Raw genomic sequence first — 72,089 nt, 5'->3', positions numbered from 1 at the left:
TGTTTGTGTTGATGGTCACGCTTGATTTGAAGAGTGAGTCGAGATAAAGATTCCATGAAGGTCCAAATCCTATCAATAGCAACAAGCTCCTGTACACACTAGGAAACACAAACAATACCTCCAAGAGGCACATCAGTGGGAAAAGAGAACTTTGTTAATCACTCAACTCTAAAACAGAAACACTCCCATCGTACTAATCTTACCTACCCTCCATCACTCAAGTGATGAGGATCAAAGGTGTTTTATGGCATAGGTTTCTGTTTCACTGTACCAGATGTGACATGTGTAGGTCTGAGTCAATGTTTTGACTTTAATGTGCATACTCGTTTGCTAATTGCTCTTGCTCTTTTTTTTTTTTTTTTTTGAGTATAAAGCTTTATATGTACATTCCCTAAGATTGGAGATTAAGAGGTCAGGGAAAAAGGTTGAGAGGGAAACAAATGAATGATGACTGTCAGCAAACACTCCCCCCTTCCTTGGGTAGATCATACCGTTTGAAATGAGCTTGTCACCCTTTGAAACCAATTGTTCCAGTTGGTAATAGGTGAGGATTTTTTCCAGTAGTTTTCTATTACCCTAGGTGCCTTGTCAAGTTGCAACGGTGGTAAGGTACTCTCCCAGGATGGAACTTGAAGTGGTTCATCAGGTGATTCTTGAACACTGGGAGGTGTGGATTCTTTTGTAGCTTCATGGAGGTCCACTACTATAGATGGAGACTGTGTAGAAGCTTTTACCTCTATGGATGTATTACATGAGGAGCTAAAAGCTTCATGGGACTCCCCCCTTCCTGAGCTAGGTGGAACAAATCGTTCTTTCTTTGGTACCCAAACTAGCTCGGGACTAGGTGTGTAGCATTCTGTGAATTTTTTCTTTTCACAATTTTCAATTTGTTTTGGAGCCACAGGATTGGGTTTACATGGGTCAGGTGATAGGTAAGAGCACAATCTACGTTTTGGCACCCAGATTTGATCATTTCCTTGATAGTAGCCTTGGGCTTCCAATAGTCGTTTAGGGATCCATCGCAACATTTTCTTACTTTTCTTGGAGCGAGTGGTACGTTTCTTACAAGGCTTCTGCTTTTTAGCACTAGTTATGATCACTAAAGAAGCTTTAGGGACCCACTTGTATGTTTTCTTCGTTACCTTAGGATGAGTCTTGTCGGAAGCGATATGCATTGCTTGTAGCATATTTAAGGGTATAGGCATTTCATCCCCCTCAGGTGTTACCCAGGTCGTCCCCCTATTTCCCCAAGTGTCTATGGTTGATGCTAGGTGGACCCAGTCTACATTGTCTGATTCCGTCATCCCAGGTAGGATATCCATATAAGGAGAATCTTTGCCAATGTCTGTATCCTTCTTACAAGTGTAACAATATTGTAGTGGGGCCGAGTGAACTGTGGTGTCAGAGCGATGATCAATAATGGTTTTACTCCCTAAGGGGTGTACCTTACCAGTCACCAAATCCACTCTAAGGACAGAGTCTTGGAATTGCAAATAGACATGATTTTTAGACCAATCGTGAACCATTTGTGCTTCCCTCATGAATGGTCGTCCTAAAATCATTTCATATGACATAAGGTGTTTAGAGAAATCCATTACAATGAACGTATGTCGTACCTTGTGTCCTAGAACTTTGATCTTAAGATCCTTGAGCATCCCCATAGGTTTGGCTATGGTACCGTTTGCCATCTTTACCACAATGTTAGTAACACTGAGGCGGGGTTTTCCCATGGATTCCCAACAATCTTTTGTAACGATGCTAACTCCCGCACCACCATCAAGAATTCCCTTTATAGTTAATCCCTTGGTAGTGATGGGTAGGGTTGCATTAGACTCGTCGCCTTCAAAATACTGCCCTAATTCGTTAATGGGTACCTCGATCACAGACTCGTGTCCATCTAAGTCAAGTGATTGCACATGATTTTCCTCATCAATCATAATCGAGTCAGGCCTATTTGGTTGCGCAAACTGCGGTAATCCCGTTCGTAGCTCTCCGTTAAGGAATGCTCGAAGTGCAAGGAATAACTCAGGATCTCCATACAGCTTTGCTATGATCGTGGTTCGGACCTCAGAAGACATGAAGTCCACTAGTTTGGCAACATTCATTGGTGTTTTGCAGGGTGTAGGTCCTTGACTAGGAACTGGTGAGGATGGAATCTCATATTCCTCAATGGGATCAGGTATTCCTTCGTTAAACATCCTTTCCAACAAGAAGGGTGTATGCTCACTTTCTGATGTCCCGTCCTCACTCCCTTCTTGGATGATACTAGATATGGCTAACGGTCTATGGTTCATGTGGGGTGGATGAACTTGCGTGGGAAACACTGTGTCATGAATTTTGACCTGCATGGGTTCTGGTTCTAGTTTCCTTTGAGTCTCCTCCACTAAACCTCTTAGATGTTTCACCTGCTCAATCTCATCTACTGGGTTTGGGTACGTCCCAATCTTCTTTTTACGATTTTTCCCTTTTTGCCCCTGCGATTTATCTTGGGGGTCGTGGATTGGATTTGGAAACACTTGTGGTGTTTTCAGAGGCTCTTTATGGTTTTCTCTCATTCGGTTTTCATTTGGTTCCATGTTACGGTTTTCTTTGTCGGTCTTTCCCTTTGTGGTATTGGTTCTAGTCTCCATCGTCTCGACTGAATCTGAATCATCCTCGAGGTCATTCATATACACGGGGTCATCTCCTGTTCCTATGTTTGTTTTGGAACTTGGCTTTGAATTTTCCGTATTCTGCGACTTCTTCCTTCGTGTCTTCTTTTTCTTTGCTTGGATAACTGACGCGGTATCTCTCTCTTCGAGGATATGTCTTGGCCCTTGAAGCATGGACCGTGTAATCGCATAAGCGGGTGCGACGGGTGGTATTGGCGATGTCACACTAGCAATTTCGACCAAATTCAGGGGTGTGATTTTAGGCGCATTTGGGTTATAGGGGCATTGGGCAATCAAGTGATCTATGCCACAACGATTACATGTGAGTATTGGCATTGCAGACGTGCTCCCTTGATTCACTTGCATCTGTGCAGCATTCTTTTGCAGCCTAATAGGGCACTCCGCTACTCGATGTGGTCCACCACACTCGTAGCATTGAAGAGGTGGCCTCCTAGCCTGGGTGTTGATATTTTGACCTCTGGATGCGAGAGCAGCAGCTTGATAAACCGGCTTGACTTGTCCCCAACAATCTTCCATGTAGTATATAGGACATTCTTCCAATGTATCAAGTCCGTAGGCAATACTAGTGTCTATTTCCTCCTCACAACCATCTGCATAAGCGTTTGATGGCTCGCAACCCACTTGGTTCATAGGGGCGACTCTTGGATGCGGGGACTGCGGTCCTAGCACAGGAGGTGGTAACGGTGTAGCTTGTACAACATTTTGAGATCTAGGGACCATGTGTTGCGGTAGTTGCTCAACAGGTGGAGTAGGCATCAATACAGGAGCTCGAGGCGCATCCATCCAGGCTACAGGTGGTCTATTTGCCATCATACGTTTGATCATTAAACAATCCTTAGCTTGGTGACCATACCTACCACATGCGTTGCAAGTTCCATTAAATTTTACTCTAAACGTAGGGCACTCACTAGTGCTATGTGGACCTAAGCAAATGGAACACCATTGTTGCTCCCTTCTTGGATACATGTGACTATTTTGAGGGGGTCGATTATCCTTAAGAGACTCTTGTATTGCCTTGGTGAGGTCTGTCAAGAATGTCTCAAATACCTTTGGCTCATTGGCAATGGGCTTTGCAGTCATGGGTTCATACTCAATGGCTTGTGAGCTAGTGGATCTCGTGTCAGTAGACACCCTCATGCCTGCTATCATCAAGTTGTCCTCTAGTTGGATTGCATTGGCAGTGACATCTTCCCAGGTTGTGATACCTCTAATCACTAGTCCATTATAGATTCCTCCATTCCTCAACCCTCGAATGAATCGATCAAGCAGTTGGTTATTGTTGAAGCGCTCATTTACAGGGCAGCGAGAGTTTAAGTGCTTTAGACGACTAATGAAGTCCCTTACTGACTCTCCTTCCTTACGTTCGGCCTTCTGTAGCTGAGATGCTACACCCCAAAGCACACCTTCTCGTATGTACTCCTTTAGAAACAACCTTCGAAGGGTAGGGTAGATTGTTTTCTCGTCCACCCTTAGGGTCCTATACCAATCTCCAGCCTTCCCACTTAATGTCAAGCTTAAGGCATTGCACTTATGTAGTTCGTTGCGTTCCCCTAAGGAATCACATACTTGTTCAAACACTTCAATGTGTTTCCTAGCATCTTCGTCCCCATTGAATTTTTGCGTGAGTTTGGCAATTTGTACTGCCTTACTTCTAGGCTCTCTATCAGATGCATGACGCATATTTTCCGCGATAGATCGACCTATGGTTTGAGCAAACGCTGCCAAGTCACCTATGTGAGGAGGCAGGGCCGGTGGAGGTACTCTTGGAATCATATGTGGGAGAGGAACGGGTACCGGTCTTGGCATATGTGTGGATGATGCAGGATATGGAACATAACCGGGCATAGGTCCACTCGGATAAGAGCTAGGGAGCGGCACTCGAGGAGCATAAGCAAGTGGTACAATTGGAGGTGTGGGGGCCATGTGTGCATAAGGGGCTAGAGGCACATATGGTCGAGGCCCCATATTAGGTACTACGACACTAGGTAGTGGCACTGCGCTAACCGTAGATGTCATCGGTACATTCTCTGTCAGGCTTATCCCTGGAGTGAGCACTGTGTTTTCCTTGATAGAGGGTTGAGCCAAGTTAGGGAAGCTAAAGTTTTCGCTCGGAGGCTCAGATTGCATAGAGACCCCAGGTGAAATGACGTAAGATGGGTCCATGGGGCTCATTAGAGGAGTCTCCATTTGTGATAGAGTAGGCTATTGAGCCTTGCTCGTATCCAAAAATCTCATGGGGCCAGTTGAGAGTATATTTACCCCTCGGTTTTGCCTTTCTGATTGAATAATGCCATGGATAACATTACAGATCATTTTCTCTTGATCTTCGATGCTCGTGGCACTAGAGGTGGATTGTACAATCTCTATCCATCCTACATGGTAGGCGTGGCCAGAGTGTAGATCCGTCAACACCTCAGTGTGGAGGTCGTATGTCCAATGATCATTAATGAACAATCCTTCTAGAGTCGACGTGTTAACGGTTTCTTGTGAGGTAGAAGCAATGTTGCTCCCCGTGGTTTTACTTGTCACCAACGGTACTCTAGAGGGAACTTCTGAAGGAGGCAGCTCAACAGGGCCTTCTTGGTAAGAAGTTGGCAGGATATCCACATGGACACTCTTTGGGGGTGTGGGGTCCACGTGCGATGTGAAAGGAGATTCCACTTCCCCACCCCCTTCGTGTGCTTCATTTGCATCAGGTTCCGAGCGAGTAGCTCTACCTAATGTTTCCATGAAACGGCTAAACATACTAGTACTAGGCTGTGGAGCTTCGGGAGGTGCATGGCCTTCTCTCTCAGTGTTTTGGGTAGGGTATGCTTCCATGATTTCTGAGTCGAAGGAGGAGTCACTAGCGGCTATTTTAGGGTCTTGGGTGGTGCTACCTTGTGTCCCCGCTGAGGGTCTAGAGCTTATCGTGGATGGGTAATGGGTGTCCGTATGAACAGAGGCACTCTCAATATGCTCGTGTTCTAGCACCCGCCCAGAGCGTAAGTGCATGTGCTTTTGATACCCTAAGGTGTCAAAAAGCTGTTCTAGGAGGCCTTGTGACTAGTTTTTAGCGTGTTTTTTGTTTGTTTTTTTGCTAGATTTTTTAGGGCGTGTCATGTAATGGGCCGTGTGATGGCTCGAAACGATCGTATCGGTCAGAGGGTCGTGCCGTGCTTTACAGCCCTCCGTTTGGTCACTCTATGCCCTCGGAATCCCTAAAACTGTCAATTTCCAGTAGGGAACTAGGCCCAAACTAGAAAGTCTAAGGGTGCAAGTGGGAAGAGAAAGGAGGAGAGTGGAGGACTTGTCCCACATGCTCTCATTCTCTCTTGAGGGAGTAGGGTATATATATAAGAGTGAGTTTAGTATATATCATAAGACTGAGGACTGAGGCTTGGGCTTGGGCTTGGGCTTGGGCTTGGGCTTGGGCAGAAATTGCGGAAATTGAAAAAACGCAGACAATTACAGAAATTGAAACTTGACAGCAATTGCAGAAAACGCAAAAAACAGAATCCTTCCACACACTCCTTCCCTGCCTTTCCTATGATAGAAATTGCACCACAAGGAAGCGTAAAGTGCTAACCGAGCTTAGTGTAGGGCATATCCCCGGCAACGGCGCCAAAAATGTGCGCTCCTTGCCGCACTGTCGAAGCAAGGGACTTGCCAATACACCGTGTGCGAGCCACAAACGGCTCCAAGCACACAACAAGCCTAAACTAGCAAGCTCAAGAAAACAAAGGGTGTGTCACTCACCGCTCTACGCTCGCCTTCGTGGTGGATTCCTCGCCGCGATGAAGAAGAAGCTGCAGTCGTGCCGCGCTCAACCGCTTCGCCGCCGTCGTGCCTTCGTAATGCTCGATCGCACACACACTCTCCCTCTCTCTCTCTCTCACACACACACACACAAGGAGGTGAAGAAGAAGAAGATGGAGGTGGAGCAAGAGCACTCTTCAATTGCACAAATGAGAGAATGAGTAAAAATTAGGTTTAGTTGGCTTTTATAGGAGCTCACCCCATTCACACTTGGGCGCCCATGCTTAACCAACTAATCCCTTGAATGTCCAAGTTAAAGTGCGCCTCTCATCGGCGATCACTCTACCTTTCCCTATTGGTCCGACAAGCCCGGTACCTGACTCTACCAAATACATAATACGCGTCCATCGTAGGTGATGGGTGTCCGTGTGCCGTGAGGGTTAACACCATGGCCACGGCCACGTGGTAGGTTGTGAGAACATCCTCTCTAACGGCCTCTAAAGTCCACCCAGAAACCACTTAAAAAACTTTAAAAAACTTTTTTTTCCCCTCACTTCCATTGCTTGCCATTTGCTGCTCAGTGGCCCAATTGTCGAGCCGCAAAAACCCTTGTTTCCAACTACATTCTGTGCAAGCACCACCACATTTTAACCTTGTTGAGCCTGTCAATCGAGACGACAAAAACTAAGGAAATCTTCTAGCACTTCATCACCACGACTGCACCCAACTTCAAGCTTTAAAATCTTATTGATTTGAACTTTGCTTGACATGCCGCCAACTCCTTCTGACTCTTCATGATATACACTACCCTCAAGAACTCTAGTGGGCCCAGGAAAGTGATAGATGGCATGACAGTCAATGCTATCAATTTGGCCCATATTTGGCCCTTTGCAAATCTTTTATTGTCCATATCTTGCCCATTCAGACTTTGATTTTGATAATCTGGGAAGACACGCATGCTCCATAACTTGAGCACTATTCTCCCATCTAATCACACTAGCTTCAGGCATCGGTTCCAGCTTTCCTTGTCCCTTAGGGTTCTACAAACCAAACCAACTTGAATTGTCCTATCTTTCACCCCATAGCTCCGTTTGAGGAGCCGTCTAGATCTACTTCTAAAGCACTTCAAACCCCAAATTTCAAAGTGTAACCCCAAGACTTTGGACACCTAGACATACCATCACAATTGGACCACTTTTGAGCCCTTCTTGGTCTTAAAAACCACTTAAGCATCATATGCTCTGGCCTTTGTCTGTCCAGGGCCTTCACACTTGCCATGCACCTGTGCACGTCATCAACACTACATTGTACCACTCCTAGCCTTGAACAACTTTGTATGCACCAATGTGATGTACTACGGTGCCTTGCCTCACCACTTGGAGGTGCCTACCTACTTTGCTTTCCAGTTTTGGGTAAAGTTTGTCTGCGGGCTCTCCATGGACTACTTTGACAGACATCGAGGAGGGGGTTACGGTTTTGGTAGGCTAGGCGAGTAGCATAGGATCTTGGGGATGACCGCCTTCACAGGCCGTCCGACATTGGGTAGAGTTGATGGTTCCTTGAAGCTTAGTCGAGGGGCTCAAAACACAGCTTAGACGGGAGCTTTGTTTCGTGGGAGACACACTCAGCAACCTTGTCAAGCGGTTTACACAGCCAGGGCCTTCTGAGGTACATTTAATAATATTTACTCACAAATATTTAGTTGGTAGAGCAATGAATAATGAATTTTTTTAATTTACTTTTCTAGGCGTCGTTATGTACTACACCACTTGCTAGCCCTTACAGATAGGACCGTACCATACTTGCTACTTTTTCCATGTATACATAACCTTCCCACAGTTTGCTTTGTTTATTTATGAACGCTATTCATTATGCTTATCATTGTTGAATTTTTGGTTTTTTGCAATCATGCCTCTATCTCTACACCACCGGTGGAGCCACCTCCATCTACATAGTTAGTGCCCACTACTACTAGCACAGCTTCACAGGTACATTCACTCACCTATGGTTTTAATAATTTCAAGCTACTTTTATGATAAAGTTAATTCTCTAATTTTGTGTTGTTGTGTTTGATGTAGGCTAAACCCTCTTTGAAGCTCCACAGACATGTAGAGGATCTCACGTGAGAGTAGACCACAGTGCAGCAGAGGGTTGGAGAGCTGGAGTAGGAACATAGAGACACCATAGGGGTCTTGGGGGTTCTACCATTGAGGGGCGTATTTATTACTTCCAAGAAGAGCATTTCACACATCAACACGCTTACCTTAGCCGCTCCCCCAGCACACTGAGAGTTCAGCCCTCAATAGACTCTACCCATACATGCCTAATGTGGGTTTGGGCAAGCGAGATATTTTTATGGACATACGGGCCACCATGAGATACCATGAGGAGTGATGCATTTGTTGAGCAATTTTTTTGACAACATATGCTTCTATACTTTGAGCAATGGCCACCACTTCCACCTCTACTACCTCATCCAGAGCATGTGCATGCATTCAAATTGTTGGATGTGCCATCAATAGATCTTGGTCACCCTTTACCACACTTGGGGCATCAATGAACCTTTTTCATCACAAGGGAAGACAATAGACCTTGTCACTTGCCACCGACTTGGTTCGAGTGACGAGGCATACAAACAGGCAGTCGTTGAAATGCTACCAGAGGATGGGGTACTAGAGGAGGAGGCACTACAGATGGGAGAGTGAGTGGGTGCAGTGGGGCCAAGGAATGCAGAGGTAAAGGAAATGAGGCAAGATCACTTTCAATAATGTAACATTCTCATTGTTGTGGTGCTAGAGGAAAAGGTAGCAGAGGAGGAGGCACTACAGATGGGAGAGTCAGTGGGTGCATTGGGGCCAAGGAATAGAGAGGCAAAGGAGGTGAGACAAGAGAACTTTCAATAGTGGGACATTCTCATAGAGTAGTCTAGAGAGAGCACTCAGGAGGCCACCTGGTGTCAGGGATTTAGGGGTTCAAAAGGAGAGCCAGGTCAGTACCTGGCTGCTAGCTGTGGGAGAAGAGAGAAAGAAAAGATGCACCACAACGCACAATTTTCAAGTAACCTCTTTGAAATTGGAACAAAGTGCCAAAATAAATGAATTTTATAATGCCAAAAAAATCCGACGTGCAATTTCTAAGGAGGTGCCATTAACAACACCGTTAACTTAATCCATTTCAAATTAAGGAGTTTAAACTGCTTTTACAAAAGCTAGGGCCAAAAAAATTTAGCCTCTATTCATTTCGAGTATCCGTTAATGGTCGGCGTTGATGAATGTCAATTTGTGTACGCTTACCAAGAAGAAGAAAAGCAACAACAGTGAAGTTTCCCCTATGCTTATCAAAACCCTTGGTTGGCCCTCCTGATCTCCTTGATTATGTCACGGTTCCTTTGTTGCTTCAAGGGAGAGCTTCGAGTCCAAACTTGGTCGAGAGAGCGATCGATAGCCTAAATCTTGTTGGCTTTAAAGACTCCGTTGTGAGAGAGAGATCGAGATCAATAGACCCTGTTTCTTCCCTCCTCCCTTGCTTCAGGCTCTTCTCTTGTTTGCTTGTGCCTACCCTCTATAAGGGAGAGAGAGACAAAGATAGAGAGCTTCGAGCCTTTGTCAAGAGATCCAGAGAGCCTGAGAGAGAGCTCAGACCTTCTCCTCTTTTGTTCATGCAATAACAACCCCCTCTTTTCCTCTCCTGCTTATTTTATTCCTTCAAAACTCTCCCCCCCTTTCTCTTCTATTTTAAGGCTTCAAAAATATCCCTTCTATTGCTTGTCACGATGGCGTAACCAACCGCTTGATGACATGGCAAGGTCACGAGGAGGTGCACAAAATTAATTGCTTCTGATTCCAAACAAGGTCACCATGCCGAGCTACTCAATTCCCGCTTCAGGCCGGCGCTCTCGTCAGAGCATCCCACAGCTGGGTGCAAGCTCTTCTCTCCCTTTCCTGCGCCCTTTCCCACTGCTTGTCCCCATGCCTTGTTCCCTTTTTCACACCCAATAAGTCCTTTTTTATTGTGTGAGCCCCCATTAGGCCTTAAGCCCTTAGTCCTTTGGGCAGCCATTGACCCTAAAGGCACCACATTTGACATGTGTATTGGCCAAGGCATTGCCCATCACGGCATTCGAATTTCAGTAGCCCTTGATGACACTATCATCATGAATTTTGATGCCATTTCAGTGTCGTGGATATTTCCACAGGCCATCAAGATGCAAGTGTAGGTGATTACTTTTGATGAAAGGCCTTCCCCTCATATTCTATAAAAGCATCTCAAGGCTTCTATGTTGTCGCTATGATGAAAGCACCGCAAGAGATGACATTCTTTCTGAAGTGAATTTTGTTCGGCATATATATCAATTAAGGCATTGCTAGGCATATCTCGCTATCAGCAGTCTCCAAATAAACAATATTCTTGTCAGGCACAACATATCAACCAAAACATTGCCTATCACAACACATTTGGCATTCATATTGGCTAAAGTAGTGCCAAGCATGGCATTCCCCTTTTAGCTAAAATCTTATCAAACACTTACTGCTCTACAAACTACATGATATTCCAGAATGTGGTTGAAGCCCATAACTCCCAGTTGGCACACTCACTCAAACGACCAAACTGGTACAAAACCGACCCCCGATGAAACTTAAAGTGTTAATATCTCGGCAACTAGAGCTTCGATTGACAATCTAAAAAGAACAACATGCTCTACAAAGTGGGAACTTTGGTCCCATGCATTCACTTCTTTTGATCCCACAACTGCAGTTGCCCAATTCGGTACAGATCTGCAATCAATCCCAACTTTAAACTAGCATAACTTTTTCATTGTAGCTCCAATAGACAAGCCATAAAGACAAGCCCGTAGAGGACCTTGAGCACTACAATTGTAATCCATAGAATCCTATTGTTTGTGGCTTAAGATATACCCACTTTTAGCATCAAAAACATAGGTTTTGGCCTTTTAAAGCCGCATCTGGCATACATAAAGCTTAAAACTATCTTGTTATCAAGCCATGATCACTGATCAATAATCAAGTAGATTACGATCAAGAACAATGTGATCCTTCTAATATTTTTCCCATCATGGAAGAGGAGTTGCACAACATTCACCCACTTTGAACCTGCACAACCTCTGGTATGTGCCAACCGGTCTTTACTTAATCAGCATTATCAAAAGCATCAGTAGACACATCATCCGGTGCATACATATCTATTTCTTTTCGAGGTTGATCTAAACTAAGATCTTCAAGAGCAATCTCACCTTCTCGCTTCTTGACCAACTTAACCCTTTTTCCTGTAATAGGCACCTTGAGCATAGTGCCATCAAGCTCACATAACTTATATGTCGCATTATCATAAGCATGAATCACCACATATGGTCCAAACCATCATAAGCATGAAGCACCACATATGGTTCAAACCTTTTTAACCATGTTCCACATAGCAGTATATTGGTTCTCCACGCTACTGTCATAAACAAGTACCGAGTCACCATCTTTGATAGCATGAGGTCGCAGTCTATGCTTTCCATCAAATGCTTCTTTATTCTTTAACCTTGTCTCTTGAGCTTCATTTTAGCCTGCTCGATATCTTCTTGACGCCTCTCAAGTTGGCGATTACGCAAAGCAAGCAAGTCTTTTGTAGTCATACCTTCTTCTCATGGCATTATAGTCCAAGATATAAGTTCTTCCTCCATAGACATAATGAGTTTTTTCCCATGAATCAACTCGAATGGCATAAAACCTGTAACAGAATTGTGTGTAGTATGATCAGCCCATAAAGAAAATGGTAAGAGCTTAGACCAATCACCAATATGCCCTTGACATAACTTTGCAAAATCTTTAACAATAGGCAGATGCCCTTTTTCACTTTTCACATTCCCACTTGGATTGTATTCTATAGTGAGAGCTAGTTTAACACCCAATCGAGAAAAGAAATCATGAGCTTCATATGCATCTAGCTCCCCTCTGTCAGCAGCAGTGATTTTACCAACACATCCATACCTGGAAATCACATCTTCAAGCAAGAACTTGCATAATGAAATGGTAGCTTTGGTACGCAAAGCTTTGCCTTCAACCTGGTTAGTAAAATCTTCTCTGGCAAGAACAATATACCTCATCTACCACACTCCTATTGGCATTGTAATAAGGTCCACCACCCACTTGTAGTGCATATTCAGTTAAATAGGTGGGATGAAATCCATCTTGATATTGCACATTAGAATATTGTTGGCATACTAATCATGTCGTCACAAATTGAGCCACATCCTTATACATACCCTTCCACTAGTATCGCTCTTGACAAAGGTTGCCCATACTCCTCTGTGTCCACTCCACAAGCTCTCATGAAACTCTTTTATAACCTGTTTTTGAGTTGCTTTATCACAAGCAAGCCATTGCGGTACCCCTCCTAAATGCTTTGGCTACTTCCATAGATAACCATCCTTCAAAAAATAGTCATAGGCCTTTGTCTTGATTCTTTTATAATCTTGGTCAGTCCATCCTTCTTGCATGGCTAGAGTACTTAGGTAGCAACCAATAAAACTCCACTCTCCTCGTAGAACTCTTCAAAAAGTACTTTAAAAATATGAGCAATATTACTGCAATTTGCATGTAGATAAGAAGATGTATAGATCTTCAAGCCAACAGCATCACTTGTGGTAAGCATCTCTTCTTCATCTTCAAATCTATCCCTTGATAACAAATTTTTTTTTAGCAGGATTATCTCTACCTCCAACATGATAAAATTTAGGGTTAAAAAATATAGGCTATCCATTGTAGCATGGGAATGTCCGAAGTAGAGCAGTTTGCAATCATCCCTATCAGTTACCCAAGTCATCCTCAATATGCATAAGTGCCTCGTATATGTCCAGGTCTTCATACATGTCCAATGAGTGAACTTTAACAACTTTAGTTCCACTTTGTAACCTGTATTGCCTGATATCCTTAAGCTCTGACATAGTGTCAACATAAGAAATCTCTTCAAAGATCCTTGAAATCACATCATCTAGTTCAAGCACATCACATCCGTGCAATTCACTTTGAATACTTGAGACATATTTTTTCTCGCACTTAGGTAAATCATTATATTTTCTGTAAGCTACTGAACCCTCAGATGTCAATCCCAAAAATCATGAAGAGAAGGTTTCTCTTTGTGAGAACTTTTCCTCACTTGTGCCACCATAGTCCCTCTTTAAAGTGGCACCCCAAGAGAATCTTGTGCAAATCTGTGTTCTTTGAACTCTTTGTGTATCTTTGACATTGGAAGACCATGTAAATTTTCTTTGTTCCTAGCATGGTCAACACATACATGCAAAAATTGAACCGCTTTCTTACCATCTTGATTCTGAACCCTAGCATAGGTTGGGCCATTATCTAGCACCTTGGTTTCCATTCATACAACTGTAATGTAGAGCTGTCCCAAAATCAGTGGTGGGTAGGAGGAATGCTCATGTACAAAGAAGTTTTTCTCATCACAAACATCCCCAATAGTTACCTTGACATTTTCGCATGCACCATAAAGATCACCTAGAAGCATGTTGGCAGCTCGTAAATCCAACCGTGGTCCACATCAATAGGCCACTTCCCCTTCTGGTGCAAACTCTTTGCCATAAGATTGATATTTGAACCATGGTCTATAAGTGCTAAGACCGGCTCCTCAATGTCGCCAAGCTTCACCACAATTTTAGTCGTTGCTCTTGTCCTATGAGTCCTTGAAAAATGACTCCTCATGATAGTTCCATCATCTTCCCCGTCATTTAAATGCATGTTTCTTATCTCGAGTGTACAATGGTCTTGATTCTTCCTCTTCAAGTTCTTCAAATTCTTCTCCACAATCGTCCAAAATTTCTTCAATGTGTCGAATCATCTGGATCTTAACTGATTCTAGCTCTTACTCACTCGATATCTTTCGCTTCCTTTTGATAATAACAATGATCTCCTCATGGAACTCGTGCTTGGAAATTCCCAAAATATTACCCAATGTGAGCTCCACTTTACTATGCACGATACGATCTTCAAAAACCTTCTCCAAATTTGTAGCCAATTCAATATCAGATTTAAGCTTATATGAGGGTCCCTGGGCTTACATTGTTTTTTGTCCTTTGGTGCCTCTTCCATAACCACTTTGGGAGAGGTCTTAGAAGCAGGCCCTTCTTCTTTCTTGCTATTGAATCTCATTGCCCTTTTTGATGTCCTAGCAACATCTTCATCCCTTTTTCGCTTCTCTTCCACCATAGCCTCGTTTGCTTGAGACTTAGCAAAAAATGCATACAGTGAGAGAGAATCCATTGGATCCATCCACCTTGTGGTTTCTTGAATAGAATATCCTACTTCTCGTAGTTTCCCATAAGTTACATTACCATTTCTATTGTCTTCAAAGCATAAGGCCGTAATTGACCCTTTGCACTTGCATCTTTATTATCTCCCTTCCCCTAGACATGTAATCCATACGTAGGAGCTTCCACAAGAGTAGCATTATGTTGCATCTCTTCCACTAACTTTTTCATTCTGTCCCTGCCAAAGTTCAAGTGGAGCATCTCACCTGTTGCCTTGAGATGAATCTTCTTGTCTTTCCAGAAAACCACATTTCTCTTGTAAGCTTCATCAAATTCATCATATTCCTTAGCATACCTATGGTCTTCACTATCACACCACATGCATCGATTATCCCAACCCTTGTGTGGTGGTTGTTGCTTAGGCTCAAAAGTAGACCCCTTTGCAGCTAATCCTTCAAATTTTACAGTTTTGAAATTCAAATTCAACTCTTCAATACCTTTCACTAGTTCATCGAGAATTGGCTCCTCCACTTTTGGTACTGTTGAGGATGATTTCTCCTTAGTTTCCTCTTCCACAACATCCATGACCTTGGCCACAATTAGCTTGTCAACCCTCATCTGTTGTTTCACGATCATATTCACTGCTTCAGTGAGTATCTTCCAGTCAGACATTAAGCCCAATTCACCTGTTGAATCTTCCAGTAATTGTATCAAACTCTTAAAAATCCACATATCAACAGCCTGAATAAACAATTCAACCTTCTGATCCTTCATCGAACGCTGCTTTGTCGAGGATAACTGGTCAAATTTCTTCTCAAATTCCCGTAACAACTCTTGTGCAGACAAGTTTTTGTTCTTCTTCTGCACCCACTTCATGCAGCTTTGCCTAGTTACCCTCTGAGAATCTTTGAGAAAATATTCCTCTTGCAATGCCTTCTTGAACTCTTGTCAATCCGGTACATGAGACGCTTGAATGTCTTGAATATAAGCTCTAAGTTCAGGCACTGCAATTATGTGAAACCCTTTGATTGCATTTAGATCATCAATCCCATTATCTTCCATTGCCTGCTCGTATTACAAAATTTGCTAATATCCCTACCTTCGATTTTTTGTAGTTTATATGTGACTGTCTTTGCAGCACGGAATCCTTCACGACAGAAAGCATTGAGTGGTGAGTGATACACCGTTGCCCCTTTGATCTTGCTAGGATAGTCTAGTTGTGTGCTTGCAGCCATTGGCGGCTCGCACACGGTGTTTGGCAAGTTCCCAGCCTCTGACACATGCAGTAAAAGTGCACATTTTTGGCACCATTGCCGGGGATTGCCTTGCACTAAGCTTGAGGAGCACTCAGTGCTACCTCATGAAACCATTCACTTCTATCATTTTTGGTTTTTTTGAGTTGTGTTAGATTTGTTAAGTGGCTGTAATGTGCAAGTTTCAACAAGGTTTGTTAGATCTATTAGTGGTTGCAATGTGCAGGTTTTGTTAGATCTGCTAAGCTTTGTAAGGTGCAGGTTTCAACAGGTTTGTTAGTTAGTGTAGTTGTGTAATGTACAGTAGACAGTGAGCAGGTTGACTATTCTATCAGTGTGGAGTTTACTGTGTTAGGCTATGTGTGTGCAATGCTAATTAGTGTTAATTAGTTTTGCTAGCTGTAGACAACTTAGACAAAAGGAAAAAAGAAAAAAATCTTATTTTGAAAAAAATCAGACTTCTTAGCTGCAATGTACAACTGACACTCATCCAAATGGGTTGGTACCCTTTTGACATTTCATCCATGTTGCTCCCATGATGCAGAAAAAATGAGATTATCATCCAAAAAGATGAACACACATACACCGACCATATCGCCGAAACAACCTACCATGAGACGATTAAATGTACCCACGGAACCTGTCAATCCAAAAGGCATAACAATATACTCCCATTGCCCTCGCTCAGTGCGAAAAGTGGTCTTGAATATGTCGCCTTTGAATACCCGTACCTGATGGTATCCACTCTTGAGATCAACCTTGCTGAAAACTTTGCCCCATTGAACCTATCTAGGATATACTCAATGCGAGGCATCCGAAACTTATTCTTGACGGTCATCTTGTTTAATGCCATGTAATCTCCACACAAACAAGAAAAACCATCCTTCTTGCAAACAAACAAAATAGGAGCAGCAAAAGGACTTACACTAGGACGTATGAATCCTCTAGCCACCAACTCCATGAGTTATCGCTCTAAATGTTCCTCTTGTGTCTTGTTCAAACGATAGGGAGCCTTACTGATAGGATGTGCCCCCCTCCATAAGCTCGATGCGATGGTCCTACAGCCGCTCGGGTGGGAGACGAGGTGGAAGATCATCCTACAAAAAGAGATGTTTAAACTTGGTAAACAAATCTGAATACTCAACTAGAGCCTGAATGCTCTAGGAAATTGGAGCACCATAGATGAATTCCTCTTGTGCTCCTCGTCGTAATTCACGCTTTACCTGCATTAGAGAGATGAGACACAAAGAATGCAAGCCCTCCTTAGCACGAATGATGAGGAGGGAGTCAGTTTTGGCATTTAAAGTGAGAGTGTTAGCCTCCCAATCAATGAGAGGGTTAAGCTCACGAAACCATCTTATGTCCAAATTCATATCACATCCCGAGAGAGGAGACACAAGAAATTTCCTACGGAAAGCATCTTGTTGAACAATAAACATCACATCAAGGCACTCTTTCATGATGAGAGAGTCCATACCAAGAGCAAAGCCAGAAACCTCGAGAGGAGATTTCTGACTAACCTCTAGGCGATCTCTCTCAACAAGAGAGGCACTCATCACATCATGCATATTGCTTGGATCAAACAATATGATAAAACGCTAACCCTTTACATGACCATAACACTTCATGAGAGACTCATCAATGTGTGTGTTAGAGTCATGAGAAGATTCAGCTTGGTTCATTATAGTTCTTGTGGTTGCTGTGGGTGCCTTTGGTTCTTTAGGTGGGGTTGTCTTAGGACAAACCTTCTTAATGTGACTCTTGACAAAGACATTGATAACATCTACCTTCCTTAGCATAAATCACTTGTTCTTCAGCCGTGATGTATCCACCTATAATTCCTTGTGCAATTTTTTCATTTGGGGTTAGCTTAGGTTTTGCAGGTGCTTTAGCTTTACCCTTAATTCATTGTTAGAGTTATTTTCCAAGGAATTAGAGGAAGAAGGGCTAGAAGAGTTACCATTCTTACCGTTCTTGCCATTCTTCGTGTTTTGAGAATTCTGAGATGTTCCTTGAGAAGTCTTATTCTGCTTAGGCTTCCCCTTGTTGTGCTTCATCTCTTGGCAGAGAGCTATCGCTACCACCTTGTTGAGATCCGTGGGGTCAAAGACTTCTACATCAAACTTTATGTATTCATCTAACCCAAATAGGAAAGCCTCTTTGCGGTCATCATCTAATTTGCATAATTGAGTACCGAGCTACAAAACACGGTCAGAAAAAAGACATGACTGGCATACCATGTTGCTTGAGATTGCACCAATCTTCCTTCAATCGTGCTAGGTACTGAGGAGACATAAACTGTGCCTTGAGATTGTCTTGGAATTCCCAGCTAAAGGAAAGGGGCGTGAATTTGTTGGCTTCCTCTAGGTGTGCGGCTAATTGTGCCTCTTGTCATGCGTGGTACCAATTGATGGCATCACCGGCAAGGTACATGGCTACCATCAAAACTTTGCTATTTCCAGTCTTCTTAGTTGTCGCAAAATAAGCATTAAATTGATGCAACCAAGATTGAATAATGGTAGCATCCATCTTACCATCATACTTACTAAAAGTCAACTTCTCTGTGTGACTGGGTTGTTGGAATCCGCATCCCGGCTTGCGCCACTTGAGGAACTACCAACTAGGAATCGTTGTTCTTTGGGGAGATGTCATGCCATGGATCGAGCGCGAAATTCAAGTCTTGCCAAGGAGGTTAGGAGACAATCTTGACTTACTGCTAAAGAGAAATGGAGAAACTCCACCGGACCCCTTAATCATGCTAGGTGGCGTGAAAATCGCCATAGAGGGGGAAAACGTTGGTTACCCAACATGTAAAACAAATGATGCTATGCAATGTAATGTTTATATTTGTAGATGTTTTTGTTGAGTTGTATATAATACTTCTCCATTTATCTATTTTTTGTTTTTTATATTTTGATGATATTAAGAGTTTTTTTAAGTGGCCTGGTCAAGTGTGAAGAGACCTTTTTTTTTAAAATAGAGGGCTTTTAGAGAAGAAGTAGTCTCATTTTCAATCTTGCCCCTTCTTACACCATGGCACGCACAAAGCAAACAGCAAGAAAAGATCAACCTTTTTTTGCTCACCCTCACTCAACCATCCAAGGTGCTCAAAAACCACCTTGGATACACGAACAAGAGCTCTTAGAAGAGATGGAGAGAGAATGGTCAGGTGAAGAGCAACAAGATGGACAACCTTCACGCAAGAAGAAACGGGTAGTGACATCAGACACAGAAACCAAAACGGACAACGAAGCACAAAGCCCACCATGGAGCGGACAGGAGATCCCAAGCAATCATCGAGTTCTTGCCGGGAAGACATTGCCACGTGGCTTCGGCGCTCTGCCGTCAGATCAGCCTAGAGGTGATCATGGGTTACTAAATGAAGAGGATTTTGAGGATGTAGCAGACGAGAGAGTTGGAGCGCAGGGTGGAGTTGAAGAGCCAGTCGGAGCACATGGTGGCCTTGAAGATGCGCAAGCTCCCCCTCGCAAGCCCTCTCGTAAAAAGAAAAAGTTTTTCAAGGTTCGCCCTCGCAAGGCCCATGTCCCAGATCCTACCATCCCTCAACAACGGGCTCCTACTGTGAAGCGACGCATTCCAAAGGCGTTGCAAGAGATTCGTCATTATCAAAAAACTTCAGACCTTCTCATACGCTAGGCACCATTCGCACGTTTGGTAAAAGAGATCATGCAAAGTTATCGAATGGCGTTTCGAGTTCAAGGTATCGCCATAGAAGCTCTGCAAGACGCGGCAGAATATCATCTAATTTCTATTTTTGAAGACACCAACTTGTGTGTTATTCATGCAAAACGGGTGACAATAATGCCCAAAGATTTAGCTCTTGCGCGTCAAATCAGAGGACAAAGAGATTGAATTTTACTTTTAGGCAATTTTGCCAATGTAAAGATATCTTTTTGAAATATAACGAGTCGTGGATTTTTCAAATATAACAAGTCGTGTACATTTGTTTTAAGTGATAAGTAAAGCTAAGTAGAGAGAGAGAGAGAGAGAGAGAGAGAGAGAGAGAGAGAGAGAGAGAGAGAGAGAGTTGTGGATAAAAGAACTATCAACCAAGTTTGGTTGATTGAATAACCAAAAAAACATTGTATTCTTATAATTTTTGCTTAAAAAACCTTTAATTAGGTTGTCTAGAGGCTTGCCGCAGAGGCGCGCGAGAAGCCAAAAGTAAATGTTACTTCTGACTTCTCGCGCGCCTCTGCGGCAGGTCTTTAGACAGCCTAATTAAAGCTTTTTTATGCCAAAATTATAAGAATACAATGTTATTATGTTTTTATTGATGGAGATTGGACTGAAAAAAACTCTATATTTTGATTCAGAGAATTACACAAGTGTATCACAAGATAGAACCAATCATATACTATCTATCGTACAATAAACTCAATATAGAAATTGAAAAGTACCAGTTAAAATCAATTTCCATTCGAATTTTGAAATAACAAAGTACAAAGATGTGATATCTCATTACATACTTGAAGGAGTTAATTACAAGATTTATACATCTATTGATTGCTTGAGCCATCTAAGATATGGCGAGCAATGTTTTCTCGGCACTCTTGGGCACAAGGAAGCTGTTTGTGCAGCACATCCCAAGCAATTTGTTCCACATTGCTTAGACCTACAGCTTGGCTTAAGGCCACGTACAAAGCACACGACCACGAATGTGTGTCGCAAATGCAGCACTGGCCAGAGATTTATTTACAAGATATATAACTTGGGAGGCTTGAGATATGGTTGACAGGCATAGGATGCGGCTCATTGTTTTCATCATTGACACCCAAAATTGACCACAAGGAGTGTACTCCTTGTGGATTATCGCAAAGCCGTCCTGGGGGAGCTTGCCAAGGTAATGCGCAAGAGACGACTGCCATCCAAAAGCTTGGCGCCTACCATCTCCTCCCGGACCTGCATGCTTATCCAGCTCCACAACATTCTACAAAGAAATCAATAGGTAAATAAGATTTCAGAATGCAACAATGAAAATTAACGTAATCACAAAACAAAAATCAATTAATACCTCTTGTTTTTCGTCGTCTTCATCGTTTATGCCTTTGCTGTCAAGAGAAATAGATGAATTGGGAGCCATAGCGACACTCTCAAGTTCATCTATATGAACGGGCATAGGAGTGCGTTGGGCTTCAAGCAATGCGCATGTAGCTACAAACTCATCCTCCGACACAGATGAGTGCGGTGCATCTGTCACCGCCACCATTGCCAACTCCACTGTATCTACCACAGTCTCTCTAAGGGGAAGGAGGCTTCGATCCAAAGGATCGGAAGAGGGGTCAATGGCAGAGGACTCTACAGTGGCACAGAGGATGGACAGACACTCATCCATGCGGATGTCAAAAGTCTTTTCAAGATCATGTAAAAACAAATATTCCTCCCCATCTATCACAATTGGGGAGAGGTGCTCAAAAAAAACCTCCGGAGTTAATGTCTCCCCCGGCGCATCTGCAGCGGGCTTAAAGGATGCTTCTGCACCCTCATCACCCATGGATTTGGCGGCATCCATGACACCTCCTGGGTAGCTTAGGGCAAGAATATTGCCCTCTTTGCTTGCATCCCAGGGCGCGATAATGGGCTCCTTTGTGTCCTTGACGACACTCCCAAGGCGCAAATGAGGCAAATTCACCTCAGATCCTTCAGGCTCCTCCGCAAGAAGAAACACAAAAGTCGCCAAGCGACTTAGAAATTGGGTGCCGACCTTCTTCTTTTTCAAATGTGAATCTTCAATGTACTGACCTGCCTCACCCGCAATTACACAAAATCGTTGAAGTCACTGGGTGAAAGGCCAATCGCCTTTGTGTATGTAGCGAAGCAAATCGCATGGAATCCACAATTCCCCTTGTCCGACAATTGGTACAGCATACTTGTCGATGTAAAATTCAAAAAATTCTAAGATAGGCTGAAAAGATTGGCTGTTTAGGTGAATAGTTGCATTCACATCAGGGAATTGGGTGAAGAAATTGTGAAGATCGTCACGATCTTGCCACTCGGTTGTTTGTAAAAACGCTTGGAAGCGTTGTAACGCCGTGGCTTCGGGAGGGGTGGAGGAGGATGCCATAATGCTAGCTCTTAAAGTAGGAATGCAAAGAGTGTTGGAGCTCAAATGAGAGTGTGAACAGGCAAAGAGTGTGAAAATGGTAGGGTTTAGGAGGCTTTATATAGCACGTGCCCCTCCCCCCCCCCCCCCCCCCCCCCCCAAAAAAAACAATAATTAAAATATTAAACAATTTTCATAAAGTAACACAAATAACAAGAAGTTATAAACTAAATTACAATCATTTAACTCAAAAAACACATCACTACAACATTAAGATAATGTGCATTGCCAAAATTTGATACAACCATCTGCTTGAACTTACAATTGTGATATTATAAAAAATTTAAGTACAAAACATAACTACTCTAATGATAAAATCAAATTCTCTTCCGTCGTCCACGCCTTTTCAATTTGAACCGTGCTCGCCATGCGGCTACCAATCTAGCAAAAAATAAATAAATTAGCATACCCAACTTAGAGCAGGGAATAATCAAAAGAACATAAATAGAACATAATTAAGAGAGAAAAATCATTCACCTTACGTCGTCCGATGCAAAATTTTGTATCTTCTCCATGCTCTAAACCCATTATCATTAAGTGCTCCTACACATTGGCCAATGTCCAATGCTTGTTCACATGGACGGTTTCAACGGCACCACTCGACAATTTAATTGCAATATCAAATACCTCAATTGTAGCATCGGTGGATTGCAATGGAATCCATTCACCAAGCTTGCGCATCCACCTTTCATAGAAGTACCGCACGTAAAGAGTGGAGCGCACCTTGATGAAACGGATAGCAATGCCAAAACTTCCAACCAGACACCGAAAGCGATCTCCGTTGTGAAGTCCTTCAAGATACCCCCACTTCTCCCCAAGGATGGCTTCCAATGTATCGTATGTTAAGTATGGAGCCTGATTTACCCTTGTAATTTTCTTTGGTAAAAGAGCACATTTGTAAGGCCCCCATTATGAGGAGAAGCCATCGTGCGTGAAGGAAAATCACTCACCAGAAACCAAAATTTTCACGGACAAGAATCATGGGCAACTTTAAAGGCCTCGGGGGCGGAGGCCCCCGAGTTTTTTTTTTCGCCGGAATATTATGGCCGGACGGCGGCCGAAAAGTGGTCGGAAAACAACCGGTCGGTTGGTCGGTGGCCGGTGGTCGGAAGTCAATGGCCGGTGGCCGGTGGCTGAATTCAATGGCCGGTGGCCGAATTCAAAAGCGGACTTGTCTTCTCAAGGGCGGCCACACATGGGCGGATTGGAGGGTCCGATTTGGACTTATTCGCACAAGGGCGGCTACACATGGCTGTCTCTCATAAGAGAGGGCAGCCCTTTTGGCCTATAAAAGGAGGCCATTTCTACACACATTTCATAGTGTGAAGTTGATGCAACAAGGTGAGTGTGAGGTGGTGAGAGTGAAGCAAGGCGGGAGCTCCATTAAGGGTATAATCCCTTTGTAAACTACTTCTTGTTTTGAACTACTAAAGCCATTGAGTGGCTGCTTTCCCGTGGACGTAGCCCACATTGGGTGAACCACGTATATCGTGTGTACTCTCTCTCTCTCTCTCTCTCTCTCTCTCTCTCTACTCTATAATCTCGTGTATATAAATATGTCTCTCTCCATTAAGTAATCTACTCAATTATCTATTTAGCTACGTCTTAATTCCTAACAACTGGTATCAGAGCAAGGTTTGCTCGTAGCTAAATTATCTCAAGGAAAGGATTCCTTGAATTGAGTGGGAGTTATGGCGGAGGAAGGGAAGCTCAAGATTGAGAAGTTCAACGGCAAAAACTACCAACATTGGAAGATGCAGATTGAAGACTATCTCTACCAGAAGGACCTCTATTTTCCACTAGGCGGTCTTGCAAAGAAGCCGCAACAATGGCAGATGAAGCATGGATTGTCCTTGATCGAAAGGCACTAGGAACAATCCGGTTAAGCTTGGCGTCAACGGTGGCCTTCAATGTTTTGGAGATGAAGACCACGGAGGACTTGATGAAGTCACTTAACGACTTCTACGAGAAACCATCGGCATCCAATAAGGTATTTCTTATGAAGCACTTGTTCAATCTAAAGATGGCAGAGAATGGTTCAGTTGCAGAACACCTAAATGACTTTAACACAAACATAAGTCAACTTCGATCAGTGAAAATCAATTTCGATGACGAAGTGAGAGCTCTCCTTATACTATCATCTCTACCGGATAGTTGGGACAGCCTTGTGATGGCTGTAAGTAATTCTATCTCTGGCACAAATACTCTTAAGTTTGATGATGTTGTGGGTGTTCTCCTAAGCGAGGAAATGCGAAGGAGAAGCACAGGAGAATCATCAAGTGTTGCACTATCAGTGGAAACAAGAGGAAGGCTTAAGGAGAGGTTCAAAAACCAAAAGGGTCGTGATCGCTCAAGGCGGAGCAAGTCACGCACAAAGTCAGTTCTTGAATGTTGGAACTGCGGCAAGAAGGGCCACGTCAAGAAGGATTGCTGGTCCAAGAAGAAGAAGGAGACAGAGTCTCAAGACAACAAGCCAACATCGGAGGCCAATGTGGCAGGTAAAGTAGAGCAAGATGCTCTAATTCTCTCATTAGACAATGTGTCTAATTCCTGGATAGTAGATTCCGGGGCTTCATTCCATGCGACACCACACAAGCAACATTCCAAGACTACACCAAAGGTAATTTTGGGTATGTATACTTGGGAGATGATGAAGCTTGTGAGATTGTCGGCAAAGGTACAGTTTCTGTCAAAACTGCTAACGAAAATGAATGGAAGCTTAAAGATCTTAGACATGTTCCTTCTCTTCGCAAAAATTTGATCTCTACAGAACAATTGGACGATGAAGGTCACAACATTGCATTCGGAAACAAACGGTGGAAGATCTCAAAGGGATCTTTGGTGGTTGCCAAGGGTGAAAAAGTCGGTACACTTTACTTGTGTACTGTTAGCACACAACCTTCAGCTTGTGCAGCAACTATAGAAGTTGACAGTGCGGTGTGGCACTACCGACTTGGGCATATGAGTGCCAAAGGAATGCAAATCCTTCAAACAAAGAAGCTTCTACCAGGTTTGAAAGAAGTGGAATTAGAGTTCTGTGAAGATTGTGTTTATGGTAAACAAAAGAGGGTAAAATTTCAAAAATCAGGAAATGAAAGAAAAAATAAAAAAACTTGAGTTGGTTCATTCTGATGTTTGGGGTCCTGCAAGTACACCATCACTTGGTGGCTCATTGTACTATGTAACATTCATAGACGATGCGACTAGAAAAACATGGGTTTATGTCATGAAGAATAAATCCGATGTATTTTCCATATTTCAAAGGTGGAAAGCCTTTGTGGAGAATGAAACAAGTAGCAAGGTTAAATGCCTCAGATCCGACAATGGAGGCGAATATTGCAACCAAGCTTTTGAAAGCTTTTGTGTTAGCAATGGCATTCGGAGGCAAAGGACAACCCCAAGGACACCTCAACAAAATGGGATTTCGGAAAGGATGAACAGGACAATCATGGAACGAGCACGAAGCATGCGGCTACATGCAGGCCTACCGCTTGAGCTTTGGGCGGAAGCTGTAAGTACGTCTGTGTACTTAATCAATCGGTCACCCTCAACGGCATTGGATGGGGGAGTTCCAGAAGAGGCATGGACAGGTAAACCGGTGAATTATGCATTTCTCAAAGTGTTTGGGTGTGAGGCTTTCATGCACATAGATAGAAGCCTAAGATCAAAGTAAGATGCAAATTCCAAAAAGTGTTTCTTCATTGGCTATGGAGAAGGAGACTTTGGGTATCGCCTATGGAATCCTGAAGATGGTAAAATCTTAAGGAGTAGGGATGTAATTTTTAACAAACAAAATATGTACAAAGATTACTTGGAAAGAAAACAAACAAAAGAAACAGGTGATGAGTACATGGAGCTTGAGGACGGTGAAGACTCAAGGACTGCAAACGGTGACAATGTGCAACAAGGTCAACCAAATGAGGAGCCTCAACCTATTCCCCGAAGATCTACAAGAGCAAGTAGACCTCCAGAAAGGTTTGTTCCTTCCTTCAACCATCTCTTGATCTCAGATTCTGGAGAGCCGGAATCATATGAAGAAGCTATGCAACATGAATCCAAAGAAGAATGGACGAAGAGCATGCAAGTGGAGATGGACTCACTACATCGCAACCAAACATGGGAGTTGGTTGAGTTGCCTGAAGGTAAGCGGGCACTTCAAAACAAATGGGTGTACAAGCTAAAGGAAGAAGAAGGTGGGAAGAAAAGGTACAAGTCTAGGCTTGTGGTAAAAGGTTTTTCTCAAAAGAAAGGTATTGACTTCAATGAAATATTTTCTCCTGTTGTAAAAATGAACTCAATTAGGCTTGTCTTAAGCCTTGTGGCTGCTCATGATCTAAATCTCGAACAAATGGATGTAAATACGGCATTCCCTCACGGTGACTTAGAGGAGGAAATCTACATGCTTCAACCAAAGGGGTATGAAGTAAAAGGTAAGGAGAAAATGGTTTGCAGATTAAAGAAGAGCTTGTATGGTTTAAAGCAAGCATCAAGACAATGGTACTTGAAGTTTGATCGATGGATGTTGGATCATGGATTCACAAGATGCAACTCGGATTGACTTCAATGAAATATTTTCTCCTGTTGTAAAAATGAACTCAATTAGGCTTGTCTTAAGCCTTGTGGCTGCTCATGATCTAAATCTCGAGCAAATGGATGTAAATACGGCATTCCCTCACGGTGACTTAGAGGAGGAAATATACATGCTTCAACCAAAGGGGTATGAAGTAAAAGGTAAGGACAAAATGGTTTGCAGATTAAAGAAGAGCTTGTATGGTTTAAAGCAAGCATCAAGACAGTGGTACTTGAAGTTTGATCGATGGATGTTGGATCATGGTCTACACAGAGAATTTGGGAGATGGGAAATTCATCATCCTAATGTTGTATGTTGATGACATGTTGATTGCAAGTGCTAACATGCAGGACATCAAAGACCTAAAAGAGGAGCTGTCCAAATCTTTTTCAATGAAAGATTTAGGTGCTGCAAAGAGGATACTTGGTATGAAAATATCAAGGGACAGGACGAAGAAGACAATAAAGCTATCTCAAGAAGATTACATCAAGAAGGTACTAGAAAGGTTTGCAATGCAAAATGCAAAACCAGTTTCTACACCTTTGGCTGGTCATTTTAAACTAACGAAGGATATGTGTCCAAAGACACAAGAGGAGATAGCCTATATGTCTAAAGTTCCATATGCTGCAGCGGTAGGTTCTCTAATGTATGCTATGGTCTGGACAAGGCCAGACATTGCACATGCAGTGGGAGTTGTGAGTAGGTTCATGGACAACCCAAGTAAAGAGCATTGGCAAGCTGTGAAGTGGATACTTAGGTATCTAAAAGGGACAACAACAAATGCTTTGTATTTTGGAGGAATTGATATTTTTCTAGAAGGGTATGCTGATGCAGATATGGCAGGTGACAAAGATACTCGAAGGAGCACTACTGGCTATGTGTTCACGGTTGGAGGCACAGCAGTAAGCTGGGCTTCAAAGCTGCAGAAAGTGGTTTCACTTTGTACCACGAAAGCAGAGTATGTAGAAATGACGGAGGCAAGCAAAGAAATTATGTGGCTTCACAGATTCTTAGAAGAGCTTGGATTCAAACAAGACAATTGTGTCTTGTACAGTGATAGCCAAAGCGCTATCCATCTTGCGAAGAACTCAGCCTTTCATTCAAGGACAAAGCACATTGAGGTGAGATATCACTTCATATGCACTCTTTTGGAAGAGGGACAACTAAAGCTAGGAAAGGTGCATACAAGTGAAAATCCTGCAGACATGTTTACAAAGGTGGTCAACAAGGAGAAGTTGAGCTTTTGCTCATCTTCAATCGGCATTCAAGGATAAGAAGCCAGAATGGAAAGCAGTCACAGGTTTGGTTTGGAGATCAGTCTCCAAGTATATCGTATGTTAAGTATGGAGCCTGATTTACCCTTGTAATTTTCTGTGGTAAAAGCGCACATTTGTAAGGGCCCCACTATGAGGAGAAGCCATCGTGCGTGAAGGAAAATCACTCACCAGAAACCAAAATTTTCACGGACAAGAATCAGGGTCAACTTTAAAGGCCTCGGGGGCGGAGGCCCCCGAGATTTTTTTTCCCCGGAATATTATGGCCAGACGACGGCCGGAAAGTGGTCGGAAAACAACGGGTCGGTTGGCCGGTGGCCGGTAGTCAATGGCCGATGGCCGGTGGTCGGAAGTCAATGGCCGTTGGCCGGTGGTTGGAAGTCAATGGCCGGTGGCCGGTGGTCGAATTCAAAAGCGGACTTGTCTTCTCAAGGGCGGCCACACATGGGAGGATTGGAGGGTCCGATTTGGACTTATTCGCACAAGGGCGGCTACACATGGCTGTCTCTCATAAGAGAGGGCAACCCTTTTGGCCTATAAAAGGAGGCCATTTCTACACACATTTCATAGTGTGAAGTTGATGCAACAAGGTGAGTGTGAGGTGGTGAGAGTGAAGCAAGGTGGGAGCTCCATTAAGGGTATAATCCCTTTGTAAACTACTTCTTGTTTTGAAGTACTAAAGCCATTGAGTGGCTGCTTTCTCGTGGACGTAGCCCACATTGGGTGAACCACGTATATCGTGTGTACTCTCTCTCTCTCTCTCTCTCTCTCTCTCTCTCTCTCTCTCTCTCTCTCTCTCTCTCTCTCTCTCTCTCTACTCTATAATCTCGTGTATATAAATCTGTCTCTCTCCATTAAGTAATCTACTCAATTATCTATTTAGCTACGTCTTATTTCCTAACATCGTATTGTAGATCTTTGAAAACATACATAGTATTTGTATGATGGAAAGGGAAAGATCCAAAAATGCTAGCGAAGACATGAGCAGGACAACACCATCCAAGCCCAACGGAACGCGAAGCTTTTCCAAATTTTAATAATTCTCTCACATCAGCTACAATCTTGGCTTTCAAAGACATTACAGTGAATGCATCTGGCTTTGGCCACTCCATGCTACGCAAGGTTGTAGCCTCCAAAGGTTGTAGCTCTCCGTAGCCTTCCTCATCTGTAGGTACAATGTACTTGTGGGTGTAGAAGAACACCCTCTGTGTGCAAGGTTTGATGAAGTTGTGTTGGAGAAGAGCATATCCCCAAGACTTGCATACATGGCCATAAATGTGCCTGAAAGGCACGAGAGTGGTTGCTCCTCCACAAGGCTAGAAGGAAAAATCTACATAGAAACAAAACAGTCCGTGAGATGTAAAAAGTCCATTTTTTTGTTACCACCAAAACCATTGAAGTGCAAGGGACATACAATTACAAGGAAAATCCCTTGGGTTGGTGATCCCTCGTAGATGCATGTGTCCAAACATGAAAACATGTTGAACGATTGCCACCGTACCCTTGTCTCTTACTTGCTTGAAGCCTAGTAGTCTTCCCTTCCAATGGAGATCAACGTTTGTTCTTTCATGAACACAATGGGGACCGATTGCGGAAGGTTTCATGTAGACCCACGCACCTTCTTGAAAAATGTGAGGTTCCCATTGTTGCTCCTCATTCTTTGAGTTGTGGAGAACCATACTTTGAATGATGGATTTGGGGCGTCTATTTTGACCATTGTTTGCCATGGATGCTTAAGTGGGAGCTTGAAATTGCAATGGAGAGCTTGGGGAATGAGGAGGGAGACAAAGTTTAGAGAGAGAGAGAGGGAGCTTACAGTTGCAATGGAGAGCTTGAGGAAGGAGGAGGGAAACAGAGTTTAGAGAGAGAGTGGGAGCTTAAAGTTGCAATGGAGAGCTTGAGGAAGAAGGAGGGAGACAGTTTAGAGAGAGAGTGGGAGCTTAAAGTTGCAATGGAGAGCTTGAAGAAGGAGGAAGGTGTAAAAGTTTAGAGAGAGAGAGTGAGAGCTTTGTGTTATGGAAAGGGGCTATGGAGGAAGGGAGTCTTGGAAAAAAGGTTCTAGAGTGAGAAAATGACTTTTTGATCATAAGGTAGGTTTGGGGGGAGTTTTGGATGGAATATTTTGAATTTATTTTTTTTTTGAAAATTTTGAAATTTTAGGGTTTTTGCAAAAACGTAACTATGGACCCACCACTCCCCCCCTCCCTCGTTTACCCATCCACCTCTCTCTAGGATACCAAGCAATAAATGAGTGGACAACCCTATTATTCTCTCTACTTTCTTAGGTTCTAAACTTATATACATTGCTCTCTTCCTATTGACTGGAGCCTAATTAACCTTAATCCTATATGGCCCAAAGAGAGTCCACATTTTTCCTAATGGAACTTGGGTTCATGCGACCGCAACAAGCAAAAACAAATATTGTGGTTCTTTCCTTGAGTGATATAGAACACCGCCAAAGCTCTGATACCAATGTAAGGTGCAACAGAATAAATGTTGTTCTTTCTCAAGATGAGTGCTCCATAAGGTTCTCAAGGTTCCTTTTTGTTCTTATGGAAGGGAGAGCCTTCCGTTCTTAATGAGAGAGTGCAATGATCATAAACAAAGTGAATGGACACTATGCGTGCAAGTGTATGAGACTAAGAGATAGACAGATAAGAGAATACGACACCAAAGACGTTGTAAAACCCTCCTCCAAAGGCCCCACTCTCGTTGGCAAGAGTGGTCAAAAATTGATTGCACAAACTGGTACAAAGTGGATGCATGTGACTGATGCAACTCTAGGCTAGGTTGATGTTGACGACGGGGATGACAAGAACGACTCTAGGGCTGAAAATGGACGCTCTTCATTTGCTGTCCAAAAATGCTCAAGGCTGAAATCTGCTAAAAATCAAAATGCTGATTTGGGGGCTGATTTCCGCTTCTGAAAACGCTACTTTAGGGGCTGTCGAAACGCTGAATCTCTGCTACAAGGCGATGCTAAAAACACTAGAAGGATAAGGGGAGATGATGGGGTTCTAGAAAATGCCAATGTTGGGGGTTGTAGGCAATGATTCCCTTGCTGAAAAACGCCAATGGATGAGGTCCTATGGTGATGAGTCTTGTTGAAAACGCCAGCAAGGGAAGGTCTTGCTTGAGAGGGAATCGTCCAAGGTTGGGAGTCTTGCTGAGAGAGAGGGGGAACTTGCTACTGATGGCCTGTGTTCTCCTTGCTCATATGCCAAATAGTTCTAGCCTTGGTTTGCTTATATATTATCTTACCCAATTTTCCCTAAGTTCCCAACAAAAGTCACTTAAAATAATAAGTAAAATTTATCAAAAATAGGAAAATAGGTAAAATACACTGGAAAATTCCCCTGAAGGATTCTGATGGATTCTGATGGGAATGCTTATGATCATGCTTTGTGCAACCAGAGGATATGTATTTGCACTAGTGCTTGGGCATGCACGGTTTGCAAACATACTCACAAAAGTGCCAGAACACTTCTAATCTAGACTGACTGGACTGACGGAACCCTTGTTATGAAGCAGCTTGTCCACGGACACACAGGGTTGGATGTGTCATGTGGCATGGGAAACACACTCATTCTTGACCTTGCAAAGTTTCATGTCCATCGCAATCTGTCTCGACAGTCTAGGGCGGCATAATCACAACTTTTGGCCCTTGGCGAGTCCAAAGCTAAGAAATTGGTGATTGTGCCCTTGACCGACAAGATGGGAATGGAAGGCAATGAATTTTGTCATTAGAAAGGAAAGAACACTAATCCCTACCCCTACAAAGTTTCATGGTCATCGAAATCCGTCTCGACAATCAAGGCCGGCACAATGGCCAACTTTTGGCCATTGGGTACTTGGCGAGCCCAAAGCCAAGAAATTGGTGATTGTGCCTCCCTAGACCCACAAGACGAGAACGGATGACCATGAAACTTATGCAAGTAGAAGAAGTATACTAATCCCTACCCATGCAAAGTTTCATGGCCATCAAAATCCATCTTGACGGTCCAAGGCATCACAATCGCCAACTTAGAGTCTAAAGCCAAAAAATTGGTAATTATGCTGCCCCGGACCGATGAGACAAAAAAGGATATCCATGAAACTTTGCAGGGAAAAGGAAAACACACTAGTCCCTACCCTTGAAAATTTTCATGGTCATCGCAATCTGTCTCGATGATCAAGGGCGACACAATCACCAACTTTTGGTCGTTGGACCCTTGGCCAGCTCAAAGCCAAAAAATTAGCGATTGTGCTATCCTGGACCGACGAGGCAAGAATGGACGGAAATAAAACTTTGCAAGGGTACGGAAAGCACACTAATCCCCGCGCTAGCAAAATTTGCCATCAAAATCCATCTCGATGGTCTAGGGTGGCACAATTGCCAACTTTTGGCCGTTGGGCCCTTGGCGAGCCTAAAGCCAAAAAATTGGCGATTGTGTCGCCTTGGACCAACAAGACGGGAACGGATGGCCATGAAAATTTGGGGGGCAAGGGATGCACACTAATCCCCACCCCTACAAAGTGTCATGGCCATCGCAATCCGTCTCGACGGTCCAGGTGGCACAATCGCCAGCTTTTGGCTATTGGGCGTTTGACGAGCCCAAAGCCAAAAAAAATGGCAATTTTAATGCCCTCAATGGGAACGGATGGACATGAAAATTTTTGTGGGCAAGGAAAGAACACTAATTCCTACCCTTGCAAAGTTTCGTGGCCATCGTAATCCGTTTCATGGCCATCGTAATCCGTCTCAACAGTCCAGGACAGCTAAACAACAACAAATTGACGTTCGTCTCGCTAGTGACAGTCAAACGGCAACCATAGCCCATGGACCTTTAATAAAAGCAGATCAATGCTAAACATAAATAACAGCATATAAATGGTAATTTAGAAATGAATCACAAATGAATGATACAAGGTACAATACCATAATATAGAAGATTCATGACCCAAAGTATACAAGAATAGAAATAGCCAAAAGGAAAAAAAAATGGAATGATAAATAACACAAATGAAGGGGTCATCCCTAGCACTCATCATCATAGCTGTCATCTCCAAAATGAGCACCAATGTCATTCGCAAGGTCTATAGCTCCTGCTCATTATGCATTGTCTCCATGATGCTCTCATGTTCATCCGAACTCAAACGCCATCGAGGGGTGCTCCCTTTTGTTGAGTAAGTGTTTAACATGGGTGTGTGTGTGTAGCATTCATGGTGTGTGCATAACGTAGGTGATTAGCACTAATCACACACACCACAAGCAATGGAGAATGAGCAATTAACCATACACAATAGAGAAATGCAAATAGAGTGCTAGGATTGATTGATTCAAGCTTTATTGTGAGTACAAGAGGGGCTCTTTTATAGAGCAGATCAAAGGGCATCTTTGTGGAATCATAAATGATGTGTTGGAAAATTCTAGAGGTGTTGTTAGCTTGTGGATTCTCATATGGGGGTGTATTTGTAGGAGCCAAGGGTCAAAAGGTAGTGTATGCAAGCATATACTAAAGCTAGGAAAAGTAGCTAGTCAAAGGCTCAATGTATCTAGTCATAGTGTGCAAGAGATGTCTCCCGTGAGGAGGTGTGACCAAGGCACAAATCCTAACACCTTTCTTCTTGCTAGGCAAAGTAGCTATTCAAAGGTTCAATGTATCTAGTCATAGTGTGCAAGAGATGTCTCCCATGAGGAGGTGTGACCAAGGCACAAATCCTAACACCTTTCTTCTTGCTGACAATCCTCTCTAGCCTTTGCTTCACACCATCAAGGACAAGATGGGAGTAGCGTATGTCCACCTTCGGCCACTCATAATGTAAAAAATGGATGTAATGTCCACGTCTATGCACCTGCTAGAAATAGTGCCTTGAAACAACCATAATGCGACCATCATATGCTCACCATAATCATCCACGGTGTATTCTTCAAGCACAAATGTTTCCTTGGTGTATCTAAGAATATAGTAGTCAACTCCCTCTACATTCCCCTCCTCATCAATAACTGCAAATCGTCTCCCTTTACCAAGTAATCTGTGAGAGTATACGCACCATCTGAGAATTGTATGGTATCGATCTTAATGGAGCTACTCAATGTGATCATACCTTCTAATGGTGAAAGAGGTTGTAGGCACCTATCAGCCCACACTGTCATGGTGCAATCTACTAACTCGCCATGTACGCGGGCATTGTAGAAGCATGAATGGCACCTAGTAAAGATGGTGGGATCCCTGGCTGCAGTGCTCCAAATGTTGTGCAATTGGTGCGTACTTGCTACTACACTGTCACAATCCCAACCTGGTGAGATCAATATCTGACTATCCACACTGAGCATCCATTGAACGAAGATGAGTCACATGTGTTAGGATTTGGATCGTGCTAGCTATGGTGGATGAAAGAGAAACATGGTGCAAGTGTGTGAGTGTGTGTAAGCAAGCTTATCACTCAAGTGAATTAAGTTCCAAGATAGGATTAGCTTGGACTCATAAACACAATCTTGAGTATTGACTTAGCTTAGCACAAGCTCACCATAGACAAGCATGTAGTGCAAAATGAGTTGTTGTTTATTGATTCAAGAAATGAGCTTTAAGTATCTCTACAGCCTTGCTCCAAAGTATGTGGGATAAATCCACTCTCCTCTCCTTGACTCACACCTTAGGACAAAGCTCACACTTTACAATCCTTCCCTTGAGGTTTGGACTAAGACAAGATACTGAAGATGCATGATCCACACAGGCTAACAGAATCCACACAGGATGGTGATATCCACACAAGAAAATAAAGTCCACAAAGGATAGTGATATCCACACAGGATGGTAAAAATCCACACAAGAACAATCCACAAAGGATGGTGATGTCCACACAGGATGATAAGCTGGTATCCACATAGGAAAAAGTCCTCCCCTACAAGTAGAGAGTCTGCATCTTCAAAATGGGTCTTCCCAAACTCTACCTTCGTCTTCGTCGTTTTTGTCTTCTACTATGTGAGCTGATCCTCTGTCAGGTCTCCTGCCTTCGTTGCTTCTGCTGTTGCTTCTACTGCTGCTGCTTTCTCCACTACTACTGCCTCCACTTGAGTAGCACCGAGAAGAAGGGTGTCCTTTCCTACCACATTTGTTGCAAGGTTTGTTTGTGTAGCAATCTTTCGCTACGTGTCCCATTATTCCACATTCATAACACTTTCCTCCGTTTGTTGATGTTGATGGTGAATATCTTCCCCTTGAAGATGTTGCGATGAAAACTCCTCCTGATGGGGTAAGTGAACCTCTTTGCTTTCTTTCTTCTACTTGGACTGAGTTGATAACATCTTGAAATGGTGGTGCTGGTTCTTTTTCTTCAAGAATTGTGACTAAGTGGTCATAAGAAGGTGGAAGTGCACTTAAAAGTATAGCCACTTTGTCATCTTCTAGTACTTCAACTTGGATGTAAGTGAGCTGTGTGACAATGCTCTTAAGCTTGTTCACTAGGCTAGCAATGTCCTCCCCTTGAAGCATAGTAACTTTGTAAAGCTGTCTTTTAAGACTAACTTTGCTTCTTTTGGCTCTAGCTCCAAAATTACTTTCTAGGACATGCCAGGATTCATGTGCATGCTTACATTCATCTATGAAATGCACATAGTTATCATGCAAAGAAGTGATGATAATTCCCAATGCTTGTTCGTCTTTGGCCAAATTTTGTGCACTTGCTATGAGTGTAGATGCCCTAGTGTGCACTCCATCGGGTTCGGCTTGTTGCGCGAGGGCAGTGCTAATGACAGACCACAAACATTTTTTCATAAGGTAGCCTCTTAACTTCGTTTGCCAAGTGTGAAATCCCTCCCCATTGAATTTCTCTATTCCCTTTTCCCCCATTTGTGCCAATAGAGGGGTCTTAACTTAGGAGACTCTCCTAGCCAGTGTCTTCCTCTTTACACGAGCACAATCGATGATAGAAAATTTATTTGTAAAGTTTAATGCTTGGTTGCAAGATGTGAAATTTTAATATCTTCTTAATGAAATGTGAAGTACCTCTTCACTCGAGGTGAAGTCACCCTTCACAGCTTTGTTTTACCTTGGCATATTTGGATTGGAGATGCCTTTTGAAGCGCGATAATATCCGCCTTTGAATGTCTTTTGGAAGGCCTTGTAAACTTTGGTTTATTTGCCTTGGAAAAGCTTTTGAAGCTCTCAGCTACAGTTTGGTCGGAGCAAGCCCTTAAAGGGGTCTTCGGAGGTTCGAGGTAGCTGGCCACTTAGTGGGAATGACACCTTGTAAATGAGCTTGGGGATTTGGGCCTTTTGGAGGTGCTCGGAGGCTTGAGGCCCTTGAGGCTCTTGGGGCAGCGCGCTGTGGGAATGCGCCCCTGTGGAGGGGGTAGGCTTTTGAAGCACTTGAAGCTCGCCATGGGAAGGGGGACCCAACAGGTGAGGACCCGAAATCACTTTCAAATTCAGTTGAGCGATCGGGCTTGAGGTCCGCAGCTAGTCGGAGGCAGTAGGTCGGCAAGGTCGGCGGACACGCGCAGCCGTCGCCAGTGAGAAGTGTCGTACTTGGGAGTAATGGAACACAAAATATGGTAAGAAAATTATTGAGAGAAGCACCTAATAATTAAGCATAATACTAATTAACCTCAGGATTAGCCAGGAGAGTAGTGACCCAAGGGAATCAAACCCAAGAACGTGCTCACACTGACTAATTGATGCTAATTAGTCACAAGGTATGCAATGGGAAGAGAAGAAGAGAAATACGAAGGATCCTAATGATGATTAGGAGATGCCAATCAAACTAACACACAAAATTACAACAACAACAACAATCCTAGCTAGCACATTGTAGCTCTGATACCAAATGTTAGGATTTGGATCGTGCTAGCTATGGTGGATGAAAGAGAAACATGGTGCAAGTGTGTGAGCGTGTGTAAGCAAGCTTATCACTCAAGTGAATTAAGTTCCAAGATAGGATTAGCTTGGACTCATAGACACAATCTTGAGTATTGACTTAGCTTAGCACAAGCTCACCATAGACAAGCATGTAGTGCAAAATGAGTTGTTGTTTATTGATTCAAGAAATGAGCTTTAAGTAGCTCCACTCTCCTCTCCTTGACTCACACCTTAGGACAAAGCTCACACTTTACAACATGCCATGTGCCCTGAGCACCACTCCACAACCTATCTAGAATCTCTAAATTGGTCATTGTCACGCCAAAGTTGATATCAATGAAGAGCGCACTTTACACAAATGCATGCACCATCGTGCTCTCCCTTCCCATGCCTCGACTCAAAGAATCTCCAAATGCAAGGTATGACACTGCTATGGTGTCACTTGTACAACCAAAAGAAGAAGCTGAATCCCCTGCTGTGGGGCAAAGGTAGTGGAATTGTAGATGTTGAGACAAATGGTATAAGGAACGATGGAGGGGAAGAAGGAGAATATCTAGGTGATAGAGGGAGAGAAGGAGTGTCATACTCATGCGGTGATACATGCATGTCAACATCCCTAGAATCCTTGATTGCAGAGAGAGTAATAGGCGTGCGTGAGAAATTGCCTTTGCATCTTGAACTTTGTGGATGGGATCTTTGTGATGTCTATCGTGCTTTCAAGACCTTCGCGACTGTGAACCCATGCTTGGTTCGGAAAATGAGTGCTTGAATAGTTAGTGATTGAGTCAAAGAGGCATAAAGGCTCCAAAACTCACTACAAACTCACTCAGGCTCAAATTCTCAAATGAAGTGAATTAAGAAAAAGAGTTTTATATACATTTGTTCCCTAATGTAATCTAAAAAGGATAAATCTTGATAAAAGCACACCAATCAAATAAAAGAAAATTATTTTATATAAAATATTAATTATCTCTTGAGTTAGATGATTTATATTAAGTGAATTTATTTATTTATTTTAAAATCATAATATTTAATCTCTCATCCAGTAGTAATTTAAATAAATATATTTTTACTTATAATTATGATATTATAAAAAAAAAAACAATAAATATCAATTAGCTTACCTTGAGTGGTACTTTAATAATTATGCTATATTATCTATATTTTTTTCATTTGTAATAATTTATTAAAGTTAAAAAAAATGATGTGATTGTTTTGAGGTGGCCATGAATGAATGAAATGGTCGTCTATGTGGCAGGGTGATGTGGATAATTGATGAGGTGGACTTCAAAGGTGGCAAGGAAATGTGGCGAATGAGATCCTCCTCATCTGCATGGCAAAATGGTGTCATATAATGTTTAGGTGGCAAAAATGTAGATGGTGAGTTGGAGAGTTGGTGATGTGGCATTCTTAGTGGCTTGTGAGGTGGCGAGTGACGTGACGAGACATGTAAGTACAACGGACAAGTAGCACATGAGGTGGTGGATGACATGGCATTTAATGTGAGGTGGCATGCAAGGTGGCACTTGAGGGTGGTGGATGAAGTGTTTGTTAGGGTGATGAGGCAAGCCAACTGCAAGGTCAATTTTTCTATTGTGGTGATGTGGAAGGTGACATGAGGTGATGACATGGATTTTTGGTGATGTGTCAACCTCCTTGTATATGGTGGCATAGACAAATAGAACTCAGAGAGAGTGACCAAACCATGGTATATAGATAAGTGTCAAACTTTCTAAGCTTGACACTTTACCAAACCTAAGGAGGCACACCTTAAGTGAATTGTACAAGTGGAAAAAATTAAAACAGTGGAAAAGTACCTCCCTAACTCAAATTGAGTCAATTTTTTTTCCCATGATGACCTTATGGTAAAAGTCATAGGATACATGAAAATCAAATTGAGTAGCAAAGTACATTATTTATTAGAATTTTTAGAAACTCTCTCAAGATCCTCTAGGCAGTCTTTGTTATTTTTTGAGGTAGATCTTTCAAAAATGAACCGTTAAAGATTCCACTTTTTTGCATGGTCATATTCCTCAGGTCATAATCTATCAAATGGCCGTTGGATCTTGCAACATAAATTAGAGATCTGGTGTAAAAAATTAAGGCTTTTTTAAATAGTGATTCTAACAAAAAATTTATAAAAAACTCAAGTTAAATTTCTTGTCAAGTGAATAAATGATATGCAAAAGGGCAAGTTAAACAAAGTAGTCCATATAAAAATATATGCAAGGTCACAATGTTGTGACAGGGCGTGACAGGCTGAACCAGAGTAGTCCTTGCACACTAAAGTTTCCATTTTGGTTTAGAAATCAAAGATCAAAACTTTTCATAGTGTTTAATATTATATGTTTTGTGTGGCCATCAAATCTTGCCTTTGCAAAGTACACGCTAGCAAGTAAAATATATATAATTGTGTCCAAAAAGAGATTGTTTTTAGTTAATTCTGCTTGGGGAGACTGTTGAAAGTGCATACACCCGATAATCGACAATAAGTATTGGATAAGCAAGGTATTACTTTTCTATGAAATTACACCCTACTCGACAAGGTCAAGAATCGGCGGGGTAACTCTGTCTATTACGACAAGGGTCATAAGATTGGAACTGTACGACTGAGGTCTATAGATCATGTTTTGCCTATGGATTACGGCTCCGTACAAGGCTACTCACGAGCAAGATTTGTGTAGACAAGTGTTATGTTACCGTTTTCAAAACATTTGAAGCTTGTGTCTCCAAAAGGTGTAGAGAGACAGGAAAGCCACTAAAATCTCTGGAAAAGAAAGGCTTTCAGTAGCACACCTCCATATTTTTCTATGCAATGGGTACATGGTCACACTCAAGAATACACAGATTATCAAAGGGTAGGAAAAATAAATACACAAAGCATATTGGAAGCACGTTGGCATCCATAGGTATGAGTTGAATCCCACGTCAATAACCATATCATAGGATGCTATGACTTTCGATGCCAAGAATAGAGATTCCGAAAAATTGGTAAGTATGTTCAATTTCAGTTTCAAGTTTTGAACTTATTATTCTTGCAGAATTTTCTACAATGCCAATGTGACAAGAAAGTGAAATTTTGATCAAGTAGAGTTTGGTAAAATGACATTTGATAGCTAAGATTTAGGAGCTATCTCTTGTAATATTGGGCAATCTCATGATTCTCAATAAACTGCATGATTCGGCAAGGCCGTTCCTCTATGAAAGATCAACAATGTCCATTCTCTTTTTCTTTTGGCATTTGTGTGTCAACAGGAGCACATGTTAGCTATGAGCACTTACGATCCGTTATGTCTCATCTTTTTAAAAAACTTATGCGAAGCAAGGCTTCAATTCATGACATATTGCATTTAAGCTTCCAAAGTTTGGAATATGCTATTAGCATATGAACTTGGGAGAAACTTGGCACCGTCTACCTGATTTTTTTCTTGGAGGACGGTATGAATAAATCCACAATGGCATGCAAGGTACATTTGAAAGCTCTAGTTTTTTCATTATACATGGCTATGAGCTAGATTCAAGTGAAGGCAACTTCTCTTAGAGGGACGACAAGGTTAGCCAATTTTAAGTTCTACTTGCTTCTCATAAAATCTATTATCTAACCAACCCAAATGATTTTCTCATATTAAACTGATTATTTAATGTGGGGGGACAATAAATGGGAACAAGGGTTAAGATATAGACATGTGCTTATAGATCTATCTCAACACGGGGCCAATGGTAAAGGGGTCTAAATGAGAGATGGTCTATCAAAGAGTAAGGCTAACCAATGGAAAATAAGACGTTAAGGTTAGCTTCATTGAAGACCTCCAATAGTTAGTGTAAAAGTCCTTTGACCTTAGGTAAGCTAGGACTGAGCTTGAGGTGGGAACCCGGCCCAAGCTTAAGGTTCTTGAGGTGCTTGATGACTGAGGTTCTTGAGGTGCTTGATGATTGAGATGCTTGAGGTGCTTGACATGCTTGAGATATTAGGGCTGTACTTGAGGTGAGAACCCAACCCAAGCTTAAATTGCTTAAGGTCCAAGCTTGTAGTGGGAACTGGGCCTAAGCTTGAGGGGCTTGAGGTGTCAAAAGTCAAAGATCCAATCCCTACAAGGAGGGGGCGAGCCCTACATGAGGGGGTATAAGAGAGAACACCCACACACTCACACAAGGCATACTTGGTACAAAGAAATCATAAGGGACACTTGTCAAGTTCCTCCTCATGTTGCCCTCATGGTATGCCTGAATCCTACTGGTTGGCCACCCAAGGAGTCTAATGATAATTTAGGAGATTTAATTATTGTCTTTGCATTTATCAAGCCGAGTACTGTCATCCAGAGGTAGGCAGTTTACAAGTGTTAATCTTGTGCTAAAGGATATACTAGGAGCATACGTTATCCAAAAGCTATTCAATTGACAAGGTTAACTCGTCAATTGGTGTTTGGGGTTTCCTTATAATAGTGCTAAGCATGAGATGAACGGTTTTAGTCCTCCATGCTTATATATGGTTTTCGACATGGTCACCAGTTACAGTGGGGCTGGCAACTGAAAAGATTCACCAGGTCAAGGATTTTCTCCAAGACCATATAGACATGCTGAAATTGGCCCGTCAAAATGTTCAACAAGCACATGATCGGTACAAAAAATATGCTGATAAGAAACGTCGACAAGCTCACGGAAGGGAAAAATATATTTTTGCCAGGGATTTCATTAACGTAATCACGATCGGGTGATTACGTCAATAACTTTAGTATTTACACAAAAAAATCGCGTGATCACGTTAATTGTTAACGTGACTTTGAGTATGACCTACAAAAACCTATAGAGCCGGTTAGCCCTCCGGGTTTTCCATTTTTCCTTACAAGGCCCGCCGGGCTTTTTCATTTTCTCGGCAGGCCCGCCAGGTATATGTAACAGCCCGGCGGGCCCGGCGGAAAAATGAAAAAGCCCGGCGAGAATAATTATATATAGTAAACAGTGTGCTAACCCGCAGTCTTTTAGCTAGGAAAATCCTTGGAGAGTGTATCCGAGTGCCGGGTATAGTCATCTCGTTGTGAATTGACCTAAGGTTACAGAGTCACAGGTCCTTTTTTTGCACTGAACGTGATTCTTAATTCGGTAACCACTTCTAAAAAATTTTAATTTGTTTACCGGCATAAAGGTACGAAACCAAAACAACTGAAAACTTGGAGAATCATGCTCATTGCAAAGAAGCCATTGGTCCAAATGAGGGTTGTAATTGGTTTTAAAAGATGAGCATATGTAAATGACGAGTCGATAGTCAATGGTCGGATGTCCTATACTAGTGTACCGGGCATATAAAGATCCTTGAATTCTTGCATTTGAGTTGATTTACACTTGTCACTCCACAATATAGGATCTATAATCCTTGATTGGGTTAAAATAGCTTTTACATATTGGATTGGTTGCATGGGTGGGCTACAATCCTTCACTAGGTACAAGTAGTCCTCAATTGAGTGATTATATTGAAGATTTATTTGCATTAGTTCATGCACTGGTTTATACAGAGAGTGCATTATGTATTACGATAGATTATTAGTGTATGAAATGACCAATCATATATTTTATTGCTTTCGTTTGTTTTTTTGTAGGAACTGAAATTAGATGTGTCTTATTGTTTGCAAATCAAAGTGGACATATAAATAATCATTATAATAATAATTGCATAGAGAGATTCATAGCATTGTTATAGTTATTGTGCCATGCATAAACTGCATTGCAATGTGTATGGTTGCTCACAATATAGGTGATCGATATGTGGATTGAGTACCGTGCATTGAAAATCTCATATTGTGCATCATGGTTACTTTCATATTGAGTGATGGTTTTTAAATTTTAATGTATTTTGAAAATAAGAAAAATATTTTAAAAACTCAACATTTGGTTCTTTTGTCTTCAATTTTAATTTAAAAGCAACAAAGCAAAATGTGAGCACAAGTGGTACGAAGAAGCCAAAGAATAAAAAAGCTCCTGGCAAAGAGTGGGATTATGCTCACAACATATGCAGCCGATATATGGAGTGGCAATGTAAATCTTGTCACACAACAAAATCAAGCGGTGCACCACGTATTAGGGATCATTTTCTGGGTAGCGCTAAAAAGAATTGTAAGAAATGTGAGCATCCTCAAACACCTTCAGTTGCAAAGCATTTGAAAGAAGAGCTCGCCAAAAAGAGTGGCAAGGGACAAGAGATATATAGCTCTGTGGCTTCAAGTCAAGAGTTTCCAGAGCCAAATATTAACTCCGCAAATCCCGTAGTGACGCCAACTAACCTTGGAGAACAACCTGCACGAGGAGACAAAATTCCAAGCAGTGTTCCTTTTAAACGTCACAATGAAGGTAGACTTTATCAAATGCGTCAAAAATCATTACATCAAGGCTTTCAAGTGAAGTTTCTAGAAGAAGCACAAACTGCACTCGCAAAGCAATATTCTTTACTGGAAGTGCTTTGGTCATGGTAGACAGCAATCATTGGAAGGCTGCTTGGAAGAAAATCGGTGAGTTTGATCCAGGATTTTCAGCTCTTTCTTATCACACGATAATAAATGTTTTCTTGGACAAATATTAGATCGAAGTCAAAGAGCGTGTTGGAAAAATAATCCTTGGGAATATTTTGCTTTCAGGATGTACGATTGTGAGTAATGGCTGGTCAAATGTTTAGAGAAGACCGCTGATCAATGTAATGCTAGTTTGTCCAAGGGAAGAAACATTTATAAAATCGATTGATAGTTCTGGTGCAATTAAAAGTGGCAAATACATTTCTGAGGTCTTGATTAATGTAATTAAAGAAATTGATGCTGAACATGTCGTTCAAAGTAGTCATGGACAACGCAAAGAATTATAAAAACGCCAATAAATTAATAAAGAAGTGCTTTCCACACATTTTTGCCAATGGTTGTACTACGCACATCTTAAACTTGGTGCTGAAAGATTCGCCAAAATAATTGATGCAGCACATCAGGTTGTGAAATTTATCTTGAAATGACAAAGAGTGTTCGATTTGTATAGGATGCGCATGTCAGTGATGTCGGTTTCCAGCTGAAACTCGATTCTGCACACAATTTTGTACCTTGGAATCACTTCTACGTAATAAATGCGTTGTGATTGACACATTCAATTGTGCGGCCTTTGATGAATGGCAGCTTGAGCAGAAAGAAAAAATGAAATATAAAATTACATGTCTACGTGGCAATGTAAACAAGGTTGCTTGGTGGAGGAGTGTAATGGATGCATACCATGTAATAGTGCCCATTATGTTCGCGATCCGCAATCTTGATCAAAGGACGTCAAACGTGGGCAAAGTGTGGATGACATGGTGGTCAGTCCAACGGAGTCTTGAAAATCCTGAAGAGCTGAAAGAGCCTGTAGTAGAGAAGAAGTCGCAATTACCATTCTCTGGCAAACAACAAAAAATTCTAGCTAAGTATTTTCATGCAAGGTGGAAGAGCGCTCATAGTCCACTTCATAGCGTTGCTTACATGCTCGATCCAGAGTATTGGAATTTATATCTAATGTCTAATACAGAGGTGGTAAGTGATCTTTATCACGTGGTCAACACATTCTACTCCAACGTTCAGGACCGAATTGATTGCATCAAAGAAATGAGTGTATTTAAATTAAAAGAAGGTCCTTTTGCGAATGATTTTGTACGGGTAATGGCAAAAGAGCAACCTGCATGGAAGTGGTGGATGATGAATGGTGGAGAGTATTACTCTATCTTACGTCCCCTTGTAATGAAAGTACTCGCACAATGTGCAGCAAACTCAAGTTCAAAGAGAAACTGGAGTATGTACAAGTATGTTCACATCACTATTCGCAACAGACTATTAGTAGACAGAGCAGAAAAATTAGTGTATATGTTTTGCAACGAAAAGATATTGAATCACATTGAAAGTACTGGCTATGAGGAGAAAATGCAAACCTGCTTGTATGATTGTCAAAACAAAGATGAAGAAGAATTCAATGTTGGTGTATCTCAATGCATTGTAGACAAAATAGAAGAGAATTTGATAATAGATGTGGAGGTTGAATTACGAGGAGAAACACAACACTCACACTTAGAACCAGATAACAACTCAACAGATTCAATATAGCTTTAGAGTAGAACAAGTAAATGTCAAAAACCATTGTAAAAGACCTTGTATTCGAATGTGTTTTGAGTAATTACAATGCTTCATATTCGCGATAGTACATAGTTTGTCGATCTCAATTGTGTTGCCTTGAAGCAGCATCTTTCTCATCAAACAGATTTCTAATTGTGCTAAGGGTATCTTGACGTATTTGCTTGAATTTATATTCGTTTGCCATGCCAAACATAATATATATTCCTTGTGGTATATCTTGTGAACAGATTGCGCATCGACTATTATTTTGCATTAGACGAATAAGACAAACTAAATTATGATAATAACCACTTGTCAATGTATAATATCCACTCCATTCATAAAAAATTTCGTAGCAAAGTGGACATTGGGAAGATGAGGATGCATCTGAAGTAGACGAGAGGACCAAATCCGGATGCATGACAAGGTGGCTGATGTGTGTCCCATGTACAAATGTTGGATTCACTCACTGTGTCAAATTTTGAACGTCCTGACTTAAGCAGTGAATGTTTTTCTCCATCCGGACTTGTGAGAGTTGGGGTGTCTGGGTGGCTATAGAAAGCCGTGTGACTTCAGTATCTTTCTCTATCAATTGTGTCATGTAAATATCCTTCTCTCTTTTTAACTGTAGTCGGCGCCTTCCACTATCAATGTCAGCTCATAAGTGACATAACTCTCCCTTAAATCATGAGTGGCAACAGTTCTCTCCTTTGAGGAGAAGTCTACTGTCGCTGTTGCACAAAGTGAACATATAACATTTTTGCAAAATATAGCGCACAATCTGCATTGTGCAAGGGATGGTCATAAACCTCCAAATAAATCCTCTGTGTTTTCTTTGATCGGATCATGGTTGCACTTAGAAACCTTCCACCTTCCTTTCTTGATCTATGCGTCCTCACATGGTCATATTGTTTTGATCATGTCCTTTGTCATTTCTTTGTTGATCTCTTTCCATTGCATGTGGTTTGGATTTGTCCATTTTGAGAGTCGTCGAGTAGTACGCGTCGCTTGTTGTGCCGACATGCCATTTGTCAAAGACTTCATGCGCTGAAATGCATTAACAGCCGCTTGTTGATCATCGGACAGTGATTGGGTGCCAATATCTTGTTCTTCATCGATCATTTTCTCTTAAAGCTGTAGTTAACAAAGAGACAAATATTCAATATGATTGCAAATATATATTCTCACGATTTAACAGTCTCACAGATGCAAAATATAGCAACTTCTCATTCACAGGAAAAGTGTGTGGAATCCACTAAATCAAACTACAACAAATGCGACTAATTGAACCACAAGGAAAATTTAAAATACTGATAGTTAAATGATAAATTTAAAATGACCAAAGATAATTGACTCAATTATATGAACCACTTCAAACCAGATAATACACTTCAATAAAAAATAGAATACCCTGGACAAGACATATATATATCATAGAAATGTTTAAATCGGATAAAATGATGGTACAAGTTCAACAAGGGGACGTGAAACAGAGTTAGGGTGTGTCTTTAAATGTTCTTTGAAAAATATCAACATGTCAGAATCATTCCTTCTTTGTTCCCGCTCTTTTAACTTCATCAAACAATCTACTTTAATTCGAATAGCCCTCATAACATCTTTGTCCGAGTGGTGAAAAACTTCTTCTGAAAAATAAACTTTTTTGGCTGCACTCCAAAAATCTGTTAGTATGTCGAATATGTAGCCCAATGCATAAATGTCGCTCGCTTTTGTATATGCATCTGTGCACCGTGAATCGTATAGTTCAGGAGCAATCCACGATCGCTTAGCCATCTCAGCATTCCCTGCTCTCTGTGCATCCAAAACTGCTTCGTCCAACTGTGCGCTTGGATGCAAATAATTATTTGTTACGCGCTTAGCTGGTGTTCTCAGCATCATACCCCAATCAATGATGCCGATGCAGAGTTTATTGACGCAAGTAAAGTCCAACATTATGTTAAACGGATGAAGGTCACTGTGCACTATACCAGCCGAGTGGCCAGCCATAATGCCGTCGATTAAGGCATGACAAATGGCTGACATCTGCTCGATTACTGCTTTGATCCGCACCGTGTCTATCTCGCTTACAGGAAGATTTGCTACAAGCAATGACCTCCGGCCGTGTTGTAGTCTGTGTATGTGTCGTCTGAACAATCCGTGAGCGAATGATAAGCGACACATCATGTCGCCCACGGTACCCCCATTGTAGTATGGGAATATCGTGATCCAAGGAGCTTTGGTAGTAAACCTAAGGCACCTTACAATGGAGAGGTAAAGCATTTGCATTCCTTGCTCTGTCTAAAAGCTATCAAATTTCGTTTCACTCCCTCCCTTGTAACATTTTTCCACATATGTAATGTGGTCTGAAAAAAATGAGATACCTTTGATGGTGTACAATGTGCACACACCAAAGCAGCCTGCTCCAATCCTCATACCTTCTACCAAGGCTTCGTCAGGGATGCCGACAAGATGAGCATACTTTGCATTCAAAGCAGTGCACATGATTGTGTCGGTGTCGCTGGCATCGGATCGACCTCCCAAAGCTGCTTGCGCATTTTGGGCCATCATCAATCTCTTGGGTAAGGTTGCTTGGTCCTACGCTTTCACACGCTTCATCTTTACCTTCTGTTCTTCCCACAATTTATCCCAGAGCTCTAATTTTGACATATCGCAGGCAGGTGGGATATCTTCCTTTAAGTCTCTGCAACATACTTTCATAATGCCCAACATTGTCCTAACCTTGTGGTGGGGGTCAAATTCTCGTATCTCTGCTAGAGCAACAACTCGTATTGGCCTTCAAGTCGCAGTGTGTGCTCTGTATTCTCCCATATAGCGCTAGTGAGGTCTTTGACGTAGACATCGCTTTCACTAATCTGTTGTATGCGATCAGATGCACATAATGAGATTGTCAAAATACATTCTTTACGAATGACACCCATAATACGTTTCTTTTGATCTGGCGTCATATTTACACTGGACAATAAAAAACAGCATATCAAATACAAATGCATAGTTGCAAATGACACTAATACTCTCACACTATCTCAGGTAAACCTTTAACCACCAGTTGAACACTTTAAGAAATGTGCAAGGAAATATTAATAAAAATTGAAAAAACAATCTTCACTTAAAATTGCAATATGTTACACGTATAAAATGCAGATCAAACAAGTGGTTTATAAGAACTTAATTCAGATCAAACAATACATATTAACAGTGACACATTTTAGCATATATTGAATTTTTAACTTATATTTTTCTCCGTGTGCACATACTAATTCAAACAAAGCACGCACCGACTTAAAAACTTCAAAAACATTTAAAACATTGAAAGTATACAAATTGAACTAGCAAATTGTGTTCACACACTTTTTTACATAGAATTTATGTAAATGTAGCAATCAAAAAAGCGATGATAATTGATGCTCTTTCAAAAGATACAAAATAATATTTAACATACAAATTGTGTACATTTAGATTTTTTACAGAGAATTTATGTAAATGAAGCATTAAAAATAGCGATAATGCTTGAGTCCTTTAAAAAGATTAAAAAAAAATATTTAACATGCAATTTGTGTACAAATACTTTTTTACATATAATTTATATAAATGGAACATTTAAAATAGCGATGATTGATAAATAAAGTATTCTTTTGAATATGATTAGCTAGTATATAATTTCAAATGGACAGTTAAAAACAACAAAATCAAACAATTCATACATTTTGTATATGAAATACTCTTCACAGCCGCGTTACCGACCAAGTATTCATATACTTAATACTTAAAAAATTAATTACACATACACATACAAATTATATGAAGTTCGTACGACCCAGTTAACGATCTGAACGTCACATTTATGCAAAAACAGATGCTTCTAACAAACGACACTCTATTAGACGCGTTACCGACCGAGTGCTGCCTGAATCTAAGAAAAAACAATGGCTTGCATATGAACATCATATAGCCGCGTTACCGACCGATGTCCATATGTTTTTTGAGAAAGGGAAAGGAAAGTTGACTCACCATAAGGATACTAGATTTGCCGCGTTACCGACGTAGTACCCAGACAGTAAGCCAATACTTACCACAAGGACACCATCTTCCCCGCGTCACCGAGGTGATGCCCCCGTGATAAGCAATGTTCCGTAGAACAGCTTACACACACTCCCATTGTGTGGTAAGGTACCTTATTACTGTCGCGCAATACGAAAAAAGGCACACTACCACACGACGCATACACACACACACAATACATACCCGGATCGTGTGGTCGGATACTCTGTTGCTGTCTGCACTGTGACGTAGAGCACGCTCCCACACGACCCCCTCTCTTCCTCTTTCCTCTCTCCTCTCGACGTACCTGCAAAGGTGATCTCTCTCTCTCTCTCTCTCTCTCTCTCTCTCTCTCTCTCTCTCTCTGTGTGTGTGTGTGTGTGTGTGTGTGTGAAGATGAAAGCAAGAAATAACACCCAGCGGACTGGATTGGGTCCGCATATATATAATTCTGCGAGTCCGCCGGGCTTTTCAGTATTCCCGGCGGGCCCGCAGGGAAAATGAAAAATCCCGACCGGCCCGCCGAGGAAACTGAAAAGCCCGGCGAAAATTTAGTGGACCTGCAAGTCGCCCTTAACCGGATTCTGTGTGATTGTGTTTAGTGTAATCATGTAAATGTATAAATAAGATCACACAAAATTTATCGTAATTACGTAAATATTAAATCCCTGATTTTTGTGTATGCCACACTATTCAAAAAACTTGAAGAGTAGGCAACACCGAAATTGTCTACGAGATATTCTGGCCCTTCAAGATACTCAAGCGAGTTGATGATAGGGCCTACAAACTCTCGTTACCTGCATACTCTCGTATTCATCTGGTGTTCCATGTAATTCGTTTCGGTAAACACTTACATGGGGACAACAATATCATTGACCAACAAATTCTGGTTGATGTCATTGAACCTCCAACAACCCAACCGCACGAACCTAAGTGAAGCTTAGACTATCATGATTTACGTACTCATCATCATGTGCAACGACAAGTTTTAGTCAAGTGGAAAGACTGACGTGAAAAAGATGCCACTTGGAAAAACATTAGTGTGCTTAAGAAGAAATTTCCCACTTTTGTTTTTTAGGACGAAAACACTTCTCCAAGGGGGAGTAATATAAGGCCAAGGGCCAACCTAGGGAGTCACGGACCTAGGTCAAGGGTCTGACTGCATGGTTTGGATAGGGAATCCTTAAAATGGACTAGGGCTAGGAGTCCCAAGGGAGGAGAATTTTGCAATGCAGTTCCCTTGGCTCTCACACGACCCTCTCACATAGAGTAGGTAGTGCCCTTCCACGTAAGCAATACAGAAACTACAAATCATCACCTTATCGATAAGCAATACAGAAACTACAAGATATGGTACCAATCATCACCTTCGGACATAAGTAAACAAGAGATAAATGCTCCTTCGCTTCCACATTCGGGCCCAAGCAGCAAGCAACCCACAAGCCACTACCATACAAGCTAAAAAGGGGAGCCAAGGCCCAGTGCATCGTCCACTGCTTGCCATTGACGTCCAGTCTCCATATGTCACCCAAAGAGTAGGCACCGGAGGACAGAAGCAAGGAAAGTTGGCCGTCCATTCTCCTCTAGAGGCAAGAGATGACCCCTCCCATTGTGCAAAAATCTAGTTCCGGTGAGGAAGAAGCACAGCAAATTAGGCCGGATCTTCTCAACGGCTTCCTCCAAAGCCAGCCACAACTCTGGTGCCCACCTTGCACTGAAGCTCCTCAAACGTCGCCAATCTACCACATGCCCTACCCTAGCACCACTAAGAAGCCCCTTGCTATGTGGCCTTGCAGGTTACATGAAACAAAAACAAGCGTGTTCCAAAAGACCTAAGGGACACCCAAAAAATAAATAAACATGGACTTCATTAGTATCTTGAGCAATCAACTATAATCTTTTAAGATATGATAGCACATTAGGAAAGAGCCACATTCATTTATCCCCATAGATGCCAACAATGGTCTTGTAAGGTGTGAAGGTGGTTATGGTTTAATTATGCCCTTTTAAGGTGTGAAGGTGCTTATGTTTTAATTATGCGACCAGTTTTGTATGCTTATGATGCTCATGGTATATATAGGCTATGGTACGGCTACTGCATTAGATTATCCTCATATGGTTATTGTTGGGCACTTTTATTTGGTGGTATGTTGCAATTGTCGATTTGAGTGCTCTCATCTCCACCATTCAAATGATGCTTCATTTGTTAGTATAATCTAAAGTGGTGCATTTGTCAACTTGCTTTTACACTATGCTATGACCAAAATGATTCTCTCCCCAAGCACAAATAAGTACAGTTGTTTTATACTATACCTTGGGCAAAATGCTTTTGGCATGTTCTACTAGCTCTAAACAGGAGATGCCAGCCCACTCTTATTACATCCTTTCAAGAAGAAACCTCTATGCCTTTGGCATCCTTTGAGGACTCCTCTATGCTCCCTTCATTACCTAACTCTTTTTTTTTTTTTTTTTTTGACAATCAGCTAGTTTTATGGGATTGTGCTTGCACGCCGACGCCCACATCCACGTCGCAAGAGTTGAATCATAGTGGACGCACTTAAAGCCCCTCGCTTTAGTCGCTAGGGCAACTCTCCTTGACAACATAACTCTTATAGTGGGCACATGCGCTCATTTGCTAAGGCGTTTGGCCAAAGACTACAGGGCCGGCCAACGCTCTTTTGTCTGCATCTCAACCATTTCATGGCCGCCCTGACCGAGATGCCGCCCCCTCCCCTCCCTCCTCCGCCCGCCCCCCCCCCAAAAAAAAAAATCCCATCCAGTAGACGTTCGCAAGGGCATTCAACAAATCTTGCAAACAATGAAACTTATCTTATGGGGTACCAATTCGATGCCGATTTGCTCTTAAGTAGCATTGCAGCATCTGCCATGGTAGCTTTAGCATCTGCAGCACACGTTTTTGCAGCGTTTAAAATATGCAGCAGCAGCAGCCCGCACAGTGAACGGGTCTTTTGCATGTGTGTAACTCCACAATTCGGATGATAGCTGTGCGATGGAACTGATCGACGGAACAAGTACCTCAATTGTCTTTGAAAAAAGAGTAAGCGGGGCCCTGATCCCTCCTGTGTGGAGTCGTGGACTACGGGACAAAGAATCCCATCTGACTAGTAAGGGCACGTTAAACACATTCTTCCAAAAGAGAGGAACAACCTTCACACAAACCAGCGGCAATGAGCCGCAAAGATGAAACAGGCAACAAAGCTGTCTACAATACTTTGGGCGCTAAATTCTTCCTTCCCCTGTGCGTTGGTGGGCAGTGGGTTGCTTTTGACTCGCTTTTCTGTGCAATCCTTCCTAACTAGACAATCACAAAGACTGCCATTCCCCACGCTCTCCAGCTATTGCCATACTGGTGTACCCACCGGTTTGTCGCTCCACCGCTTTTTGCGGCGGTTTGTAATCTTCCCTATGACGTCCAAGCTATTATCCTCTCCTGGTGGTGCAGACTGCCGGCCCTCTGTCCCATTCCGCCACCTTGTGCAGTGATTTGTAATCAGAGACTAATGTTCAGCATGTTGAGCCTTCTCCTCCTTCATCTTCTCCTTCTCCTGCTTCTTGTTTCTTCTTCTTCTTCACAGCTCCTCTCTCTTTCTTTTTCACGCTTTTCTTTGCTCCTTGTTTTGGAGAGAGCTCACAACAAACGATAGATCTCATCAAAATCATCCGCATCTCTGTCGGACGCCCCACATGTGCATCCTTTCATATGAGCAGCATGTGTTGTAGCAAATAAGAATTTCAGCGTTTATGTGAAACCTTTCCTTGAAATCAAAGAGCTCAGCATTCCTCCGTCACTGCTCTAGAAGACTATCTTTCCAAGAGCTGTTCTTGCCCAATGGAAAGAGCTGTTCTTGCCCAATTATTACTCCCTTTGTTCGGCATTCACAACTGGTGCATTTTAATCTGTCCCCCTTGTTAAGCATTAATGGCAACTCCTCCGCTAATATTTGTTTGTCCTGATTCACAACAATCAAGACTGAAACCAGTTTCTTCTACATAAGTAGACATCGTTCTCTTCGCCATATTCTCGACGAATTTGTACGATGTCGTCAAATGGAATTTCACCCATTGTGCATATTAGTTTCATTTGCTGCTTGTTACTACCCACTTGCTTTGCATCACAAGCAACAAATCAAATCATACATGCCCCATCACCTTCCCCTCGGAATAATGGCAGGTATGAGCTTGATGGTCGCAGCGAAAACGGTCTCACTCTTTCCTCTGCGGGCAGCACATCTTCCATGAGTAATGAGGACTCAGAAGTGGCATCCTCACAAGATATAGTTTCAACAGCATCACATTCCATGCCATCCACAGCTCTCATCATTGTAGTTCTAATCGGTGCCTTCTTCTCCATAGGGGTTCTATCTATGTATATACAGCGTTGCACTGAGAGAAATGAGACAATCAATTTAACTGTCGAAAATCTGAATTATTATAGAAGTGACTTTCTTCAGAGCAGGTTATCCTTCCGGTCTGCAGTGAGCGAGCAAAATGGATTAAGTTCACAACTTGTCAGTGGTCTTCCAGCTTACCGGTTTTCCAAAAACAACAGCCTCCAGGAATCTAATGCTAAAACAAATCAAGATCGTTTAGCTGGGTGTGTTGTCTGCCTAAATGCGTTTGAAGAGGGTGAAGTGCTGCGCCTCTTGCCCAAATGTGGCCACTCCTTTCATCAAAATTGCATAGACATGTGGCTCTTTTCACATGTGACATGCCCGCTCTGTCGCAGCATCATTGCATACAGAAAGGAAGGCAATGATTTTGGAGATTCCAGCACAGATTTCAACGCAACGCCAGATTCAATTGACACTAGTATAACTTTTCAAGTGTTCGAAACAGATGTGCATGAGCCCTTGAGCAATACAGAAGCCCGTAGATAACACCATGCTTTCTCACTGTCGTTCTGAAGACTGCCCATCATTTTGCCTGGAAATTCAAAAAGATCATTGTCATTGTCACCTCCAGATCTTGGCTACAAGCAACAAAACAAATGCCTACATCAGTCAAGTGGCAGTCGCAGCTAGCTGAGTAGCATGTCTCAACACTGGTCAGCCTAGAAGAAAATGATGCAAGAACCATATGCACGCTGTTGCGTATGCATGAGGCTGCGCTGAGGGAGCATAAACTAGGGAATGCAAGAGTGGTAGATTAAAAGTGTGCATGTGATGAAAGAAGTTTGCTTGTTCACACCTAACAAACTTTGGAAATGTACCCGTAATCCTCTATTCCTGCATGTTGTTAGCTCCAGAGAAATGACTGCTCTAAATGAGTCCTGTTGAGTATCATTTATACAATGCAGTTTCACTCATCTGTGTAATGTAATGTGAGTTCATTTGTCCTGCTTTCAACCCCAAAACTTAGATAAATATGCCCCACTGACATGCCTACTGCACCCGCTGAATGGTAACAAGAACTCCCTTGCAAACCTCACAACCAACATGGGCCATTCCTGTTACGTCAAGCATCCACATTTACTCACACAATTCTGATGGAATATGCTGAACAATATTTTCAGCTTTGCTTCTTTTCTTGGCATCACTGCCTCCTTCAATGTCGCAAACTTTCCTTTGTCGTGTAGCCTTCTTCTGCTTCTCAGCACGCTAACATTTTCAGTACTCTATCTTTTGTAGGACAAGCTTTCCTATTTCCTGTAGCCTCTCTCTATACTCTCTCTTCTGTAGAGCTTTGTATTTCCTTACTGCGCTCATTGCAACCATATTCCCAGAGCTTTTTTATGAGATATGTGCTCATTATCAGCTACATTTTGGGGATCCTATATGCATAAATGCACAACTGCACTCGTCAGATCGATGTTTGAGGTCTCTTGGAATTGTTCCTAAAACATTTAGAAATTCTTCTCTCTCTAGTGCTTGCAGCACCGAAATAGCTCAATTTCACCAACTGGTTCGTCACTCTACCTTGAGGCATAACCAGCAGCGTTGCTGAGAACCAGGCCCGGGAAATAGGTTGAGTCTGCTCCTTGTTAGAAGCTTGCCCACTCAAGACTGTCGAAATACAAGAAACAAGAGGAGATTTTGAGTGCACCATTTTAGCACTGAAATCAAATGAGCAGGTGACTTTGAATGCTCAACACAAGCATATCTAAATTTCTCTGCAAATTAATCCGACGCTAGGAAGAGAAGAGGTCCTACTGACACCTTGCTGAGCCACATCGCATGGATCGATGCATGTGCATACGGGAGCTTGATGAGAAGGTCGCACTAGCCCCATTATATTGCTCTCTTCAAGCTGCTGAAGAGAGGGGCATGGTAGTCATCAAGAATCTGTGCCGCCCAACACGTCGGCATGGCCATGCATAAAACCCTTCGCACCTCATCTCCCTTCATTGAAAGATGGCTCGCTACAAGCTGCACCTCAGAGGCCCTCGCGTCAGAATCCACAATGGGCCTTGGATCGATGCCCCATTTTAAAAAGGTGTTTATTTATAAGGATGTGATCAGATGTGTTGTAAACTAGATGTGAGCCACATAAGATGGGTGAACAAGATGTGAATCATGTGTGAACATGAAGTGAACCACAAGACGACAACAAAACTCAAAGTTTACTGTATGATTTACAGTTGTCTACTTACTATCAAGTCGCGAGCAATGGTATAATGGTAAGGCACTGACTCTGTAACTCGCATGCAATGAGTTTGTACCCCAACCCAATCGAATTTTTTTCCTTCCCTAGGAAACGGACAACTCATGTGCATCAAACATCATGAGTTGTTGATCCCCTCTAGAGGGGGATTGTCAATTAGTAGTGAGGTTGTGGCTTAGCCTACCCGGCCATATAAATTGTTCCCACACATTTATCTCAACCACTAGGTTACGATCCCATTGCCATTTTTCACCTTAAGTTCAGTTTAGAGGAAATAAAGCATTATCTACATGATTATACAATCCCCATGAGTACATTGAGTAAAGGCTTTGAAGTTGATGTGAGTTGAGGGATATTGGGGTTGTCTTGTCTAGCAAAAAAAAAGGCATCAAGGTGGCCAACATTGCCCGCACATAGTGCAGAGCTAAGGCAAGGGTTATGTGAATGATAAAGCAACAATGGGCTGCTAGGCTAGTGAGATACATTAGATTGTTATGTAGAAAGTGCACAATGGCGTGAGCCCGGGGGATTCACCATGGAAAACTTACCGCATCACGTAAGTGCAGGGGAGGGGGTTTTTTTTACAAGTTACATAAGCGTATAAGTTAGTGGTAGGCCCCTAATAATTTATCTCCTCATTTGAAAAATAAGAGAGGGGGGTATAGTGTTTAGGGGGAACCTGACCCTGGTTGATTACTTGTAATGATTGGTCACCAATGTGCAATAGAACCTGGATGAATTTAGGGAAAGTTTTTTATCAGGTCACACAATAAATTTTGCATCAAGCCGGTCATAGATAAGGATTGATTTGGAGAAGGTCAAGGGTTGATTTACACCAGCTTTGGATGGGTCAGAATTGGAGAGTAGCCAGAGTGCAAGTTGATCAGGCACATAGTTTGAAAGTCAAACTAAGACACATTGAGGGTACATCTAATTATCAATAGAAGTGGTTCCTTAGTACATTGCCAGTCACTATGATACACACTCTTTGACTAGTTTCACTCCATTAGATCATGTGAGACCTAGATTTTATATGTAAGATAGGGGTATGATACTTTTCTTCATTGATTGCCGTATAAGCGTAGAAAGGGGGGTCATATTCCGTAATATGAGTCGTATATAGGGGTTTTATCAAAGTTGCCCGCTCGCAGGTGGCGTCCTGTTTTGTATATAGAGTGAATCCCCCAGGGGCGTGAGCTATGCCACACAAATGTAGCATTGTGGCCTAGCAGCATCGGGCTACTAGGTTAAAGTGTTGTAGGCAATTCTACAAGTGACTCACAATGGCGTGAGCTATGGTAGAGCTTAACAAGTGGGCGATGGGTAGCACATGGCAATAAATAGCTATTGTTGATATTCTATGTTGCATTCAAGAACCCTCTTCCATAGGTCATTTTACCATAAATAATTCCAATGCATGCGGCCACAAAACTTTTCACTAGGGTATAACCACTTCATGGGTTTGATTCCTAGCCACCTCGCATTGGTGCCAAACATCCTCTGTTTATGTGAGTTATCTCATAACAATTTCTTGAGTCTGATACTAATAGGGTTTAGCATGATAGTATGGTGCTCTACTCTTAACACCTTGGAATATATTCTAGGCCACACTACCCCATGTGATTCCATGTGACATCTATCCACACTAGGTTTACAGTTTAGAAATTTTTAGTTAATACTAGGGTATAGTGTGTAGTGTAAATTTTAGAGAGAACTTTGAGACTATAGATGCATCTCATTTACAAAGCTCCGATTTACAAGCATAGATTTGTCCAAGTGTTTTCCAACTTAAGATTCATAAAGAGTCTTAAGTTTCTATTGCAACAAGTGGAAGTTCCCAAATTTAACAAGTGCCAAAGAAGCAGGTACATACACAGAGGAGTGGAAATGATAGGCATATCTACCTTTATTGTTTTTGAAAGACCTTACCCAACAGGTACCCACCTTGGGATATGGGACATCCTTATGTCAAAGGTAGAGTGGGATAAGGTTTAAGGAGGGCAGTTGCATCTTCCTAATTGGCATCTTCTAATAATCCTTTCAAGATACAAGATAGTCCCGAATAGTTATATTCCTAAGCTTTCTCTCTCGAATTTGCAAGATAGAATATGGTTGGAAGGGAAGAGCATCTTGAGTGAGTAAGATGATTTGTTTATCATCAACGATGTGATATGGGCTATGTACGTAATGCTACAAAAGCTGTACGTGGAAGACACCAAGAACCTTAAGATGGGAAGAAGGCTTTAGCTTATAACCTTTATCACTTATGACCTTGATAATCTTATAAGATCCATAGTAAAATTAGGGGAAGTTTGAGGACTTATTTCTTACTATAAGAAATCAGGAGAGAATATTGGTTTTTGTTTTAAAAAATGAACAGAGAATTTGTCAATACAAAAAATTTGGGCTAGAGGTTTTACTTTGATAGTTCAACAAACTTGATGAAATGTCTCTTTCATGATTACTATACATTCCCCGTGCTATTGTGTTTTTGCAAGGTCACTTTCAAGAAAGGACCTCCCACTTAGTGCTTTTTTGGAATCCAACAAGAAGATTCTAAAAAGATTCCCTCTCTCTCTCTCTCTCTCTCTCTCTCTCTCACACACACACACACACACACACACACACACACACACACAGAGGTGTTATTTGTTGGTGGTTGTATGTGTGTTAAAAAAAGATAAAAATGGTACAATCTTTCTATCACCCAAATGTGGTAGATTGGTTATGTCATCTCCATCATGAATAACCTGTCTTGAGTTCAACTCTCTTCGTCGGATATCCCAAGGTCTCTTGGGATAGTTTCCTACGACGTTTGATCAATCATCTTCTTCGTCTTCTTCTTCTTCATATGATTCTCTCTCTCTCTCTCTCTCTCTCTCTCTCTCTCTCTCACACACACACACACACACACACACACACACACACACACACACACACACTATGGTACTTAGTTATAGTTTCTGGCCTTTATTTTAAAAACTTCACCTCCTCACCATGGGACTAGGCCCATATCTATTACCTGCAAGTAGGTTTTTACTTAAGTGGTTTACTACCCTACTACATTTACTTGCGTAAAGGCGCAGTGGCTCTCTCTCTGCAACCGTAGGTGGCCTCACTGTCGTGTAATGTAGTCGGTTCACTCATGGAGATTCTACTCATGACTACGATCTGGCGGGCCGACTCCCTCCTTCCTCTATATAAAGAGATGAGGGCACTTCTTTGGACCTCACTTAGCTTTGTTTGGTTGTTGCCGTGCCTAGAGAAATCTGCGTTGTGTTTTGACATTGAAGTATGGATCTCACCACTTCTAGCACACAGGTCTGCTTCCTCGACAATTTGTTTTTCGTTGCAGGTTTTCTATAAAATGAAAAAGGGGAGCATTATATTGAAGTTACTACTGGTGAGGGTGGTTTTTTTAAGCATGTTGCTCTTGCTCTAATACTGGGTTTTGATACTCCTTGATGGGAATCATATATGGCTAATCATGCCATGACATGGTGACTATGGTAAGTTGCAGGCACTGCTAATCATATAAGTGCTTACTGATTATAATACATGAGGTTGTTCTGGCTTTTTTCGATGGGGTCTCCTTTCTGCCGCTTTGTTGAATCTGACTTTACTTGGTTAAGGGGTACTGAGCATACCATAATGGCCTAAATAGACCTCAGCATACTGCATGAATTAACCAAAACTGTCGCTGTTTTTTACTCTTGGTCGTAAAAATTGTCTTTTTCTGTCACTAGAGTAAATGGAGTTACAATTATTGCTCATCAAAATACTTTGAGATTTGCTTAGTACTGTCGTTCTTTTCATTGGTTATTGTCTGCATTCTCACTGGAGGATGTAGCTCCTTTTTGTAGCTTTGGGTATTGACTGGTTATTAAAGCACTTAAGCATGGTATACTGTTTGGAAAAAGCCCACCGCTTAGGGTTGCTATGTGAAAGTAATGGGGTGGACTTGCTGCGCACAATTACTGGATATTTTTTTTGGGGGGGGGACCTTGCCCCGACTCCTTGTCATTACGCTACTGGTTCAGTACCTAGAATTTTTGCATGAGATGTTACAAATGATTAGGCGAATGTGGTTTTTTGCCTTTTGGCTTTTGGTAAATGGGTGCTTGGCCCTACTGCATATGATTATTGTATGGGGTTTTCTAGCCAGATTACTTACATGTATTGGGTATAGTATTGGTCTTCTTGTTAAGGTATCACTCTAATTTGTTTACATACACTAATGATAGATGAAATTGGAAACCTAAAGTGCAATGGATTTTTTCCTTACAATTTTTCGATTGGACTCGAGGTCTGCTAATGGCTCATTGCCACTTGATTTGCTAGAGAGACACATAATTGAGGGATGATTTGAGGCCATGTATCATGATGGGCTTAAACTATATCGGATCTAAAACTAAAACAAGCTTGATGCTTTGAAAAACTATAAATGGAATTTTCTTTAAAATTTTTTTAAAAAAACTCAAATGATGGAGATTTCATTAATCTTGAAAGATAACATGTAACCTGATAAGAATATTAATGGATGATTCAAACACTTGGATTAGAAGGGGTGATAGCCTTCTAATCGAAATGAGATTCTTTTGCTAGAGACTTTGGGTTTTGTATATAAAAAAAAGAGGAGCATTTCTTACTTAAATACTTTAGACTAAGCTTGGACGTTAAAAAAGTTTGTAAGATGGACATGGATAACAACTGATATAGTCCATTGATATCTGTAAAACACATCAAAGACTAATGTATTTGTTGTCTTGTTTGGATGGATGCAGGTAAGGACTCTATCTTATCTTGGAGGTTTTTTTGACTTTGGCAAGTTGACCTACACTAGATTGCACACTCACTTATGATTCGGGAAGTTTTTTTCACTATCTGTATACTGGAATGGGACCTCATTCCTACAAACATTGTACATAAATGATTCTAATACTGAGTTGTTTCTGTACCAGCTGTCTTTTGAATGTAAAAGTTCAATTATGACTTATTATCTAAGCTTAAACAGCTACACACAAATCCTATACATAAGGTTTTTCTTTCTAGAGAAACCGGGATGCTGGCTTTGGAAATTAATTCCGAGATTGAGCTCTAGGTTGGACCCACAATCTATAATCCCTTGACTGGTTGACTAGTGTTATGTGGTCCTTCATAGACTCTATTTATGGTCCCCTGCTCACGGCTACTATAGTCTTTGACTTTGCCGATTTAAGGTTTGCAGGCCCAAAACTACAGTTACTGTTTTTCTTCTATTTATGTTTAAAATGTTCCTTTTTCAGGACCACATACCCTTTAGAAAGACAACCCGCATGAGTACTAAACACAACCCTGAGAATCATGCAAAGATTCTTGAACAGATTAAGCTATACCTTAAGGACCATAAACCAAAGAATGCTTTGGCAGTTAGAACTAGACCCTTCCTTACTAGGAAAGCCAAAGATTGTATTACTTACGACGGTAAGAAAAAGTAAACCTCACCACACTTTTTTTGAAATATTGCAGACACTTGCTCTCTCACAAGGATTGGAATTGACCTCGGAGCCCCTCTCAGTGGCCACATCTCTTGTACTCAGATGTATTAGCAGCTTGGATGCTTCTCAACTAATATATGACTCGGCTCTTACCTCTAACAAGAAGTTGTTTGTCTTACATATGCTGTCGTTTAATGATTGGGCCAAAATTTTTGCTACTCTGATAAGGACTCCATGAAAGGGGTGAATTTAATTACCCAATACATAGACCAACTTTACTTACTGTCTTCATAGTACCAACAAGAGCTTGCCCTATTCTCTTCCTCGGGTGCTAATTTGTCTTCTAAGGAAGCTGTGCGGTCTCAATCCCTCTTTTGTCTGTACACCGGCTACTCCAACTATCCCACAAACTGGTGGTATCTTTTGTAGGGATAGTGTAGCCCTTGAAGCAGTTAAAGAATTTCAGAGTAATCTTTGTTCCCTCAATGACTCTAACCTCCTGGAGATGGTGCCTAAGATCTCTAAAGTTTTTCATGTCTTACGTGTTAGACAAATTGAAATTGAATCCCTTGGCGTTGACTGTCAGCTTTGGGTCCTGCCCAACAAAGCTTTTTTAGCACCCATTAGGAAACTTTGGAGGTCATTTGGAGGGCCTTATTGAAGAGAGAGAAAAGAAGGCGTAGGCAATGAGCTGCAACCTTACGTAACGTATAAATACATGGAAAACAACACAAAAATGAAAAACATTTTAAAATATTGAGTTTTGTCCCATTTTCGTAAGGTAACTTCCTGGTGTCACAAAGTAGGGCCCACTGCTAGTAGCCGTCAAGTTCATGACACCTAACTACTGATTGATAGCTATCTCTCTCCCTTCATTAAAAGATATCCACTACCTTTATGAAAGGCTTTCAAACCTCATTCTCCCTCCATTTTACCTATGGCTTCGTCTTCTACCCGCCCAAGAAGTTCTAGAGGTTGCTCTACACTGTCCCCAACCAGCCTCACCATGTGTGTGCCAAGAAGACCATGTAGTAGCATAAGCACTATCTCAATCTCAAACTCTCTCACTACAGGTAATAAGTGCAAGAGCAGAGGATAAGTAGAGGTTCTTGGGTTCTTATGCAGCCAAGAAGGAGAAAAAGATCGAAAGAAACAAACATATTTCGTTCTGCATGGAAAGCAAGAGTTTTGGATTTCAAACTCGAGGTTGGTAAGAAGACTGTGAAAGAAGTCTTTGTTCAACATGTTTTCACTCACTCTGATGTGCTAATGGCGGCGATGTCTCCATGGTGCATAATCCACGGTGCAACTGTAAGTTAATTATTTAGCACTCTTCTATAAATGTTATCTTAATTTCAAATGTGAATCTGTTTTTTTGTTCTCTTATCACAGGTATATAATTAGGTTATACAGATGTTTGTATTTATTTCTATTCTATTACATTCACACATGTTTATCCTTCGTCATGTGAGGAATGGGAGCCACTGGAGTGCATTATAGGTCTCATCTCTGTGACCCATGCTCATATTGGAGTCTTGCAATATGCTAGCAGAACTAGCAAAAGCCCGGCAGACGAGGGTATTTTCTTCTATGACCATTTCTACCAACTCAATCAAAGGAATCAGAGAGGAGTTGGTGAAGGTTCCACTACCAACCAACTGGAACTCCGTGGATTTGCCCGTTCCCGACACAACAATGAGTGAGGCATTGAGGAGCCTCTTTCAACTATAGAGATTGTTAGTTCTTCCACACAAAAGATGACAAAAGAGGGATGCGTGGCAACATGTGATTATGTATGGCACAACATTTGCATCAATCTAGTTTGATGAGACATGCCTATGAACCACAGATCCAAAGAGATCGGTAAGAGGGTCATTAATCGTGTTTTCTGCTTCTATGGTCGTCGATGTTACTGCACACGTCAAAAGAGGTACGTGCATTTCCATCAACATGGACACTCCAATCGCGAATGTCGTGGTGAGAGAGGGAGTGCTCTCTTGAGTGGTGTGTAGAGGAATTTCTTCTTTAGTGGTGTGGATCATCATTTCTTCATGGCGGTCCTCCTTTGGACAGTTTTCTTGTTAGAATTGACATTTTCTTTGTGATTGGGGTGCTTATGGCTTTCAAAAACAAGGTGAGGACTCACGATGGCTAGTTGAAGGTAAGGGGGGAGGAAAGATTTATCGAAAGTAGGTCTTAATCAATGTTGCAATTGTATTGTTTTAATATAAAATTGTATTGTCCATATACACACACAATTACAAACTAGTAGTTTCAAAATGGCTTACTGGTCAATTTGACCCTCATCATTGTCTTTAACGATGGATTTATGCTATAAACGCCCTACCTAATGTCTTGTTATTTTAAGGACTTCTTTTTTAATGCCTTCATAAAAAAAGGCAGGTTTAATAAACATAAGTACATAAATATATGTGTGTTTGTGTGTGTGTGTGTGTATATATATATATACGTATGTATGTATATATGTATATACGTATGTATGTATATATGTATATAATTTACTAGAACTATATAAGGTGAAGCTTCACTTTAGCATTCTAAAAGAATAGAATGCAAGAGAAGTCAAGCCATGTGAGGATGCGAAATGAAAGGTGAAATAAAAAGATCCATTTAATATTATAAAATTTAAAAAACATTTACGGTAAGTCTCAATCATCAATGAAAACATTGAAAGTGTGCATAACTCAACTCTTATCTAAGGCTTCTTTTAGATAGACAAAAATTAAGGTGGTAATTTTAGTTAAAAAGTATGGTTTAAAGTGATTCTATAGATTAAAACCAATCAAATACAAATTCTTTTGGGATTCAATTTTACATAAATTGTTATATTCTTATGCATCTTGAGATTTGGTTCAATAAAACTTATCAAAACATTAATTTAATTGTGACTATTTAAGCATGGAAATGAGAATATAAATGCTTTAGTAAGATTTTTCTTGTGGAGTTTGCGACTTATTGATTGATCTAATTTTTTGAAGTCATGCTCATCTTCATAGCTTATACTACATGTTAAACAAGAATTTTTAGTGTGCAGTTTTGCAATGTAAAACAAGGTGATAAGGCACGAAGGCCTGCTACGTAAAGGGAAACGAGGGAGAGTAAGTTTAAGTAAGTGCTTAAAATCATATGGAATTTTTGTTGTGTTTTAATATAAAATTGTATCATCTATATTTAAAAAGTGGCTCCTACTAGCTCGCTTAAAATAAAATACACTAATTGAAAGATACCTTCAAGATTCCCTCTATCCTCATTGCCTATTCCTCACCTCCTGCTCCTGTCGCCAAAACCTTTTTTTGCCTGTGTGTTGTCCTTCCCTACCTTTGGACTCGTCCCTAAGAGCCTGCAATTTCACCTTTCCTGTGATCTTGCACCTAAGCTTCCCCCACCATTCATGGACTTGCACCTACGAAGCATCCCCCCCACGTCATCTCCACTATGCCTATATCAAGGGAGGACACGAGAGAGAGAGAGAGAGAGAGAGAGAGAGAGAGAGAGAGAGAGAGAGAGAGAGAGAGAGAGAGAAGAAGAAGAAGAAGAAGAAGAAGAAGAAGAAAAAGAAGGGATTCTATTCACCTATGCTTTATGAAGAGTCCCTACCTCTGCTCTACGACGAGAGAGAGAGAGAGAGAGAGAGAGAGAGAGAGAGAGAGAGAGAGAGTGCCATAATTGGGAGGCATGGCCTCCCCGTGGTCTACATCCCCCTTCTTAGTCCTCTATCTGTAAATCTCCTCAAGCATCTTCTTCCACTAATGGGCTATTTTTTAATTTTCTTCTAGTTGATACCCGCTACTTGCAAGCACATCAGTATTTTGAAACAAAATAAAACAAAAAGAACGTAAAATAGAAAGACACATTAAAAATCAAAACAAAAGAATATTTTAATGCTTTCAAATAAGCATAGAAAATAATTAAACAATGAGAGAATCATTCATCAATACCTCACTAAATTAGTATTTGAGAAAGGTGTGTTTGAGCTTAGGCTTAAGCCGATTGAAAATCGAGCTTAGCTGGTTGCAAAGAATGGTAAAGGAAAAAAAACCCGATTAAACATACTAGAAAATATTTTGAACATTTTGTAAATTTGAAAATTTATACTAGTATTTTCAGTTTGTATTTGTATAAGGAGGAAACTTGCCGCTTAGACAAAAAGACTTTCTCGAAGACTGCATCATAAGATCAAACTCCTATAAATATTTTGCTTAACATTTTGATCTCTAAATTAAATTTCAAGTAGGTAGACGAAGTAAATGCTACCTTGGAGAATAACTTTCTATTCCAAAGTTTTAGCTTTCTATTCACAAGACTTTTGAATCCCTTAGGGACATTTGTCTCTCAAAGAAATTTGAAGTAAATGATGCCTTGGAGAATAGCTTTCTATTCCAAAGTTTTAGCTTTCTATTTACAAGACTTTTGAATCCCTTAGGGACACTTGTCTCTCAAAGAAATTTGAACGACGTTTGTCCATAGTGCACTAAGGCCTCTAGTAGGCCAAAAGAGTATTTATAGTTTTCATAAATATTACTAATTATTATCCCAAGTAATTCTTAAATAGCCTAAGTGAATTAAGGAGAGATAGTTTAGATACATTCATACATGAAGAGACAATTAGAGACACTTACTTTATTGGAGGTCTTTAAACTAATAGGCCAGACTCTATAAATAAGAGCCTCACTTACCCTAGATTTTCTCTTGAAAAGTTCAAGATTTTGTATGTGGGATTCTCATTAGACCTATCAAGAACACCACAATTAAATACCATAAAAAGGCTTATATTTGCTAAGATTTAGAAGAAATTATATGTGAATTGTAAGAAACAATATGAAACTTCACATGGGTATTCTAAAAGAACTAGGAATGGAAAGTCAAGCCACAATAATGCTCTCAAATGAATGACAAGAGAATTTTATAATTGTTTGTATGAAAAAGTAGATCCAATCACTATAAGAAAACAATAAACTTGCATAATGTCCATGAAAAGGTGATGTAAGGAAACAATTGAAGGGACAACAAAGTTATTTTACAAAGACCCTTGCTATGTGATGCTCATCCAGCCAAAAAATCCAACGGCCTCGGTGTTGTAACAACCTTGCACAATGAACCCTATGGCCTTCCACATACCAAAAAGGTGAAAAGTGAGAGTGAGAGAAGAGAGAATAAGAAGTTTGAGGGTGGTGGGACAAGGTTTGAGAAAAATTAGAGTGAAAATTTGAAAGAAAAAGGAATGGAAAGGAAGGGAAAAGGGATAAGAAGAGGGTAATGAAATGAGGAAGGTGTGCTTCTATAGAGTTTACTAACTCTAAAGAGAAAGGTAGAGAGTGGGAGAGAGAAAGAAAAAAAAGGGAGAGGGGACCCTTTTAGAGGGGGAAGGGGGCTTAACACTATCTAAAACAGGGTATTGAATGAAGTGTAAGCGGTGGGATCTAGGGCACTGAAGTGAAGCCCATTTCTCGCCAAGTACAAACCTTGTTCGATTTGTCGTTGTTTACTTTTTTTCTCCATGTTTAATTTTTTGGTGCGTGTTTTCTTTTTCCCATGTTCGAGTTCACTTTATGAGCGAGAGGCTTCACCTTGGGGACAAGCAAACCCACGCGGATGTGTGGTTAGGATATCGGGCTACCAATGAGGAGGTCTTGGGTTTGAGTCTCCAACACGAGGGGTCGGGGGTCGATGCATTTACTTTTTTTTCTCCATCCATTTGCCTCAAGATTCGTGTGTCACTTGCCAACCGTAGATTTCAACGCTTGGACTCCATGTTAGATGGGGGATGGGAGAGGTGGCAAGAGTCGGTGGTTAAAATGGGCGAGGGGCACCATGTGGGTCCGTGCGGGGTGCCCGATGTCCACACAGGCGACCACGCGGGTGTCCACACTCCATGCAGCCGCCGAAAGAGATACCTCTCATGAGATGGGTAGAGAGAGAGAGGGAGGGGGTGGTTCCCACAAGAAAGGGGTGGGGAAGAGAGGGGGTGATTCCCATGGGGGGAGGGAGATGGGAAGAGAGAGATAGATAGATAGAGAGAGAGAGAGAGAGAGAGAGAGAGAGAGAGAGAGAGAGAGAGAGTTATGGGGAAAGAGATATATATATATATATATAGACAGAGAGAGAGAGAGAGGCTCTTTCCATGTTTATAGGGGAGAGAGAGAGAGAGAGAGAGAGAGAGAGAGAGAGAGAGAGAGAGAGAGAAGGGGGAGGAGGACACTTCCCATGGCGGGAGGGGGTGGGAAGAGAGAAAGAGGGCGGGCGAGGTAGGAGGGAAGAGAGAGAGAGAGAGAGAGAGAGAGAGAGAGGGTAATTGGAGGGGGGGGGGGGGGCTTGGGGATGCGGAGAGCTAAGGGGTTAGGAGGTGGTTGGTTGGTGGAGGAGAGGGAATGTAATTTTTAAAAAAATTAATTTAATTTGGATTTCAATAAATTATTAAATAATATTAATAACTACTAGGATTAATATAAAGTGCTTTTAACTCTTCTAAACACAATTAAACACTTTCACTCTTGTTTTTTCAATGTAGTGCATATTGTTTCAACTTGACTATCATGTAGTGCACTATAATCTTCTCTTCTTTTGAAAGGTCTTTTTCCTTTACCAATGGGAAGATTATTTTTTGGGTTAAATATCTACAAGAGCATGTTGAGCCACAAACATTTATTGCTCTACATGCAATTGTCATGGTTGGGAGTGAAGAGGTAATAGTTCCACTAGAGAAAACAAGCAATCAATTGGGAGAGGAGTTTTATGTCTCTCCTTACAAAGTTTGTGGTGCTAGTCGAAGATGACCGAGTCTCAAATTTGAGTGGCATGGCTTCTCCTTTGGTCGATGTTCTCTACATAGACTTTACTAGTCCAAGCAAGGAGAAACTCTTTGGGAAGCAAGCATTGTAAAACTCTACCGAGGTAAGGAGATTAAATAGTATTTTGTCATTTTTTAACGCAATGACAAAGCCCAACACCTTGATGAAGCTTCTTCCAAAGATAGTGGAAACCAAACAAGTGTCAAAAATACCAAAGGTGTACAATGGTAACATGGTGTTTGAGTTTTCATCGATCTTAGCAAAGGTTCATCCAATGGATGCTATGGAACATAAGTATGATCCACACCACTGAACCAGACCACAAACCTGAAACATTGCATTTCCTGGAGTGTGTTGCAAAAGTTAGTGTGCAGGTGCCCTAAAGTGTCTCAATGAAAGTTATTCCAAATTGGTTAATTTTGGGAAGGAAAAAACAACGCATTTTAATGGCAATATTCTAAAATTACCTTGCATCAGCAAGTTTTGCTATGGACTTGGAGGCAAGCTTACTTGCCACTATTGCAACGAACAACCACCCATTTGTTTGTGTACATGTGATTGCTTTATATAGTATATCATGCCAAGGGATGAAAGCATGAGAAGATTGATGATAAGTCAAGGAACTCACCAACATGACATGAAGGATGGTACATTGAAAGTGCTCATTGAAAAAACTAAAGAAATGGTTGCACGAGTTCTTAGTGTAGATAGACATCTAGGCACATGAAAGGTACAAATGTGTGCACAAAGGAAATTGTGACAACAACTTTCATGCAAGATGGGGCTCTAGCCATGTACCCGGTGAGCAAGAATTTGTAAATGTTGCTAAAGCACTGGGTCCCTTAGTGGAGGACAATCGGTGAGGATGATTACTTGTTTCTCTTATTTGTGCATAGTATGTCAAAGTAACTTCTTTGTAATATAGGTCCCTTGGTGGAGGACAATTCGTGAGGATGATTAATTTTTTCTCTTGTTTGTGCATATTATTTCAAAGTAACTTTTTGTAATATAGGTTTCGAAGGTCTATGGTAGCAACAAGAAATGGGCCAACAAAGGAGAGCTTCGGCGTGGACGCCTTACTTTGGCTAAAAAGGGATTCCACTTATGATTTTTTTCATAGAAGCAGGTTTCTCGTGCAAGGAGCAAAAGGGGAGAGGTGCTTTGTATTCAAGATATCTACAATTGATCCAGTTGGATTGGATTTGGTTAATCAAATGTGGTGAAGTGGACCTAGAGACCTTCTACACGCTTGGGTGCAATTTGATAACACTCACCGAGTGACAAATTGGGTGACCATGGCATGCCACATTTACGATCCAAGATTTGTTGTTCTAGAAATATATTTCTCAATTTTGGTATATCTTAAGAAAAAACCAACAGTATGTATACTAATATGAATGTCTTATGTTGTAGCATGCAAGATCTCCTCACGATTGCAACTTGTGTGATGAAAGAGGAAGACATGGAAGCACACATTCTTTTCTAGCAGTGCATAAATAAAGATATTGAAGGGCATAGATGTGAGAGAGTAGATTTCCACAGATTCATGGTCGACAAAGCTCAAGCCAACTGGAATGCAGTTTGCACCATGTTTCATGGTGGGAAAGACAATTTTATACAACATCGAGAGCGATCTTGCCTTTTTCATGGATTAAAATAAATAATAAAAGATTGAATGTCCTTGTTGCATAGAAATGGACTAGTTAGAGGCTTGTCCATATTCTATTTTTTTTTGGAACGGGGACACATGTCTTAGTTGTCTTAAGAGTTGATAGAAGAGGTAGAGTGTCTTCTTTGCACAGAAATTGAGTAGTTGAAGGATAGTCTAACTGCTCAATTTTTGCGCAAGGGAGACACATTGAGGCTGTCCGGGGCGGGCAACAAGAGAGGCGACCTCTACACACCCCTCAAGGATCCCGTGCCGATCGATTGGGGCTGAGGCAACCACAAGTAAGAAGCAACAACAACAAACCCACAACCAAACAAGTGAAGGGGCACCACCTAGTTATGGTATGCAAACTAGGATGTAAGAGAGATTTTGTCACAACCAAGAAGATGCACCACAAAACACACGCAAGCAATCCCACACCAATCTCACACACCAAATGGAGTAGAGAGAGGTAGAGCAAAGGGAAGAGAGAGAGGAATGGAACTTGCATAATACCTTGTTTGTGACTTGCAAATGGAGATGGTTTGTTATGATGTTATCGTAGAGCTTGTACAAAGCTAACTCAATGCTCAGTGAATGCTAAACATTGCCAGCACACACACACTGTCTTAGGGTGTGGGAGACCTCTTACCACAATACCCTCTTACAATGGACACAAAATTGGCAATGAAAACACACTAAACACTTTCTAAAACAAGATCAAATGATAGAAACTTAAAATGCACAAGTCACCTTGAATTCACCAAACCGTATTGCACAAGTGGAAAGATGAAGATTTGAACATTGAATCACGCCTTTGATGCACCAAACCTCAATTTATTGATGATGGAGGAACATATACAATAGTGGTTTTGAGATTTTTGAACTCACGCTCTTTCGCTTGCAATGTGTAGCTTGAAAGCTTCTCTCACACCAAAGTGAAGCTCACAAAGTGGTTGCTACGCCTAAGTCTCTCCTCACACATAGAGTGTGTCTCTCCTCACACATAGAGTGTTGGGGTGCTATGTGAGATATTGGAGATTGTTTTACAGGAAGGAGAGGGGCCTAATTTATAAGTTGGAGACCCCTCATTAAGATTATTAGAAATCCTAATTTACAAGCTAACAAATCAGGATTATGATTTTTTTTGAATATCAAAACATTGCGGGCCTTCTTTGTCTGCTTGAGTCATGGATGTGAGCTCAAATGAGAGAGGTAATAGAGAGAGGCATAGATCAGATGGTGTATGTACATGTAGAGCTCATATGAGAGCTATGGAAGTAAGAGGGGAGGTTAATGGTGAAGAAGGTGAGAGAAACCATGAAGGTGCAGATTTGAGTGAGGGATTGAGAGGAATGAGTCTGTGTGTGTGTGTGTGTGTGTGTGTGTGTAAAAGTGTGGAAAGAGGTGAGAGAAGACTATGGGCTACTTGTGAGAAAAGCGGGCAGACTGGGGTCCAATAAAAAAATCATACCTCACTGGTGGTAGCTCCAAAAATTATGAAAATTTTTGAAGTGATTATTCAGCATTTGGTCCACTAACCACCACTTCAAATTCTGGGTGGAGATGGATATAAAAAATCCACTAAAATGCCTATTTTTCTTCACAAAAAATTCTTCAGTGCCCCCCCTTTTGTTGAATTTGCATATGGCTCCAAAGGTGAGTCCCTTCTTACATTAGAGAATGACCTAATTGATTCTTAGGGGTTTGAAAATATGAATGTTCGTGGATTATGCATAAATATAATATATGGATATGATGGAAAAAATAGGCTATTATATATAAACAGTTTATGAAATCTAAAATAGTGTGAGCTATATATATATATATATATATATATATATATATATATAAAATAGATATATGAAAATATAGAGAATAAAATGAGGAGGGATCTCATTTGTTTTTATTGATGTATATTTATTTACAAGAGGTAAGAAAAAATACCTGTAGAAAATAGGAATATTGAAAGGCAATGACTGATGGTGAAATGTAATTTTTGAGGTTTTTCCTTGGAGTGGATTCAAACCAAAAATAAGAGAAGCTTGCATGAAATGATTTTTTATAGAATACATAGTAAGAAAAATTATGGTAATGGTGAGTAAATGTACATAGCATACTTAGGAAAATAACGCACACCTAGGTAGAAATATTTAAATAAACACCGAAATAATTATGAAAATTCTCTATTTTTAGGCCCTATATACAATGAAATATTTACACACCAATGGACCATAATATACTTTGGATTTTGCTTTTATTTATTTTTTTGGATCAACTAGCCCAGTGACTAGTTAGCTGAGGGTTTTAAGAAGATATGGGGAAAGTCCCCTGACTCACATATGCCTATGTACAATGAAAAGGTAAGAATAGCCACAATGTTTAGGTGATTTTGGTAGGGTAAGGTAGCTCACTATGGCAATTAAAAGCGGCTATCATTAGCCCTCCCTCAGGATGATGGTATATTCAAGTACCATCATGAAGAATCTTTTTCAAAGAGAGTGCTTTTGAGTCCTCTACGATATCTGGTCCCTTGACAGGATTTTTATTGTGTAGCTTCTTGTCACACTCATGATTCATGCAACAAAATTTACATGAGATAGTCGCTTTTTGATAGTTCTTTGGTAAATCCTTTG

At 41.4% G+C, this 72,089-nt stretch overlaps 1 protein-coding gene and 1 long non-coding RNA gene across 3 annotated transcripts; one reads left to right on the top strand and one right to left on the bottom strand.

The window, feature by feature from the left end:
- Window positions 1-51,648: 51,648 nt before the first annotated feature.
- Window positions 51,649-54,441, top strand: LOC147452488 (uncharacterized). Its single transcript, XM_086518162.1, has one exon. The coding sequence runs from the start codon at window positions 52,957-52,959 to the stop codon at window positions 53,794-53,796; it is 840 nt and encodes a 279-aa protein (XP_086374288.1). The 5' UTR covers window positions 51,649-52,956; the 3' UTR covers window positions 53,797-54,441.
- Window positions 54,442-54,552: 111 nt separating this feature from the next.
- On the bottom strand, window positions 54,553-55,377 carry LOC147452487 (uncharacterized). Of its 2 annotated transcripts, none has more exons than XR_015188900.1 (3): window positions 55,069-55,377; window positions 54,835-54,921; window positions 54,553-54,689 (listed from the first exon to the last, which is right to left on the bottom strand). It is a non-coding gene; the product is annotated as an uncharacterized LOC147452487 (long non-coding RNA). The 2 variants fall into 2 exon arrangements; XR_015188901.1 differs by having other exon boundaries at window positions 55,075-55,371.
- Window positions 55,378-72,089: the final 16,712 nt, after the last annotated feature.

The sequence above is a fragment of the Adiantum capillus-veneris genome, chromosome 8 (genome assembly GCF_014529385.1).
Source record: "Adiantum capillus-veneris isolate H3 chromosome 8, ASM1452938v2, whole genome shotgun sequence".
In the NCBI taxonomy this organism is placed as follows: Eukaryota; Viridiplantae; Streptophyta; class Polypodiopsida; order Polypodiales; family Pteridaceae; genus Adiantum; species Adiantum capillus-veneris.
Note: the sequence above shows the minus strand (reverse complement) of the source record. Positions and strands in the feature narration are given on the sequence as shown.

Excerpts from the sequence above, each read along its gene's own strand:
- LOC147452488 (XM_086518162.1), top strand. The coding sequence starts at position 52,957 with ATGTCGTCAAATGGAATTTCACCCATTGTGCATATTAGTTTCATTTGC.